We start from the raw sequence: 72,089 nt of genomic DNA, 5'->3' as shown, positions 1-72,089 counted from the left end.
CCCAATCCCACCCTCCCTCTTCCCCACCCGTGTCCCTCTCCCAGTTCACTGATAAGGGAGGTCCTCCTCCCCTTCCCTCAGGTCTCATCAGGAGTGGCTGCATTGTCTTCTTCTATGGCCTGGTAAGGTTGCTCCCCACTCAGGGGGAGGCAATCAAAGAGCAGGCCAATCAGTTCCTGTCAGAGACAGTCCCTGTCCCCATTACTATGGAGGCCACTTGGACACTGAACTGCCATAGGCTACCTCTGTGCAGGGGTTCCAGGCCATCTCCATGAGTGGTCCTTGGCTGGAGTATCAGTTTCAGAAAAGACCCCTGTTCCCAGACTTTTAGGATCTGTTGCTGTCCTTGTGGAGCTCCTGTCCTCTCCAGGACTTCTTTCATAAGATTCCCTGCACTCTGCCCAAAGTTTGGCTATGAGTCTCAGCATCTGCCCTGTTACCCTGCAGGATAGAGCCTTTCAGAGGCCCTCTGTGGTAGTAGGCTCCTGTCCTTTCCCTGTTTTCTCCCTCCTCTGTTGTCCATCCTCCTTGCCTTTCTGAATGGGGACTGAACATCTTAGCCAGAGTCATCCTTCATGATTAGCTTCCTTAGGTGTACAGATTTTAGTATGTTTATCCTATATTATATGTCTAATATCCACCTATGAGTGAGTATATACCCTGTGTGTCTTTCTGCTTCTGGAATACCTCACTCAGGCTGATCTTTTCCAGTTCCCGCCATTTACCTGCAAATTTCATGATTTCCTTGTTTTTTATCGCTGAGTAATATTCCATTGTGTAGATGTACCACAATTTCTGTATGCATTCCTCAACTGAGGGTTATCTGGGCTGTTTCCAGCTTCTGGCTATTACAAATAAACCTGCTACAAACATGGTTGAGCAGATGTCCTTGTTGTGTACTTGAGCATCTTTTGGATATATGCCGAGGAGTGGATCTTATAGCTGGATATAATATCTTATAGCTGGATCTTATAGCTATATATAGTGGATATATAGCTGGATCTTGAGGAAGCGCTATTCCTAATTGTCTGAGATAGTGCCAGATTGATTTCCAAAGTGGTTGTATTAGTTTACAATTAGCCAGGAAGGGCCCAGCCCACTGTAGGGGGTGTCATCCCTGGGCTGATGGTCCTGGGTTCTATAAGAAAGCAGGCTGAACAAACCAGAGGGAGCCAGTAAGCAGCACCCCTCGTTCGCCTCTGCATCAGACTTTCTGCCTTGACTTCCTTTGATGAAGGACTGTGATATAGAGGCGTAAGCAAAATAAACCCTTTCCTCCCGAAGCTGCTTTTAGACATGAGATTTTATCGCAGCAATCGAAACCCTAAGGTGAGATTCGTGGCTAAAACTCAGGCAGTCAGTTTCATGCAGTAAGCGCTACCCACTGAGCTACCGTCCGAGCCCTGAGTCAGATATGATTTTTAAATTCTAAGGATCATTTCATGCATTTGAGTAACTGTAATCCAAGGCAACTGAGGAATGACAAAAGAAAGCCCACCGTGAACTTTGGGGAAATGAGGAAGAGAGCTATCAGGGCAGGGCTTAGAACTAAGAGGGCACAAACATACACGTGGGTAACTTTGTGGCACAGAAATAGAGAGGTGATTGTCCCTTCGAGGGAAAGGGTGCCCCAAGTCTATTCAGAGAGGTGCTCACAGAGCACTGTGGAGGCCGCTGATTCACAAGGGAGCCCATGGGGCTGTCCGGAAAGTACACACTGCTGCATATGGAGGCCTTGAAGGAAGAAAGCCCGCTTGTGTATGAACAAACAGCAGCGCATTTGGACCTCCGTGCAGGTTGAAAGGCTGACTGTTTCCTCGGCTTAGAAGAAAGAGAAAGCAGGGGATGCTGGATTACACTTGTAATCCCCGAGAAGGCAGGGGCAGGATTCAGCATTCCAGGCCAGGATCAGCAAAAGGATTCAGTGGGTAAAGCCTCTTGCTGCCAGACCTGATGACCTGAGTGACTTTGCCCCTGGTACTCATATGGTAGAGGGGAAAAAAAAGACTCCACAAATTTACCTCAACCTCCACATTTGTATTCTGACACATGAATGCATCATACACACAGAAAGAGATAATAAAATTTATTTAAATTTTATATAACATATTATATAAATATATCATATAGTTCTATTATATAATATGTTAAATATTATACTGTTACATATAATATATTAATTACAATAATTGTATATTATAATATAAAATATATTCTGTAAGTATAGATCTATTACATTATCTTATATATTAATTCTATATTATATTGTATATTTTATATTTGGTATTTATTATTTATTATACATATTCATTTTGTTAGTTTTGTTATTCTAGAGACCCCTGACTAATACACATGCTTATGGATATAAAAGTAAAAAATAGAAATTAATCAAGCATGGTAACATAGTTATAATCCCAGCACTTGGGACTTAGGGGCAGGAAGGTCAGGCTGGGCTATATCTGATGTTGCCCCAAAACAAACAAGCAAACAAACAACAGAGAGGCAAGGAAGGTCCTTTAGCTTTAGCTTTTCTATATTTTCTTCTTTGTTGCTCTGTTTTAAAATGCTTATTACTTTATTTCATGCGTATGAGTATTTTGTCTGCATATGTCTGTGTGCCGTATGAATGCCTGGTACCCAAAGAGGCCAGAAGGGGACATCGGGTACCCTAGAATTGTAGTGGCAGATGGTTGTGCTAACAACACGTGGACCCAGGGAATGGAACCTGGGTCCTCTCAAGGGTAGCAAGTGCTCTTCACTGCTGAGCCACCTCTCCGGCCCCTGTTGCGATCTTTCGATAAAGTATTTCACGTAGCCCAGGCTACCTTCAAAATGAGAATGCAGCTGAGAATGACCTTGAGCTACTGATTCTCTTCCTGCCCCCCTAAACGCCGGGGTCAGCAGCACGAAGGGCCACGCCCAGCTTTCTCACTGTCTTTTCTGAAGAGGGCAATTCTGTCTCCCGTCTTTTTGCTTTCCTGATTACAATAAAACACTCCGTCTTTTCCCACCCAGCAACACCCCAGGAGTTTTCTTTACTAACAGAAAGGAAAATTGTACATCTTTGCAGTAAAACAGTAATTGTTACCATTTTATAGGAGTCTGGGCTGAGTACAGAGTGCCACACCCAGTACCGTTCAGAAATCTACACCACTCTCCCCAACGTAAAGGGTTTATACCTAGAATCTGATTATGCTACAAAGAAGAAAATAGCTTCAAATGTCTGGTGCATTTTAGGAGACAGATAATAAAAATGAGATGCTCCTTAAGATATATTTTAAATTAGGTTTTGTCAGAAAAAGAAATAGAGATTTTTTTTTTTTTTTTTTTTTTTTTTTTTTTTTTTTTTTAGGAGGGCAAAAGAATAAAGATATGGGCATTGGAAAGGGGACCTTAGAAATAGTGAGAGGAAAAGGCCAGTGAGAACATTCTAGTTTGTGGGATGACTGAAGACATTTTATCAGCAGTTGTCAGTGGTACAGTTTTCAGCGGGTTGCCTGCTGGGCCATGCCCTCAGGAAAAGCCCATTGTGTTTATACAATCATAGTAAGACAGCGGTTCTTTGAAAAAAATCAAGAAGGAACCTGATTCCAAGCACAAGGTTTCTTGTGGGACAAGGCAGGATGGGAAGAGACATGAGAAGAGGTGGTCTGGGAGTGGGGGAGCCCAGCAATCAGTGAAGGGATAGAGGAGGACTTTGCCTGGCATGTGGAATGGGAGTTTCCCTCTCTCTCTCTCTCTCTCTCTCTCTCTCTCTCTCTTTCCTTTTAAATATGTTACAGGACAGGTGCCCTCGGATACCTGGGAGTCTCAGGGGATATCAGACAATGTGTATTTGTACCCTGTTTTTATAAACTATAACTGTAAGTGTTAATTTAACTCTGCCTCTTGAATTTTGGTAAGCATTTTTCTACCCTTTCTATTTTCTTTTTGGGTTTTCGAGGCAAGGTTTCTCTGTGTAGCTTTGGCTGTCCTAGACTCACTTTGCACACCAGGCCTCGAGCTCACAGAGAGATCTGCCTGCCTCTGCTTCCCCCGAGTGCTGGGATTCCAGGCGTGTGCCATCATGCCTGGTTTTGGTAAGCATTTTATAAACCTAAATTCATTGACTCAAAAGAGGTGCACATTTTTGTTTTGATTTTCATGGCAGTTTGAAGATGTCACCATAATGCAGGGAATTGTCCCCAGCTGGTGGCACCGTTTGTCAGTGTCTTAGTGCTCTATGGCTGTGAAGAGATGCCGTGACCAAGACAACTCATAAAGGGAAGCACTTGATTGGGGGCTTGCTTGCAGTTTCAGAGCATTAGGGCATTGTTGTCATGGTGGGGGAGTGTGGTGGCAGGCAGGATGGGTGCTGGAGCAGTAGCTGAGATCAGGAGCGTGGCTGGAGGGGAGGGGAAGAGGGAGAAAGAGACAGACAGAAGAAGGGAAGGAGGGAGAGGGAGACAGGAAGAGAGGGAGAGAGAAAGAGACCGGGCCTTGAGTGGGCTTTTGAAATCTCAAAGCCCACCCATAGTGCCAAGCCTTCTCCAATGAGGCCACACCTCCCAGCCCCTTTCTGTCAGCTCTTCAGCAGGGGACTAAGCATGCACATAGACCAGCCTATGGGGGCCAATCTCATTCAAACCACCACAGGTGGTTTAAGAGATAGGGCCTTGCTGGGAGGAGGACAGCACTGCCGGTAGGATTTGAGGTTTCAAAAGCCACCCACCTCCAGCTGGTTTGCTCTGCTTCCTGGTTGTGGTTGGAGACCCAAGCTCTCAGCTCTTGGTGTCAGACTCTAGTCGCTATGCCTGCCTGCTGCCCAGCTTCCCTGGATGGAACTGCAAACCCCAAATCAGCCCTTCCTTCCCAAAGTTGTCCTGGTCACTGTGTTTTATCACAGCAATAGTAAGGTAATCTTTCGTACCAGACTCAGGTAGACGAGAAGGAAAGCAACTTGTCCAAGGGCAGTCAGGAAGCCCTGAGGCCGCCAGCCACTCCAGTCTACCACAAGCTTTTACCACCTGCAGTCCAGAAACCACTGGCTCTCCGGGTCCTTTCGTCATGTTCTCCATGCTCTCTCATGTCCTCCTTGCCCAGCTTCCCGCATCTCTTTTCATCCCCACCCTCATCTCCAATTTAATGTCTGCTTTGTAGGGCCTCAGCTATCTCTGGGGCTTCTTGTCAGTACATTTCCACACTGTAGTACTGAGTCATCCTCAAACAGTCAGCTGCCCAAGGCTAGAGGACTCTTACCAAGCCACACGGGAAGAGGAAAGGATGGGTGCTCTTGAGCAATCCTTTCTCCCTAGCGACTCGGAGGGTTCTGTCTGCAGTTGGGAAGTGGCCAGCATGGCTGCCACGGTCCCCTCACCAATTGTGCTATAATTTCTAGGTTACCGTCTCAGCACTAACTAGTTCTTGCTTCAGGCTGAGGCCCTTCTGTCTGTTCTGCGTGCACACTGCTTTTCTGGTTGCCCTCCTGAGAGTACCACATATTTTTCACTGTCACCTTTGAGAAACCTCCTGTGACCCCCATCACCTAGTTAGAATAATGCCCTCTTACAATCATCTCTATCCCCCTTTTCTGTTCTGTTTTTCATCTAGTACCCGTCTTCAGCTCACTCGATTAAAAAGCATGTATCTTTGTCTTTGTCTCCCGCTAGAGCATGCATCCGGTCCTCCCAGAACAGGGACATTCTCATCTTCCTTCACCCTGTATTCTCAGAGCCTCATGGTGCTGTCTTGGGACAGGTGTTTCAAATACTCAGTAAGCACCCCAGAGAGTTACAGAATGGATACGTTCATCTCACAGCATCATTTTACAGCGAGAGGCTTCAAGTCTGCTTGCTCAGCATAGCACATAAACACCTGAGTGGGAACACATGAGTGAGGCCCTGCAAGAAAGAAATGACACAAGTGGGTGGTCTGAGGAGATTCTAATAATGGGGTAATAGTGGTGCAGAGGGCCTAGGAGCAGTGTCAACCCAAGAATAGTAACAGCCCTGAAGGGAGGGAGTTGCTGCTGAGACAGAGACACACAGAGACCTGCGCCAAGGAGATGCTGGCAGGGGTTGAGGGATACAGACAGCCTGTAATGTCCTGCGGGGGGGAGGGGTCTAGAAGAAGGAAGGTCCCAGCCTCCCTCCCTCCCTTCTCTTTGATCTCCTTCCAGGACCCTTATGGCTGGTGCCAACTGAAAGCCCAGCGGACTGTCTAGACAGAACTGGTGGGTGTATCCACACAGACACGGGAGGGTGGTGGAGAACGAGGCCAGAGCTGCAGAAGAACTCACAGGAGAAGGACCGGCCTCTGGGCCTCTCTCAGGGACTGCTGAGAACTACATCATCACATAGGCCAGCATGGAGTCTGTGAACCCACAGAGATTGTCAGACACTGCCAGAGTTCCATCTGATCTCTTAGGGCATTGTCCAGTGGCTGGTCAGCTTTTCTAATTGTTCTCTTCATGAGTTCAGTCTCTCAGAGTCCCAATAGATTCAACTTTCAGTCCACCAAAGCAGCCAAAGTTCTCTTAATATAAAATATTCCCGCAAACTCCAGACTCGGGTGAGCCACCCTAGGCTGACCACTGGCCACAGGCAGCACCTTGCCTGACACACTGCACTTATTCAGAAGCATCCGACTGGCCCTCCTGAGCTGTGCATACTCAGTCTCCGTTCTGACAATCAGTCCTGTAATTTTGTCTTCCTTGGCACTTTACCACTGAGAAAACAGGTTGTGTTTCTAGCAAAACTGCATGGTCACTCTTGTCTAACCTCAAATGCAAAAGCCAACACAAAGTAGATCAAAGATCTATGTGTAAGCACTAAACCTGTAAAATGGGATGGGGGGTTTAATCTAATCTTTGTGACTTTGAATTTAGCATTAGTTCCTTATGAACCTAAAGCATAACCAACCCATAAATAAGAAATAGGCCTTCATCAGAGTTAAAAGCATCCATGCTTCTAAGAAAATGAAAAGATGGCCCACAAAACACACAACTCGAGGAGACACTTTTCCAAAGAAGATATGCGAATAGCCAACAGACATCTGCAAAGCTGAATAATATTAGTGTGCACCAGAGAAACTGAAATCAAAGCCGCAGCGAGATACCACCTTGTACCTATTGGGAAGGATAAAATTAAAAAAGATACAGCAAGTGCTGGTGTCAATATGCAGAAGCCGGGCCTTTCCATGTTGTTGTGGTTGTAAAATGTTGAATACGAATGTTAAACATAATTGCCATTTGACTCAGTGATGTGGGATGAATGCATTTGTCACCCCCAGATTTACTGTAGTTTACTTTCAACATTATAGTATTGAAAGTGGGACCTTTGGGAGGCAAGCAGATTTGGATTAATTGGGTCATGAATGTTGTGCTCTAGTGGTGGGATTAGAGCCTTTATAGCATCAGGAAAAAAATGAGGTCTCCCCCGCCACACCCCACTCATTTCCTTCCATCCCTGGAAGGGCCATGTGAATACACAGGAAAAAGTTAGGTTCTGAGGGTTCTCTCTCTTCCCCAAGAACAATCCCCCAAATGCTCATGCTGATGCTTCATTCTTGGATTCCAGGATCCAGAAGTATGAGAATTAAATATGTTCTTCTAAATCATCCAGTCCATGGTCAGCCTGAGCTGACTATTTAACTCCTCTCCTAGTACATACTCAAGAGGATTGAAAACATGTACATAAAAACCTAAAAGTCAGTGCTTGTGACAGAACTATCCATGAGTTAAAAAGCGGAAACAGCCCAAATGCTCATTGACTGGTGGATAAATAAAAAACGGTTCTCTTCCCAATGAAGGAATGAAGTACTGACACAAGTCGAAATGAGAAAGAACCTTGGAGACTGTGTTAAGTGAAAGAAGCCACACACAGAAGTTTACATGGTAATTCTATTTATATCATATGCCCAGAATAGGCAAACAAAGAGTCAGAAAAAGGGTTAGAACTTGTTAGGGAGGGAGGGAGGAAGGGAATGAGGAGTAACTACCTTTTTTCTTTGAAAGAGCAATGTAAAGGTCTTGAAATCCAAGGGTACCGACAGTTACACAGTCTTGCGAACATACTAAAACATACTTGGACATTTTAAATATTGAACTTATAGATCATGAATATCTCAAATTTTAAAATGGTGATAATCAATAATGAGGTGAGAGTCTTCTAGACTCTTATTACATCACTGCAAGGAAATTAGCATAAGTAGAAAACCCTGGTGTTGCAGGTGTCTGAGAACAGTCCTAAAGTTCCATAGGAGCTCTTCCCAGCATTACAACTGTAGAAAGGAAAACAGCACAAGGATAGGAGTGAGGTGTAGGGAACATCTCTCAAGAACTTCACTGAAGCCTGAGGTCTAGCCAGCGCTGCAGGAAGAGCCTTCAGTCCGATCTTGATGGGCTTCAGGGCCCTCAGATATCAGCTTTCCTCCCTCCCCTTCTCTTCTTTGCAAGATAAGGCCTGACTCTTTTTAAATATATATTTATTATGTTCACAATGTTCTGTCTGCATGTACACCTGTGAGCCAGAAGAGGGCACCAGATCTAGATGGTTGTGAGCCACTATGTGGTTGCTGGGAATTGAACTCAGGACCCCTAGGGAGAGCAGGCAGTGCTCTTAACCTCTGAGCCATCTCTCCAGCCCCAAGGCCTGACTCTTTAGGTCAAGCTGGCCTATAACTTGCTCTATCACTCAAGCTGGCCTTGCATTTTCAATACTCCCACCTCAGCCACCTGCATGCTGGGATTACAGATGTGTGGCACCACAGCTGGCGGGGTGTTTTCTTTTTCCCATTCAGAGCTGGGAATGGAACCTAGAGTCTTGTCCAACATAGGTCAACCTTGTGCTTCTAAATGACAATAAAGTCTCAGTTACATTGAGACGACAGGAATTTTTGTTTCTTATAAAATTAAATCTCATGTAATGTTTCACAAATTAATTTTATTATACATGCTTAACTTATAGATGGTATCATTCTGTTGTGTTTATGTGTTGAGAACATTCGCTGGTGGTCTGAGGATATAGCTCCGAGGAGTACCTTGCTATCATGTTTAAGGCCTGAGAGTCCATCCTCAACCCCCCAAAACAAAGTGAAAGCAAAACAAAACCGTGAGTTTGTTAATTTATTAAAAGTAAAGGTGTGATAGAGCATGGCTTTGCCTTTAATCCCAGCACTCTAAAAGAGAGGCAGAGGCAGGCAGATTCTGTGAGTTTGAGACCAGTCTGGTCTACTTATCAAATTCCGGACTAGCCATGGCTACACAAGGAGACTCTATGTCAAAGATGAATAAATATTTTCTAATGTACCATCGTTTGATAACCTTACTTGGACATTTTTCTTTACATTGCTATTGTTCCTCTACCCTTCTTAGGACTAGCAGGAACGCTGTGGTGTCTAGCTACAGAGCTGTGAGAAGGCTCTAAGAAGCTATTGTGTGTAGCCTTTCGAATGGCCTGGCAGCTCCAGGGGCTGTTGGATGCGAGGAGTAATGTTCTGCACAATCCCTCCCCATCAGGGCAATAATGAGCAGGTGCTGCGGATGGATGTTTTGTTCCTTTAGAGTCATGTGTTCAAAGCTTACCCCGAATTGTGACACTAATAGGATGTGGTTACTGTAGGGTGTCATTAGGTCACGAGGGCAGAGGCCCCATCGATGGGATTAGTGGCCTCGTAGATGTCACAGGAGGGCTTGCTCCCTTCTCTGTCCTCTGCTGAAGATACAAGGTGCCGGCTGTCTACAGCCCAGGAAAACACCATCGTTAGAACCTAACCCTGCTGGCCCCTGAGCACACTCAGAGCTGTGAGGAATACATTTCTGCTTTTTATGATCCTCAGGCCTTTGGCGCTTTGTTACAGCAGGGCTATGAAAATAGCTCTCTGTGCCTAGTAACAGAATTTGCAAATGGAACTCCCTGCTGTTCTGCTGAGCTTCCAAAGAAAAGCAGAAACTGGGCTGGGGACTCATCCTGAGGTGACCTGGATTCAGGAAGTGCACAGATGATAAAGGGAGCACTTCTGGATCATAAGGGAAGACTGCGGGGGCCTCTGGGACACTGAGGGTGTGCACCTGTTAGAACTGCTGCCCCGTTGGCCTCTCTGCCTTGAGAAGAGAAAGACCACGCAGTGCTAAGACCACGTCCCAAACACCTGGAGATGCTCGTTTAGTTGGGAGGATGGTTTCTTAGCAAAGGGATGATCTCCATGTGAAGAAGGCCCGTCAGAACTGTGTTCCTTCACTTCAACATCACTGAGCATCAACAAGGCTTCTCTTGTCATGTGCTTTAATGCTAGAAGCACGCACGGATTAGAATAAGCCTCCCTATGGAATCCTCAGAAAGTTCCCTGACCACAGAGGCGCCGAGAGGAAAGCCACCTGATTTAGTCCTCTCAGACCACTGTAACAGAAGGACACAGGCTGAGCTGCTAGCTGAGAACTAGCCAATGTCCTCCTCATGGTCTGTGGAGTGCAGCCTCAAGGCTCTGTCAGGGCTGGTGTCTGGTGAAGGCCTTTTCTCTGAGCATCTTCACACAAGCAAACGCTCCACCTCCATTCATAATCTCTCTCCCAACCTCTCTCATCTCATTCCAGGCGGGCCTCTGACTTACTATGTAGCCCAGACTGTCCTTAAAAAACTTGTGTCCTGCTTCAGTCTTCAAAGAGCTGGGATGTTTGAAGCCCACAGGAGTGGGCTACTATGTCTGCCTACGGCATTTAAAAAGTATATAATAATCTCATTCACAAAGGTTTTGTGTTTAGAAGCCAAAAACTCCCCAAAGCCTTCACTTCCTCATACCATCACATCATAGGGTAGATTCTCAATGTACTAAATGGGGAGGGGACACAAGTGGTCATATCACAATTCACATATATCATATATATCACATAAAAGCAAATATGTCTCATGTCACAAATCAGCATTCAGAGCACGTGGTATATGGAGTCTGTGTTTTATTTTTAAAAAGTCATGTCAGCGACGGCCTATAGCTCTTACTTCCACACAATTTCCATTGAGTTACTCTCTGCCAAATGCCAAACTGTCCTTAGCAGATATGTGAGGGGCACAACCCAAACCTTGAGGCACTGTTTTACCCAGCAATTACTCTGAGCACAGGTTTTATAACTCAGCGTACACATCAGTTTCCACATTGTAGCCATCACCGGTCTCCATGTAAACCACAGTTTAACTGGCTTTATCTGATTGTAAACATAATTGGAATTAAGGCTTAGAAAGGGTGATAAGGCAGGTCTAATCTCAACACAAAAGAAAAAACAGGCACCCACTTATTATTTGCATTTTCGGTTTGGGGGGCCCTCAGTACTTTACGGTTTTACATGATGCACACATCTGGCTTAACAGGACAACCTGTGAAGGATGATTCCGCAGTTTTCTAAACCTGCAGGGGTGACCGTGAGAGCCACACCTCTCCCCAGCTGGCCTCTCCCCTGAACCCCATCCCAGCTCAGGCGTAGCCTGGTGTTGATTTGGGGCTCCCCTCCAGGGAGACCAACCCCTGTGCCCGCCCCCTTCGCACGGGGTGGGGGCTCCTGCACAGCCTGCCCCGCCCTGCCGCAGAGGAAGTGGCAACTTGGCCCACGATTTCCAAACAGCGCTTCTTGGCACACTCCTTCCGAACGGTCGCAGCTCTCTGCTCAGAACCAACCTATGGAGAATGAAAAGCTCCCTTCATGACTGGAGAGCCTTCAGACACGAAGGAACTTTTCACACCCACCTCGGATGAGCCCCACAAAAAAAGGCTCCTTCTCCGCTCCAGGGACTTGGGCGGGGAAAAATTGCTCCCAGCAGCAGAGATCTGAAGGAAGGGGTGTGGCCACAAAGGGACTTTGTTGACGTTCCCTCCTCCCGGATTCTCCCACTTTACTTTCATGTTTTGGATATTTGGTGCCAACTCAGCCCACCAGGGATGAGTGAGGGGGACATTTCACCAGGGGTTTCCTGAAGCTTAGGTGAATGAAGCCTAACTTAAGACAACCTTAGGTGATTCATTCAGCTGCACGCCAAACCGCAACCCGGCATAAAGTGCAGTAGCTTGAATGCAGCCAGTCGGGAAGCCTGACTTCCGGCCTTAGCTGAGCTTGACATTTCAGTCCCTCCAACTGCGGCAGAAACTTCCCTCAGTAAATACCCCTGCGTTGACAAGTACGGGGGGGGGCAGAGCCAACACCACGGCCGCTCCCTTCACCCACTCTGGCCTCTCCGCCTCTCTTCCATTGTCGAGTGACATAAGCACGTTGACTTGCTGAAAGCAGGATGGTAAACTGAAGCTCAGAGAGGTTTGGTAACTAGCTCAAGCTCACACAGCTATCGAGGGGCAGAGCTTGGATCTGAACTTTAGCCGATGCGACTCCGGAAGCCACGCTTTTAGCCGATTGCTTGTATGTAGTACTCCAGAAGGAATCTGACCTCACCTCATGGCCCTCATGAGCAAGCCCCCCCCCCGGCCCCCCAAATTCACACACACAAAAAGGCTCTGGCACTTCCAAACCCCAACTGCAAAAGGAATATCATCTATTAAATTATGTCTAAAAGCTAACCTGTTTCAAGCGTGAGTCACTGTGGAGAGGGAGAAGTAATTTCACACACTGAATGGCCCAGTAACCTGATACACAATCAGCAATGAAGAAAAAAAAATTTTTTTCCACCCCAGGTTCCCATGAATTAGTCACAGATAAATCAGTCAGTGTTTGGTGTCACGGCTGCCAGGAACTTCAGCTAGAGCGTGAGTCAAAGCATGTGTGGAAATCCAGGCTGTGATATGCTCTTTTGGTGTGACTGGCAGAAAGGGGTCTCTCCACACACGGACTCTCTCTCTCTCTCTAAGTGACGCCGGTCAAGAGGAGAGGACAGGATGGCCCAGGTTCTAAGAGCCACTCAGTACAAGGAGCGTGGCGCAGACAAACCCTCAGGCTTCCCACAGATGTCCCCTTGTCCACTTTGTCACACTGCTCACCTCTCCCAAATGAGAGAAAAAACAAAAAAACAAAAACAACCTTTTCAGCACCTGGGTAAAGATACGTCTGTATTCTCTGTGCAGAAAAGGTTAACTTAAACAAATCCCACTGTTGTAAATACAAGTAATGCACCTAAGCCGTGGGCTTGGTGCTGCCTTTAAAGTCTCTGTGTGTGTGTGGGGGGGGGGGGGGGCTTGAGGTGTCCCACTGTGCACAGAGGCACAAGTGTGCCACAGTATGAATGTGGACATCAGAGAATAACGTGGAGGCTCGTCCTTGCCTTCGACCCTTTTTTGAAACAGTGTTTCCTTGTTGCCCTATTAGTGCCTAGGAATTCTCCTGCCTCTATCTGCCTGCAGGAACCCTGGGATTAGAGACACGTGCAACATTGTATCCAGTTGTTAGGTAGGCTCTGGGGATTTGAATTTGGGTCCTTTGCTTAAAGGGCAAGCATAACCACCTCTGCAGTCCAAGTGGGGACCTTACTTGTTCTTCATTGTAAAGAAGCAAACAGTAACAAACACTAGGGGGTCACAAAATGGTCTGGTAGATGGGAAACAAATGTCACTTTTTTAAACTATATTTTTATTTTTTATATATTAATTACAATTTATTCACTTTGTATCCCAGCTGTAGCTCCCTCCCTCATTCCCTCCTCATCCTACCCTCCCTCCCTCCTCTCCTTCCATGCCCCTTTCCAAGTCCACTGTTAGGGGAGGTCTTCCTCACCTTCCCTCTGACCCTAGCTCATCAGGTCTGATCAGGACTGGTTGCAATGTCCTCCTCTGGGGCCAGGCAAGGCTGCTCCACCTCAGGGGGAGGTAATCAAAGAACCAGCCAATGAGTTCATGTCAGAGACAGTCCCTGTTGTCCTTACTAGGGAGCCCACTTGGACATGAGCTGCCATGGGCTACATCTGTGCAGGGGTTCTAGGTTATCTCCATGAATGGTCCTTGGTTGGAGTGTCAGTCTCAGAAAAGAGCCCTGTGCCAGATATTTTGGTTCTGTTGCTCTCCTTGTGGAGCTCCTGTCCTCTCCAGGTCTTACTATCTCTCCCTTCTTACATAAGATTCCCTGCACTCTGCCCAAAGTTTGGTTATGAGTTTTAACATCTGCTTTGATACACTGCTGGGTAGAGTCTTTCAGAGGCCCTCTGTGGTAGGCTCCTGTCCTGTTCCCTGTTTTCTCCTTCTTCCAGTGTCCAGCCCATTTGTCCTTCTGAGTGAGGACTGATCATCTTACCCAAGTCCCACCTTCTTGTTTAGCTTCTTTAGGTGTACTTTTTAAACTTACAAGGGAACCCATTTTCTGTCATTAAACTCCATTACTAGTCATTTATTCCCAGTGCAAATCTTTGGTGCTATCTTTGAAAAACTTTAGAATTTTGTTACTTTCTTTTCTTTTCTTAATTTGTTTTTGTTTTTGTCAACAAGGTTTCTCTGTGTAGCCCATGCTGTCCTTGTACTCTTTATAGACCAGGCTGGTCTTAAACTCACAGAAATTCACCTGTCTCTGCCTCCTGAGTGCTGGGATTAAAGGTTTGTGCCACTACATTCAGTTAGACAATGATTCAATTTCTATGAGAAAGGAGTGTGTCTATTCCTAAATGTCGATCTCTTCGTTGGTCCCTGACCTCTGGATTTCTGTCATTTCTCTGCCAATCCCTGTAAGCAAAGCTGTTTGCTCTTTTTAAATCACAGCTTCTTCCCATTGTCTGCATCACAAAAGCCTCCAGCCACTATCCATTCTCTTCGAGATAAAGCTGCACAAAATGGCACATCTGTTTTTGAAGCAATCCTATCTTTGCGATTCTGCAAACTGTCCATCTACTCTAAGCAAGTTCATGTGATCATTTCCCGAGCTTGCCTGCCTCCCCCTCTTTATGCCTGTGGACTTTTCCCTCCTAAAATGTAACCTCATTTGCCTCTGCCAACCCAACTCTGATTCACCAGGCTGAGCCCAGCCCGGAGGCATCCTGAAAACCCAAGCCAACTGAAATCTGCCTCTTAGGATGGGAGCCTATTATAGATGTTCTCTGGAAGACTCCACCCAGCATGGGATTGAAGCAGATGCAGACACTCACAGCCAAACTTTGGGCAAAGAGAGTGAGTCTTATGGAAGAAGGTGGGGATAGAAGGATACAGAGAGGACAGGAGCTCCACAAGGAGACCAACAAAGCCAAAAAATCTGGGCCCAGAGGTCCTGCAGAGACTGATGCACCAACCAAGGACCATGCATGGAGGGGACCTAGATCCCCTGCTCAGATGTAGCCCATATACAGCTCAGTCTCCATGTGGGTTCCCTAGTAAGGGGATCAGGGGCTGTCTCTGACATGAACTTTTTGCCTGTTCTTTGATCACTTCCCCTGGTGGGCAACCATGCCAGCCCACTGAGGAAGAGGATCCAGGCAGTCCTGGCGAGACTTTATAGGCTAGGGTCAGATACTAGGGGAAGAGGACTCACTTTTCAGTGGATTAGGGGAGAGGGAGGTGGGAGAAGAAAGGGAAGGTGGGACAGTGAGGAGATGAGGGAAGAGGATACAAAAAAAAAAGTATTCGTTGCTGGGAATGCGCCTTTCTCAGTCACCGTTTTTGGTTCCTTTTCCCACGTGCATTTTTTCTACCTTCCCCCTCAGTTTATAAATTTTGCTAGAGCAGGAAACATTTTACAGCAAAACTATTTCCCACAATACTTTGTGCCTCGAACACTTAAAGATGGAAGGCTCAGACCTCTGACTAGCTCACACAGCTCCACCCCAGCTCTCCCTGAAGAGCTGTCTAGTTAACATTATTCTAGAGTACCACAAGTTAATGAGATGTGTGTTGAAGAATATCCTGGTACCTATATTCATGGTGAAAGTCAAATGTGAACTGCTGGGATCTTTAGTGATAGGAACAGAAGAGTGTTATGCTTCTTTATTCTGATTTTTAAGAACTTGCTCAGCCTCTGTCACGTGAGGTGGCTTGGGGGGTGAGAGCACTTACCAGGCAAGCCTGATGGCCTGGGTTCGATCCCTGAGGAGGGATGGCGAAACTTGTTCTCTGCTTCCATGTGTGGCTGTGGCAGGCGTATAACCCTGCCCCTCCCTCCACACCAATTTAAAACTTATCCGGATGTGACTAACTGTTGAGAGGAAAGTGATAAATGGGAATGAGGGAGGCAAGAGAGGGTACTGCGTGGAGAATATGATCAAAATAAATTATAATATATAAAAATGTTTATAATCAAACAAACCACATGTAATTAATATGTACTAAGAAACTGGCCAAATTCACCCAAACATTAATTCAAAAAATGGGAACAAGATTCTAAATGGAAAGTTCCACACAATATACTTAAGAATTTTAAAGTTACGGGTCAAGCTTAAAAAAAAAAAAGTCAAGTAGGGCTGAAGAGATGGCTCAGTGGTTAAGAGCACATGCTGCTCTTCCAAAGGCTCCAGGTTCAATCCCCAACACCCACACGGCAGCTCATGGCTGTCTTTAAGTCCAGTTCCAGGGGATCTGTCACCCTTACACACACATACAGGAAGGCAGGGTACCAATATATTCACAGCATATTTAGTAGACCGTCCTTCCCCAGCCTGAGATCTCCAAACTTGTCTCTCCTAGCCCTTCCCCCAGTCTCATCTGTTTTCATGTCCCAAGTGTTGTGTCCTTCTGCCTTTGAAAAATATACCTTAACATTTGTCTGAGGCCCAGTGTTTCTTCTCTTCCACAGCCCTCCTCCATGTTATACACAGGCCTGCCACACAGGCCCAGGGACAGCTCAGCTCACTCATTCAGGCTCTGAATGGAGTCTGTGAATACAGCCTCCACTGCACTACCCCTGGGTCCTGGGAAGACCTCCCCGCTTTAGGGTCTGGTCTCTGAGGACTGACGAAGTTCAGGCAGGCTTTAGAAATAGAGTCACTTTTGCTCTCATCTTAGGGAGACACTAAATCTATTTAATTTCTTTTTAAAAATATGTATGTATGTATGTATGTATATGTATCAGATGTGCATGAGTGTTTTGTCTGCATGTATGTATGTGTACCATGTTCATGCCTCAAGCCTACAGGTGCCAGAAGAGAACACTGGATCCCCTGGATCTACAGTTATATATGGTTGTAAGCCCCTGGTTGTAGGTGCTAGGAATGAAACCCAGGTCTTCTGCAAGAGCAGCAAGTGTTCTTAGCCGCTGAGCCACCTCTCCAGCCCTCCGAATCTGTTCTTACTATCTCATGTTTGTTGTTTTTCTGAGTCAGGCTCTTAATGTATAGCTCAGGCTGACCTCAGACTCAATATCCTATGGACCATCAAACCTGAGTTTATTTAGTAGTTTGAATGCAGCTAAAACTTCTGAATGAATTCATATTAAGTGAAGAAGTCAGAAATAGAGGTGGTCGCCTATAATTCCAGCACTCAGGAGGCAGAGTCAAGAGGATTGCCCTAAGCTGGAGGCCAGCCTAGGCCACTTAGTGAGACCTTGTTTTTTAAAGCAGCAACAATAAAATATTAAAAAAAAAAAAAAAAGTAAAAGCGTTTGGACTTTAAAAAGCCAGTTAAAGTTTTGAGTAAGTTTTTAATCTTTCTAAATATAAAAGCACATAAAAAGGGAAAGACTGTATAATTATGAGGGTTGGTGAGTTGTTACACACCGCAGTGAATCCGGGTAGGTTGCTGACACAGTCACATCCTGATGGCTACTGGGAAACACACCAGCACTGGGCTGAGGGTGTGGCCAGTGGCAGAGCCCTGCCAGCAGGCGTGTGCCCTCAGCTCCACCCCCAGCACCCGGAAAAGAACTAAGACCAAGTTGGCAAAAGATCTAAGAGTGCAATCGACGAGCCGAACAGAGTTTTCAACAACAGATTTTCAGAAGACCAAGGCACATTTCATGACACAGTCACATTTGGTTGTGTGTGTGTGTGTGTGTGTGTGTGTGTGTGTGTGTGTGTGTGTGTTTCAACCCTACTGCAATACTGCAAGCCGGCATCTGAGACATAGTGTAGTTTGGCAGATATCATCATCATTTTCATCCCTTCTAAGCAAGCAGCACTCCTCTGATAAAGACAAAACCATGCGTCATGCTCCTCAGTGGAGAAGGAAACCCATGTTTACCTTAGTGACAACAGACCAAATCGGTTTGATTGATTTATTTATTTATTTATTTATTTATTTATTTATTTATTTATATTTTATATTTTATATGTTTTTGGTTTTTCGAGACAGGGTTTCTCCGTGTAGCCTTGGCTGCCTGGACTCACTTTGTAGACCAGGCTGGCCTGAAACTCACAGAGATCCGCCTGCCTCTGCCTCCCCCAGTGCTGGAATCACAGCTCTCCCCGCTCCCTCCTCTCTTGCCCACGCATGGTGTCAGCCAGGGGTGCAGTCGGATGCTCATCCTCGCAGGAAATGTCACCCTCCGCTGGCCGCTCGTCTCTCCCTCCCCAAACTGGCTTCTTTATACCAATGCAAGTGTTTTCTCTGTGTCTTTAACACTTAACTATCTTGTGTGGTGTCTGTGTCGGGGTGCAAGTGAAGGGCTATCTTGTAGGTACGTTACATTGTTACATTAATGTGCTCATGAGGGTGTGAGTGCACATGCCTGAGCATGCGTGTAGCGCCCCGAGGTTAACGTCAGTCGTTTCCCTTAATCATCTTCAACCTACTTTTTGAAACAGGACCTCTTACTGAATGTGTAGATCATCTGTCAGCGAGGCTGGCTTGACCAGTGAGCTCCAGGAATAATCCATCGGTCTGTCCCAGCATCCTCTTCACACAGCTGAGATTTCAGGTGCCCACCGGACACATCAGGGCTGCGCATCAACCTCAGGTTCTCATGCTGTCACAGCATGCAGTCCACCTACCAAGCCATCTTCCCAAACGGCCATTTTTGAAGGTAAAGAGTACCAGTGGCTCAGAAGCCTGAGAAGCCCACAGCTTCCAGCTGTTATTTTTCTGAGACTGTCTGTTCATGTCTGTGATCCTTACAGAGTCACAAGAACAGCACAGACAACAAGAATACTACAGCCCAGTCCGGATGTTTCTAATGCAACAAGTCATTATTCCAGAAACTGGAAAATAAGAAACCGAATCAAGCATTTGTTCTGTCTTTCTCATGAGACTTTTGAGGTAGCAAAATGCTGGATACGGGAAAGTTCTTCCAATAGAAAAGTCCCCGACAATAAATGTGTTTGCATGAAGTGATGTCATCAGTGGCCGTGACACTGTCTGGTGAGGGCTTTGAAAGGGAGCTGTCCAGAGGACCTTGTCAATCTTCGCATCACAAAAATGGGAAGCTGGTAGATGTATTATTAAACAAAGCGCCATCTCGAAATATCCTTCCCGAAAATAACTGAATCAAAGCCCCATGGTGACCAATATCCTCTTACAAGTGAGTATATACCATGTGTGTCTTTCTGCTTCTGAGACACCTCACTCAGGATGATCTTTTCTAGTTCCCACCATTTGCCTGCAAATTTCATGATTTCCTTGTTTTTAATTGCTGAGTAGTATTCCATTGTGTAAATATACCACAATTTCTGCATCTATTCCTCAACTGAGAGACATCTGGGTTGTTTTCAGCTTCTGGCTATTACAAATAAAGCTGCTATGAACATGGTTGAGCAAATGTCCTTGTTGAATACTTGAGCATCTTTTGGATATATACCTAGGAGTGGTGTAGTTGGATCTTGAGGAAGCACTATTCCTAATTTTTTAAGAAAGTGCCAGATTGATTTCCAAAGTGGTTGTACAAGTTTACATCCCCACCAGCAATGGAGGAGGGTTCCCTTTTCTCCACATCCTCTCCAGCATGTGTTGTCATATAATATAGGATAATCATATTAAAATCTGTACACCTAAAGAAGCTAATCAAGGAGGACCTTGGGGAAGATGCTCAATCCTCATTCAGAAAGGCAAAGGGGATGGACATCGGAAGAGGGAGAAAACAGGGAACAGGACAGGAGCCTACTACAGAGGGCCTCTGAAAGACTCTACCCTGCAAAGTATCAAAGTGGATGCTGAGACTCACAGCCAAACTTTGGGCAGAGTTTGGGGAATTTTATGAAAGAAGGAGGAGATAGAAAGACCTGGAGAGGACAAGAGCTCCACAAGGAGAGCAAAAGAACTAAAAAATCTGGTCACAGGGGTCTTTTGTGAGGCTTATTCTCCAACCCAGGACCATGCATGAAGATAACCTAGAGCTCCTGCACAGATGTAACCCATGGCATCTGTGTCCAACTGGGTTCCCTAGTAAGGGGAACAGGGGCTGTTTCTGACATGAACTCAGTGACTGGCTCTTTGATCACCTCCCCTTGAGGGGGCAACAGCCTTACCAGGCCACAGAGGAAGACAATGCAGTCAGTCTTGATGAGACCTGATAGGCTAGGGTCAGATGGATGGGGAAGAAGATCTCCCCTATCAGTGGACTGGGGGTGGGGCATGGGGAAAGAGAGAGGGAGTATGGGATTGGGAGGGTATGAGGAAGGGGGCTACAGCTGAGATACAAAGTGAATAAACTGTAATTTATATAAAAATAATTAATTTAAAAAAGATCCCATGGTGAGTTTCCTATTTGCCAGGAAATGCTGGGGATGGAGGTAAAGGACAAAACCAGAGGAGCCCAGGATGTGGGACATTTCACAAGGTTAAAAAAAAAAAGTGGCAGATCTTGAGTGGTGGATGGCACACATCTCTAATCCCAGCACTGAGGAGGCAAAGCAGGTGGATCTCTGTGTGTCTGAGGACAGCCTGGTCTACAGAGCGAGTTCCAGGACGACCAGGGCTACACACTGAGACCCTTATCTGTAAATAATTATTTTTGCATTAATTAATTAATGTAAAAATTTGGCAAGAAGAAAAGAAGGATGAGCTGTCACAGGCTGAAAGAGGCCCAGGCGACGCACTGACCAAGCTGCAGCATAGAAACTCCAGTCACACGCAGAATACATTAGATGGCTGGGGTAATGTGAAAGGTGGCAGGATACCTGCTAATACCGAGTAATTAACAATATCGTCACCAGTGAGATAACAGGGTTGTGCTTACAGTTTTTTGACAGCATCTTTTCTAGAGATATACGCTGACATATTTGTGGGAGAAGAGAACTCCATACCTAGGACTGGACTTCTTTTAGTTTAAGGGACTTTATTCCTTAAGCCAGTTCTCGGTTGATGGGAAACCTGGCAAGCCAGTTCAGAGATTTCCTATGCACATGGTAGTCAGGGTCCTCTGGAGGAAGAGAACTGATAAAATACACACACACACACACACACACACACGCACGCACGCACGCACGCACGCACGCACACGCACACGCACGGCCACGGCACACACATGCATGCTCACACATGGTATTGGTGTGGCCCCTTCTATTACAGTTAATGACCCACGCTGGTGCTCAAACATTAGCTGAGACTCGTAAATGTTCAGTGGCCCTAATGTAGATAGTTGTCCTTTCTTCTTCATCCATTCATTTACAAAGTTCAAACTAAAACAACCCACCCCTAGACATACCATTCTCCTATAAATGGATCACTAATATCGCTAGTAAAAACATCTCAACAAGCCACAGCCACAATTTTATCGTACTGGAAGTCCTTACTGTTAATCATTTCGTATGGTTAGATACCAGCCAGTGTTCTAATTTCTCCTATCATCTCAAATGTATTTTTACAACTGATCCGGGTCTGGGTCAGAGCCATTTCTCTATCTTGTACTTCTGATTATCAGTATGGACTCAGATACTTATTTTATACTGTGAGTTATAGGAGTGCCTCTTCATTTATTCTGTCTCTCGGAGTGTTCCACATTTGGCCGTTATGGGTTTTGTTTTGGTGTAGCCAGCTGCCGTTTCTTTCCTACATACCCGCACTGCTGTGTTTTCAGACGTGTTTCACCGTTTTTGACTTTCTGCCGTTATAAGCTGCTCCAGGTTCATCTTAGATAGTGTGTGTAGCAGTCCTAAGGTCAGGTATTTTCCGTGGAAGGCTGGTTCATTTTACAGGACCCTGGTATTAGCAGCAAAGATGTCTGGCTGTGCTCATTACCTCTGAGGTACCATTGCTTCCAGATCCCCTCGGCTGGCAGAGCAAGGAAATGCATGGGGAGCTAGAGAGATGGCTCAGCAGGTCAGAGTAGCTGCTGCTCTCCCAGGGGGGACCTGAGTTTAATTTGCCACGTTCACATGGTGGCTCACAACCATCTGTCACTCCAGCTCCAAAGGACTTAGCATCACAGGGCTCCGCAGGCACCAGCGCTCACATGCATTCACACACAAAAGTAGATAAATAAACCTTAAAAAAAAAAAAAACCAGAAAAATGAAATCTACAGGCGTATCCTCTAATAACTTAACTACAAATAAATATCAGGAGTTCGCATTGACAGGCTTGGTCTTTTTGATTTTTAAAAAGCTATTAATATGTGTGTGTGTGTGTGTGTGTGTGTGTGTGTGTGTTGTATGCTCCCACATACACACATGATATGCATATGTGTGTCTGTATTTATGTGTCACAGCACATGTGTTGGTCTTCTCTGTCTTTGTGTGGGGTATAAGAATTAAACTTAGGCCTCCCAGCCTCTGTGGCAAGCATCTTTCCTCGCTAAGCCATCTGGCTAGCCAGTTTGGCTTTTAATTCTGTGTGTGTGTATGATGGGCTCGAGATGTGGCCTTGGTAATTGTTAAAACTGGAGTGTGTGTAAATGGAAGTGTGTGTGTGGGGGGGGGGAGTGATGTTTTATTATTTTATTATCTCTATTTGTGTGGGTGTTAACAACTATTCTGTACAAAAAAAGTGAATGTTAATAAGACTAGAGCGGGGGAACTGGTGAGGTTCCTCACTCAGCAAAGAGCTTGCCATGCGAGCGGGAGGCCCTGGGTTTAGATACCAGTACCAACGTCAGAGCCAGGGATGGAAAGAGGTGCCTGTAATCCCATTGTAACTGGGGAGGTGGGCACAGAGTGGCCCTTGGGGCTTTCGGATCACCGTTCAGTCAGAGAGCCTGTCTCAGAAAGGAAGGTGACGCCTGATTGAGAAAGACACTCAGTCCCAACTTCCGGCTCCTATAAGCAGACACACACAGGTGCTCACACGCCTGCACGTGAGTGTACACACAGAGAGATGTGTACACACTAAAGGAACACTAGAGTTGGGGGCAGCTTCGACCCCTCTGACCCCCCTACGAGCATTGTGAGCTCATTTCCAAGCAAGTGACTCCTTAACCGCCAAAATCTGAAAGATTTTGACAAAAAAAACGACAGGCAACACAAGGGAAACGTTTAAAAAAAAAAAAAAAACAACTAATAAAAGTAACAGGCGAGTGGTAATTTACTATAAGAGCAGAGAGAATACACACTTCAGGGCTAAATGTGCATGCAGCTCACTGGTAGGGAAAATGTGCGCTCGGCATGTGCAGAGCTGTGAGTTCACTCCCTAGTGAGCAAGCAGGCTTGCACTAACCTGTGCTAACATGCACACAAATGCCCCCTCCCAAATCTCTACTTCAAAACACTGTGGGAACATTTCTGTATTGCTATGCAATTGCTCTTATCCAAACCATCGCACACTACCATGTAAAATCTAAATACTCTTTTTTGTTTTGTTTTGTCTTGTTTTGAGACAGGATTTCTCTGTGTAGCTTTGGCTGTCCTGGACTGGCTTTGTAGACCAGGCTGGCCTCAGACTCACAGAGATCCACCTGCCTCTGCCTCCCTGAGTGCTGGGATTACAGGCACGGGCCACCATGCTCGACAATACTCTTTTTAATATCTTTATTTTTATTTTATGAGCATTGGTGTTTTGCCTGCATGTATGTCTGTGTGAGAGTGTCAGGGCTTGGAGTTGCAGACAGCTGTAACTCCAGCTGAGCTGCCATGTGGGTGCAGAGAATTGAACCCAGGTCCTCTGGAATAGTTGTCAGTGCTCTTAACCTCAGAGTCACCTCTCCAGCCCCTAGTACACTCTTTTTAAAGGAAAAAGAAGTATTGAAAGGTAAAAGTGGTTTGTATTTAAAACAGCGACAAAAAAAAAATGACATTTTTTATTGACCTACAAAAAGACCCCAAATAAGCCATCTAGGAAACTCTGCTGGGAACAGCTCACTTCCTGAGTCCTAGACAGCTCACGTTGCAGCTTTCTCCTTGGCTACACAAGTCTCCGAAACACCTATGTAACTTACCTTTCCACACATTTAGGACCCAGGAGAATCTCAGATTTAACTCAAGAAGAAGAAAACAACAACAACAACAAACAAAACCATTTCCTGTTGTATAGCACTGTGGCGGGAACTCTCTACAGAAAGAATAGTTCACCCCAAGCCAGGCATGGAGGGTCATACCTATAATCCCAGGACTGCAGAGGGCCCAAGGAAGGAAGACTGAAGCTATCTAGAGAGTCTGGGCTATACAGTGAGACCTTGTCTCAAGAAGAACAATTTAAGAAAAAAAAAAAAAAAACCTACTGTTTTCAAATCCTGCATCTGATTAAAAATGTAATGTGGATTATGTCTGCAAAATATTAGGATATTTTTCTCCCTTTGCAAAACAACGACAACAAAATCAAAGGCCCTATTGATAAACTGGATGTCAGTGGGGAAAGTATGGATTGCTTAAGAATACATTAGAACCAGTGAGTATTTTAGTGGGTCGGCTCAGTTTGTTCAAAGAAATGCTTTCGCATGAACTTCTCCCCAGTTCAGACCAAAGATGCCGGGCAGTGATGCAAGAGAGGCTGTCACTTCCTTTCTGTCTCTGACATACAAATAAACAAAACTTGTCTTTTACTAAATGCCTGGCACAAAGGGTGCCCAACCGGGCTGCGACACCCTTTGTCTAGGGTCAGGAGCTCGCAGAACTGAGAGCTCGGGGCTGCCTTCCCAGCTGACTCACAGCCCACCTGTTACCTGGCTGTTAGTGCTCACCCCGTTTGGGAAGTAACTGGCAGTTGGGACTGCACTCTCCTAACAGGACTCCTGTGGCGTGCCAAGTTCCGGAAACCAACCCCTAGGCAGTGTGTTACCTATTGGGTGCAGAATAGCTTCTGGACTGATTTAAATAGTTTATACGGAGGATTAAAATAGATGGGATCCTGTGGAAATGTGACTGGAGGAAACACTAGGCAGCCACCATGAGAGGCAGGCAGAGACGCACACTGCACGTGAAGACTCTTCCCAGGTTTGTTCTGCCACCCGTGAGCTGAAGGGCTTCTAGAATCAGACTTGTCTGTTCTGGGCTTGTAGAATTTATCAGAAATCCTCTGGAAAGGAAGGCCAGACTGCATGTTCAACCCTCACTGCAAAGAATAACCCAGTTTTACAGACTTAAGTGACCTTCTCATAAAGCTCGGTCACACAAAGTGCAGGTAACATCTGCCTAAAGATCAAAAGTCACACAGCAGGCCCCTGCTCTTCCCGGAGGCCAGGCAGCCTCCCTTCCCCTGCCACAGTCCCTCTCTTTCAGCCCCCACCAAACCAAGCAGAAAGCAGTCTCCTTTCGTGCTGAAAACCAGAAGGCTGGAGACTAAACAGGTTGCAAGAACAACCTGTTTGGCAGTTTATTCCCACTAGTCTTCCACGGTAATACGGACAGACTTCCTAGTACAGGAAACCCATCTATAACGAGGAATTCCAAGATTCTTTATTACGCCCAGCCACATAGCACTCAGAGTCTGGGCCCTAGCATCCTTGTTTTTCCTTGTTTGCAAAGCAGGAATAATGATACCCAGCTCGGGGCCTCGAGTATGGGCTAATTAATGATTGTGCGGTGCTAATCAGAAGCAGGCTTCACGGCACCAGCCTCGAGGAATGGTATGTATTAATTATAGCGTGGTAGAGCCCAGCGCAGCTGCATCGGTCACTGGAAGGAGGGTGGGCTGCCACCTCTACAGTTACTTCATGAAAGGATTACACACCGGCCTCTGGGTTCCTGCTCTGCACTCAGCTCCATGAAGCAGAGACATTTTAGTTCTGTTTCTCCAGTGGGTTCCGAGAGGGAAGGGCATGCTGGGATTTCACTTCTGGGTATGTCATAGGGTCGTGTTTTCCTGGCTGCTACTGAGATCACGAGAGGGAGAGAGAGGGAGAGAGAGAGAGAGAGAGAGAGAGAGAGACAGAAATGTCCCTGAGCAAAAGAAGGGACTAAGCCTGGCAGCCCACGTACTCAGGCTTGTCCTAGCATAGGTGACCGAGTCAGTCTGTCCCAGTCTGGGCCTGGGAGCGGAGCTGTCAAAGCTGTCGGTCACAAAACTGCTTCCTAACCGAGAATGGCTCTCTGCTATGGAAGATATCTATGCCGGGAGATTTTAAACAATGTGTCATTAATTGGGGCAGTGGATGAGAAGGAACTAAAACAGATTGTGGACTTAACTGCCTAAGGTGAGTCCCGGGCACTATACTGCCGAGCGTCAGCTGAGTCCCCTACTACTGTGTCACACTGACATGAGCAAATGAGACCCTACTTAAAAACTAACAAACTCCTAATGCCTGCTCACTGTTCAGAGGTCCTTGGGCAATAAGATGGTTGAGCAAATTAAATTGAAATAAAGGAAACATACAGAATATGTCCTCCCTCGGTCGGAAAACTTTACTGAGCATTCGGTATGTGCCAGGCACGCTGCTAGGAATGAGGACACAGCTGTGAGCAAGAGGCAAAAAAAAAAAAAAAACCAAAACAAAAAAAACAAAAAACACCTCTGCTTCCTGGTTTATGTTACAAGAGACGGAAGATAGACAAAAACAAACAGGAAAACATCACATAGTGATTTGTACTTATGGACAATTCCTATAGGCTGAGCTGTCCGAGTGGCCTCTCTGCAGAGGTATCATTTAAAGGGAATATGAAGAACGAGTGGCGATCAGTTCCTGAAGGCTTCCAAGAGTGTGTTCCAGGCCAAGCATACAAGGGATGCTCTATTATTCTCCCAGCACGAAAGAGTTCAGGTGGGATAAGGGGAGAGAGGGGAGGGAGACTGGCAGGGAGGGAGGCGAGAGCACACACCAGGTCACAAGGGACCAAGAACCTGTGGGAAGACTGAAGGTTCTCTTCTCAGCACAACAGGACACCCCAGGACATGAGCAGGAGAACGATGGGAACTGATTGCCACATGACGACATGGTTCTGCCTTCTCTGTGCAGAAAGAACAGTGGGAAGAAGAGGACAAAAGAAGGGGACCAGATTGTAGCCATGGTTACAGCATTAGTCCTGGGACAGCTACTCGCTTGTGTCGGGGAAGCCAACAATAGTGGATCACACGGGGTTCCTTGCTTCACAGGTCACACCAACGTGTTTGCTGGGAGAATAAAAGACCCCACATTTCTGTGGGTTGGAACTTTTACATCCCATGGAATAACATGGGCAAACACCCACTTCCAGGGCCAGACTTTGGATCTCTGACTTTGACTACCCTGGCCTTTCTGTCAGCCATCAGTTTCCTGATTCCTCCAACCACACCTGCCAGGGGCCACCAGGTGGTTATTGCCAAATCACTTTCTTTTCAGACACCGACTTACCCCCTCTCTATAAAGAAAATTAACTCTGTCATGAATTTCTTTATGTGTCAATGCCGTGTTCTTAACTGACAGGGTTTCCGTTTACTCTATAAAATTTTGGGCCATCATGCTCAACACCCCAATCTCTGGTAACCTGTACCTCCCTCATTCGGAAGTCTTTTCAGTCCTGTCCCATCTCCTTTGTACTTCACTTGGCTTCTAAAACTGCCTGGTTTGTCCCATCTTAACCAAAGAGCCTCCCCCATCTGTGTGTGGGAAACCCTTCCGTCAGCCACTCCACCCAAGACACCCAGACTGGACCTCTCCATCAGCCTGAAGAGAAGCTCCAGGCCCCGCTTCCAGCAATGTGTCTTTAATTATCTCATGTAGAGCAAATAACATATATTTTGCCATCGAAACTAGTAATGTATTATGCTATACGCAGAAACTGTCTTCTCCAAAATTTAAGATTCTTTTGTAATATTTCTGTTTCCAAAGAGCTTTCCATTTGGGTTGGATGACTTGGAGCAAGTTCAGAGCAGCATGGACACCTGTTCCACCCTGGCGATCTTTAAGACCTGGACAAGTTCAACACGATTCCTTTTGCCAAACCCCAATACCCTTATTTTACCCATTCTTTTGAATTTCCTTGTTTTGCATTTTCTACTTGTTTCCGTTTGGGATGTAATCGTTCATTCTAAGCCCGTGATCATTTCTTGAATTCTCACAGACCATCTCTAGTTCCCTTCACCGCTACATTCTCTGAAGTTTCCGTAAGTTGTCCACCCCATAGGCAAAGCTGCTGAAACGGAAACATTGCAAAGAGCCTTCAGATTTGGGGACTCATAACCAAATCTCTGCATATAGAATGATACACTCATAGCTTTGATAGCAAAGTATACGCTGTTTGCTCCAAGCGGGATAATAACAGCGCTTTGCTTTATATGTTCCTGTTTAGATTTTGCTGACAAATGAATTTTAACGTTAATTTACAAAATTAACTAATTAATAACAGAAAAGCCTCCAGCTTCTCATTTGTTCTAAAAACATTCCAAATCTCTCTGGCTAGTCTTTAACTGACTGCTTCAGAGTCAGAATCCTCTAAAACGAGCCTACACATCTCTGTCCTTCCCAACCCCAGCCAGTTCCCTTCCGAAGACTTGGGTTTGTCGCTAGGGGATGTCTCCATTCTCTGAGTCTAAATGCTTCAAATCAAGTCTTTCCACGTTTGCTCACACGACACAAGGGATTTATCACCCTGTCTCTTGACTTTATCTCATTCAACAGCCTCTGCCTCCATGCCAACTCACAGTTTGGGCTGCCACATGAGCAGTTTCTGAGTGTCTGTCCCCACCTGCTCTCAAAGCTTTTTATTTTCCTGTACACAACTCTGTTCCATCAAGATTGGTGCCACTGCCTCTCACATATTCCATCCATTAGAAAATATCGATCTTGGGGGGGGCCAAAAAAAAAAGAAAATATCGATCTTTGCTTCAGAACTCACAACAATTTATCTGTCTGCATTTAACAAATGGACTCCCACCCAACATTTCTGAGGAGGGAGCTACTACTCAGGTCTTTCTGCGCCTCTTTTCTGCCCAGAGAGAGTCCCCCTGGCCAGTTTGTTCTCTCCTATATTCAACCATTCAACCAGGCAAAACATTCTTCTTCATTCTGATGCCTTTCTTATATGCAAGACAGTAAGGTAATATTAACTGTAACCAACACAGTGTATCTTAGTTTTAAATCTTAAATACTAGTCTCTCGTTTCTTTTAGTCTTGGTTTAGGCTAAGCATTAGTATTGTAGAGAATTTTTTTCTCATTCCCTTTCTGTTGCAAGAAGCAGCTCTCAAGGGAACCCATCAGCATGTGTTGACTGAATAAATAAATAGCGTACATGCCAAGTAAAAGACAAAAGATAAGACACTGGCAGAATGATAGCAGTAAAACTACAGAAACAAAAGGACTGGAGAGATGGCTCCGCGATTGAAAGTACACATTGCTTTTGCAGAAGACCAAGTTCCGTTCCCAGCATCCATGTTGGGCAGGTGGATATGCCAACTCTAGCATATCCGGCCTATCTTCTGGCCTCTGAGGGTGGGGCACCTATACTCATGTGCACTTATCCCCGCACAGACATACACATATAATTAAAATTTAAAAATGGCCAGATACAGTGGCGCACACCGTCAGTCCCAGTGCTTGGAAGGCAGAAGCAAGCAGAGTTCTCTATGAGTTCAAAGCAAGTGTAGGCAGTAGGTACAGCAAGTTCCAGGCCAGCCAGGGATTCACAGCAAGACTCTACCTCAAAAGAGCCAAAACCAAAATCCAAAACAAACAAACAACAACAACAAAACCCTGAAGGAGGCCTACGGCCTGTTAGTGGACTTTGAGTGAATGCTGAGCACATGATAAGTTCGACCCCATCTTTCATTTCACGAACTCTGACCTTCTGGTGATTCTTTTTCTGTCTTCCTGAATCCACCCAACCCCCTCCTCGCTGTTCACATTCTGACATTATGTTTGGCTCCATTTTCTACCTGGGATGGTGGCCTGTGCCTGTATACTCACAACCCTGATAGAACTGCTATTTCAAGAATCATTCTTTAAAGACATGAAGGCATATAAGATGGCTCACTGCAAGATCATCTAGCAAATGAAGTCAAAGTACCAAGTCGTCAATTGTCCCTCTCCTCTAGCAACTCCAACTTGGTTATCATTCCGCTGGTGGCTTTAAAAATGACTAGGAAGAAGTGACATATCTAAACAGTTAAGATCCCTGATGCACAGATGAAAATAAAATGTGAAAACAATTAGAATGATATGATTAGCCAACCCTAACGGCAGAAAGCATTTAGGGACAGGAAACTTACTTGAAGGTAAACAATATTTATAGGCAAAAATAGACAAGCTGGGTATGAAAGAGTAGAGCAAAAAGATCTGAATGAATATGGGGGCAATAAGTAAGATAATGGGATCCGTGTGACAAAATGTCTTTCTTTTATTTTTTTAAATGTATTTGCTTTATTAATTTATTTAGATTCAGATCCTAGATGCAGAAGAATATTATGCATAATCTATTCTAGTTGTTTCCAAGAGTTTTTCCAGGATCTCAGTATTTTATTAAAAAGACATCTGCACACATTCAGCCAAATGCCAAAAATAGACAAAGGCGGGAGGGCGGGATGGTGGGACACTGAAAGGCTGGGAAGTGGAAAGATGGGAGAGTGGGAAGTTGTCCTCTGAGCTTTGAAGACACAGCCTGAAGCCATCAAGCCCAAGCCCCCCTCCCCGACTACCTCCTCCCCAGCTTCCTATTTCCTCCTGGAGCCTTGGAGGCATGCCCATGTGATGCTGAGGCACCACAGAGCACCATCTAGTCCAATTCCTATGACACATTTCAGAAGCCCACCAAAGCTGACGGCTCTGGTCTTAGCTACATTTGTAGCTTTATTCCCCAGGGCTGTGGAGACTCTTACTGTTAAAGCCTGGTGACCCAGTTTGATCCCCCCAAGACTGAAGGAGAGGATCGATTCAACAGAGTTATCCTCTGGACCACCATGACATGTGGTGGCACATGAGTGTGCACCCAAACATAAAAACTAATAATGCATTTTAGTTTTTAAAAGATGTAAGTTCGGTGCACTAAAGAAGCCACTTCTTGGTGGAAAGAGACACCATTTCTAAATATGGAGGACTGTCTGGGATGTCACAAAATTCCCCGAGAACACTAGCAATGGCAGATAAGACTCTAGGAACTCAGAGAACCTTTACAAATAAGATAGTATTTAATCAGAAATTATAAAATAAATACATATTTAGACTATTACACTGTTAAAATAAAACAAAAGTTACTTTTAGTTTACTATGTATATTGTTACTTGGTAAAGTATTTAAAACCAATTTTTTTTTTAAATTAGCATGCACATTAAGGTGAAACATTATCTAATTCCAAAACTCTTAGAACTTTTCCCCCCAGGACTGTGGACTGAACTGGGGATTGAAGGCCTTGTGCATGTTAGGCTGGTGCAGACCTACAGTCCCAGCCTATTTACTTATTTATTTATTTAGAGACAGGGTCTCAATAAGCCTGCCTCAGCTTATCAGGTGTCTGGGATCACAGGCCTGTGCCCCCAATTCCAGCTATAAGTTAACTTTTTGGGAGGAGGGATAGGGGATTGTTCTAGAGCTCCCTATAGCAACCAAGCTGGCCTCAAACTCACAGAGATCCTCTTGCCTCTGCCTCCCAAGTACTGGTATCAAAGGCGTGTGCCACCACTCCAAGCCTAGAAGGTAATTCTTGAAGAAAGCATACTTTTCTTAGGTTTTAAGTTATTTTAGGCAAAGGTTGTCAGAAAATCTGAGGGCTCTGATTTGACTGGCATCACCATTAACAGGGAGATATTTTAAAGTGGATGTTTTAATACCAGTGACCTAAATAGCCCCCACCTCTCTCACACTGAGGTTAAGCACATTTAGCTCCTCATGGCTCAGGGCTCTCAGTGGGATCACCTTGGTGATCCACACAGCCACTCCCAGGCCCCTAAGCCCTTCACTTAGTGAGCTAGGAATAGGTCCCTGGGTCTCAGGGACCAAGATGACCCAGTTTGCCAGCAGTTACCCATTTTGCTTTATCTCTCACCATCACAGAGCTCTCTCCTAATCACAAATTGTCACCAAGGCTCTGTGCATTTAAATTAATGTCCCTGGTCCTGTCTTCCAGGCACAAATTTGAGTTTTCTCTCAGGTTCTTCTGGGCATTTTCTGCCAGAGTGCTGGTTGGAAATCATTAAAAATATCTCTAGAGAGTTGCTAATTGGCCAATAATTATCGAAGACCACAGACCTGTGTATAATGACTTTAGGCCTCTCCCTAGGTGGTGTTTAAAAACTAAGCATCTCAAATCTGAGGCTTATCAGGCGCAGGGGTGGAAAGAGGCCCTCAGCAGCACGGCAGGAAAACTGAGAGTCACAGAAATAAACACTGATTAAGATCCTCCATCCCCAGCCGAGGACGCACCCGGGAGGATGCTCTCACGGAAAGCATCCCTGCATCAGAGAAGAGCCACCATCAAACGCTCCGTTCTATCTCAAACTGCCATCGGCACTTAGATGTTTCTCGAAAGTGTGTTTTTTTGTAGGTACATACAAACATGTTAAAGCCAACTACCCATTCTATTAAATTATGGGTTAGATTGGGGAATTCTGAGAGGGGGACAAAAAAAATAAAAAGAACACATCAAAAGTTTATGGGACACGCTTTTTTCCTAGAGCGTATTACAAAACAGGGCTGACACACATTTTATGCATTCCATCCAAACAGCTTCAAAGTTCCCGTGCGCAGAACAAAGCAAATGTATATATGCCATTACAGGTGGAGAACGGGGTGAATAAGCATCAAAGGTGAGTGAAGGCTGGTGGGGACAGCTTCCGCATTTTACAGAGCAGTACAGGTCCAACAAGCAGGGAGTGGGGATGATGGGGAAACCGTCAGGGCTGAGAGAGCTAGCGCCGTCTCTCTGTCTTGTAATTGGTGAAATCTGGTACACAAAAGGCAACTCTGAGCTGTGGATTCAAACCTGGAAACAGAGGCTATAGATACAGCTCAGAGGTAGCGTGCTTGCCTCACACGGACAGGCCCTGGGTTTGATCCCTGGCACTGAAAACAACAGAAGCAGAATCTGAAAATGACCATCTACTTTTTTCAAATGCCATTTCTCAAAGCATCTTTATTTATCTTTTTTTTTTTAGACGGGGTCTCCTGAATCCCAGGCTGGCCTCAAACTCACTATGCTCCCAGAGAGGCCCTTGAATTCCTGCCTCCATCTGAGTGCTGGGATTACAGGCGTGCGCCGCCATGCCTAGTCTGTGTGGAGCTGGGGATCGAACCCAGAGCCTTGAGCATTTTAGGCAAGTGTTCTACCAACTGCGCCCTAGGCAGACCCTAACAAACAATCTTACGGTTTATTATTATCTGGTACCATGCAAATGAGCTCAGCCAATAGGAAAATGGCTTTAGAGAAAAATGTAAAGTTGTTTTTTTTAAAAAAACAAAAACAAAAACAAAAACACAAGGGTCCAAAAACTTTCTCATAGAGGAGGCAAAGTCTCAGAGAACAATACCCAGCAGTATTAGCTTCAGTTACTTCAACAACTAAACTATAGCCAATTATAAGAAAAATAATTAATGCAAGGCTAGGGGAAGAGAGGAGACGAGAGAGAAATGAATGTGTATTTTAATTATAGTGACGGGGATACCAACAGATTCAAGCTAAAACTGTTAGCCATTGACACCAGTGATAAATGCTGGCTCCCACTCATACCCTCACATCTGAACACCTGGAAAGAGATACGCTGTAGAGCAAAACAAACCCCAGTTCCACAGAAGATCTTCAGCTAGGACTCACCTCCAGATCCCGGTCATAGTACCTGTTTCTGGAATTTTCACATCTATTCCGGGAGTCGAGGCCCCTGTTTCGAGAGTCCACACTCCTGCTACGATTGTTGGCACAACCGTTACACCTGCCACAGCCGCAGCCGCAGCCGCAGCAAGTTCGGCCCCCCATCAAGGTGCTGGACTGGATCCTCCTTCAGATTAGATTCTCTCCGAGGGGGAACAGCAGTGTCCCAGCCACATATGCGGTCAGCTGGTGTCCTGACAGCCCCAGGCTGAGCAACAGCCTGGGCCTTTGTTTTTGATCCCAAAGGGGAACTTCTGACCAAAACAAACACTCTGCTGAGCCCAGGAGAGAGACCCTGTGTCCACTCAGAAGAAGGCCAGGCTCAATGGTGTCATCTCTCCAAATGAGAGATCCTGTCTCAGTGGCCTCAGGAAAACGAGTGAGCATTGCCGGCCCTGACTCCTCTTTATTGTAGGCATGATGTCACCATAGCTTTAATTTTCTCCTGTGTTGCATTTGCTGGTAGGAATTCAGCTTGACATCTCAGGATGTCAGAACCATAACAATAATTACCACTGCGCCGAGCTTTGTTATTCTCCTGTGGTTTAGGATCACTGGTGATGCCTTCCAGCAGCTATGCTGGTCAGGACAGCCACGCCTTGATCCTCTCAATAGGAGTTCCATCTTCCCTGTAGCTGCTTGCAGCATCCTGGAGGACCCCTCTTAATTGTTCCCACACCCTGCGTTTTAAGTCTTGGAAAGCTTTTGTGCAAAGAGAGGGCCAATGTGCAGAATGAAGAGTAATTCAGGCAGTTCTTCAACGTCCATGCCAATAATTGCCAGTCCCATGCCTATTTCCCATTTGCTCGACGAACCCTCTAAGGATGGAGAAGGGAAGAGAGGAGAGAGAGAGAGAGAGAGAGAGAGAGAGAGAGAGAGAGGAGAAAAGAGGAGAAAGGGGAGAAATGATGCCACAGAAGATAAAAATATTTCCTATAAAAACTTTTATAAAGGCTGAACATGGCGGCACATGCCTTTAATCCCAGTATTCCAGGGGCAGAGGCAAGCAGATCTATATAGCAAGTTCCTGGACTGCCAGGAACTGGTCTCAAGAAAAGAAAATAACAACAACAACAAAAAAATCTTTTGTCAGGACTAAATATCACGAACTATCACAGTGTCTCTTAATATATACCACGTATAAAAACCCAAAGAAAGAGTAGGAAAAGAGAATTCTTTGCAAAAATATAAAATGACCAAAAAATTTTAAAGAAAAAGTTATCCTCACTGAGACTGCGATGACACGTCTTAAACCCCAGCACTCAAGAGGCAGAGGCAGGCTATCTCTGTGAGTTTGTGGCTAGCCTGGTCTACAGAATGAGTTCCAGGACAGCCTGAGCTGCATAGTGACTCTGTCTCAAAAAATAAAAATAAAATAAAATAAAAACAAATCTTAGCCTCATTCTTATTTTTTTAATTGATTTATTTTCTTTTTTGAGATGGGACCTTATTCTGCAGTCTAGGTTGGCCTGGAATTGAAGACAATTCCCCTAATTCAGCCTCCTTAGCACTAGGATTACAAGGTGAGCACCATTTCTGACTTTCAACACCATTTGATTGAGAAATTGCAAATGTAAATACTACAGTAGCAATAGACTGGCAAGATTTAAAAAGATTGGTTACATCCATTATACAAAGAGGAGAAAAACAAACAAACAAACAAACAAAAAAACAAAACAAGACACATTCAATGAGGGAGTATAAGTTGTTAAACCCTTTTTATGGCCAGTCTGAGAATATAACAATCCAAGACCTGAATGTTTTCAATTTAGCAATTCTGCTTTTAAGAGAATTTAGGTCATATAGAGAACTAGCAACAACAACAATAAAAAAAGGTAAAAAGCAGGGAACAGTCCCGTGTCCATAAAACAGGAAAACTATGATCATCTATCCATCCTATTACATAGGAAGAATACTACTTATCACGAAGCAGTCATTGGGTGACTTGGAAAAAGGATGACCATGACGTCTTAGTGAAGAAGAAGCCGAGTTGTCAAGGTCATCCTCAAGCTATGTAACAAGTTTCAGGCCAGACTAGACTACAGGTGGCGCTGCTAGGAGTTGGGGAGGGAAAAGAAAAGGACAAGTAAGTTGGGGAACTGTATGTGGCACCTGAACTTTCTGTTAAAAATAGGCCATACTGGACCAGCTCATATAAATAAGTAGTAAGGGATACAAAGCAGTTACCTGTCAAGGTAGAGAGAGCCTGAAGCCTTTGTTTTGTGTATTTCATTACAGCTGGACATTTCTTTTGCCACAAGAAAGTAAGAATGCTTAGGAGAAAAATTATATACTACCAGGTTGTTGAAAACACACACACACACACCCTCCCACACATGAGGCCCTCTAGCTTGTCAGAATACAGGAAATGAACTGGCTTACATGTGTTTATATGTTTATTTATACATATGTAAATAAACAACACCCACAGGAAGGAAGAGTCAACATGTACTTGGGAAGGAAAGAAAACAAATTCCTCCCTGGGCTTTCCTATTCCGTCCTGGTGACCTTAACACCTTCAGATGGGAAAGCCGGCAAGACAACCACTGTTTGAACCCCACTGTTTGAAAGCCTCTGGCACACAGCTGGTGAGCGTGCATGGAAAGGCCATGCTATGAGGCTGCCCCAGAGAGAGGGAGATAGACGTCCAGGCCACTGGGCTCTATTTCTTTCTCAGGGGAGTCCAGCCACTGTACAGCATGAGAGTGGGGGGAAAGGGTGGAGCTGTGGGCCTTCGAGTGTCGAGTTGATTCCAAGGTCCACACATGGTTTGTTTGTGTACACATGCTTTTGGTGAGATTTCCTGATCTACTGTAAAAGCCTAAACAAAAATACGGTTCAAACTGTTCAAACACTGGGATACTGTCCGAGTGACAGCATCTTTTTTTTTTTTTTAAACTGTGAACAGGCTGCTTTCCAGCCGTGCAAGATTCATGTGGCCCTGGGACAAGATACCTGACAGGAGGAACTGAAGGAAGAGGGGGTTTGTTCCGCTCACAGTCTGTCATGTCAAGGGGAGTCAGGGTGGCAGGAGACTGAGGGCGCTGGTCACATTGAGTCTAACCTTAAAGAGAGAGCCCCTCACAAGCATGCCTGGAGATGTGTCCCCAAGGCCATTCTAGATCCTGCCGAGTTGACAACCACTATAGGCCATCCCAGGCCCTCAGAGTCTCCTGATCTAGTAAGAAGACTTACTAACCAGTCTAGTACAGACTGAGGTCAGAGGACACTTACGGTGACTGGCAGCACAGAGAGAAAAGTGAACAATCTTCCTGGGCAGAGGCCACCAAGAAAGAGCTTGTCTACAAGTCCAGAGAAGTGGGGTGCTCTGGGCCTGGGAAGAAGGTATACAAAGGCAAGAGAGTTGCCTGAAAGGGAAACCGAGGACTGAGCGGAGTACCCCGGATGATGCAGGCCAGACTGTTAGAGTTTATAAGAAATCGGAGGGTCCTGGAGATCGTGAATATGTTTCAAAGTCTTAACTTTAATCATAATAATGCTTAAACTATTTCTTTTACACAACCCCCGGAAAGAAACGCAAACACACATAGTATCAAAAGCTTGTATCTCCTACCTGTTCATGCCCCACCCCACTCCATCCCAGCTAATTATTACTAGTGTTGATGAATTAACTAGAGACTTTGCATCTCCCTATGTAGAACAGGCTAGTCTGGAATTTGCAGTCCTCCTGCCCCAGTCTCCCAATTTCTGGAGCATGTCTTCTTCTAGCATTATTAGCTTTTAACGTATACTTCTATAGTCAATGCATTTACAAAAAGGATATGCGAATGCTCTACTCTGCTGCCTCTTCTATAAGCTACAATATGCTATTCATTCCGCTTCCTATCTTGGACTTTTTGGGTTGTGTTGTATTATTTTCATTCCTTAGATTGTAGTTCTCAACTTGTGGCTGGCTGCCCCTTTGGGGTTGAGCGACCCTTTCTCAGGAGTCACCTAGGAGACTCCGGCCATGCAGATGCCTTGAACTGAAAAACTGATTGGGACGAAGGACTTACACACTGAGATAGTTTTCTTGGTTTTGCTATTATTATTATTTTTAGTAGACCTATTTTTAACAAGATTAGCAACTAGGTTGACTTAACAGAGCATGGGAACCTAATGATGAATATTTCTGTCCTTGTCTTGGGACAGCTTTCAGAGGGAGGCATGACACTACGCCCACAGGGTAATGTAAGGCTAGGGTAGCGTTAAAGTTGGAGACCTCTTACGCACTTTATATTGATCTGCTGTATGCAATGAGGTTAAGGATGGGACTCAATGAAAAATCGGGGGATGGGTGGCATTACCTTTGTAATCAGAAAATCTTCATTTCCGTGTACACGGCAAGTATAGCAAATGTCATCTTATTTTAATGGAAGGATTCAATATAGTATTACCAGATTTACAGAATGCTATTACAGTACTTTAAAATTAGTAGCAGTAAATGTAGTATAGAATGTGTGGATCCAATAAAATCTGTGGGTGCATTCTGTTGTTTGGGGAAATGCAAATTGTTTGGCTTTACATATAAAAAGGTAAGCTTTAGTTTGAAGAAAATAAATTATAAAAAATCAAATGATAACAACATTAAACATCTAACCATGGGAAGATGGCTATATTTTTTTTTATGGGAAGGATCTACTAACTCCAAATATTGATGTCACAGCAGTTCAAATGCCCTCAGTAAAAAGAAAAAGTTAGACAAAGATCCATGACAGAGAGAAAGAATGAGGACAGTGAGTACAGGGACTCAACATATCCAATGAGACTAATTTATTGTCATACACTTTGAAATGTTATAATATACATTGTATGTTGTATATAATATATATGGTATCATGCTGAATTATATAATAAGTCATAATGTTAGATATAATAAGCATAGCTATATAATAACATACACAGTACACAATGTTCCTCATAAGTATGCATTATTTCATCACGCCAAACTTATCTTACATGTTACATCACTAAAAATATTTACTTCTGAGAACCATATGTTGAAAATGAAATGTTAAAGCTGGACATGGTGGCATATGCCTTTTATCTCAGCACTCAGGAAGCAGATGGAGGCAGATCTCTGGGTTCAAGGCCAGCCCGGTCTACAAAGTGAGTTCCAGGACATGAAGGGCTACACAAAGAAACCCTGTGTCAAACAACCAAAAAAAAAAAAAAAAAGAAAGAAAGAAAAGAAAAAGAAACATTACCTTTTTAAACAGTGCAGACTCAGTAGATGAAGGTCCAGGCACCTCACTGAGGGTGTGAGATAACTGTTCTCCACCATGCAGTGTTAGCTCCTGGGACTCCTCTTGGCTTCCATCGGGTACAACAAAGGCTCTGGAAAGGATGGAAATGGTCACATCAGTGAGTCACAAAGAGCACTGAAAACGGAGGAGACTTCGCTGTAGATGACCCAGCACACTCCTACAGCGTGTGTAAGTCTTGATGATGTCACCACGTAGCTAACTGAATTCCTTGAAATCTTATGTGAAAACAAATCAGAATGGACAGGCACACAGAAATTGGGATGGGCAAGAGGAGTATTTGACATGAGGCACACCATTTCAGTTTGCAGTTTCTTGGCTGCTTTCCTGTCACTATTGTTGAGAAAAGACAAAAGCAACCAGAGGTGACTGTCACCCCTGCCATCCCAACACTCAGGGGGCCTGCTGGGCATGGAGTACAGAGCAAGAGCTTGTCTGAACAAAACAAAACAAACAAAACTAAAAAACAAACTAAAATGAACTGACAAAAAAAAAAAATGTCCTAAGTTTCCCTAACATTGGAAGAAAGATGGACGCTGAATCTCAGCTAGTGGAGGGATCTACCATGAGGGTCCAACCTTTGGCCTGTGGGCACACAGTCCCTGGCTATGAGCAGCTTGACACAAAGCTATAACTTACTTCAAACATGATGAGGTTTTACGGGATGTACTTTTTGTAGCTCGGTTGTACCATTCTTGAGCCCAAATTCTATAGATGGCAATTCATGTCTCAATGTCCGAAGGTTAGCCATACCTGACAGGCCCTGCTAGAAATAGTTACTATTCCCACGATTATGAAATGTATGGGACTTAAATGGATGAGAAGAAATGAAGGCACGACAGGTGTTCTAACTATGAAGGCGCCTACCCCTAAACTATTTCCTTTACCCACCCGCCTGCCATCCTCTCCCACACTCATTTTTTTTTCACTTCTAACACTAATTTGCTCAAACAGCTATCCCTCATGCACTTCAGAGGCCATATCCAACCGAAGTAGTCAGTCATGGCTGGTCCAATCGTAGCATTTTGGTCCTTTTTCTGTCGTTAATTTAGGCATATTTCTTTGCTGATGCAACCACATTAATTTGTGACTCTGAGCTGTGTTCAAAATCACTATGTTGCGAATTTGGTTGAGATATGGAAGACGTATGCTAAAGGAGACTAGGAAAGAGCTCTGTTAAAATAAATGTACAGGAAGAAACAACCCCTCCTCCTGTGTGTGGTGGACATGATAGCTGACTTGGATAGCCTGAAAAGAGACTGAAAGAAAGCAGGACAAACACACAGGAGCAACTGGAATCTGAGAACACATGGTTGAGTGCTGAATTAGCGGGTCCAACAGCAGCTTTTGTGTCGGATTGATAAACACCCTAGTCTGCAATCCATTTTGAGTTATCAGAGCATTGGAATTAATATAACAGTTTATAGATTCCCCCACACACACACCAGTTATATGGTTGAGGAATAAGGCAGAGAAAGATTTCAAATTTTAATGAAAACTGCCAGTGAGGGAGGAAGAGAAGTAGTGATTCACAGAAGACAGAAACTTCTGAGAATTTCTACAATGCACCAAGGGTCAAGAGCCAAATGAGCCAGTGTTTTAGAATTCAGAGAAGTACAAACCAGTGAGATAATATCAGCAATGACTGTTTTTACAGGAAAAAGTTTTTACTTTTCTTGTTGTTTTTGTTTTGTTTTTTGAGCTTGGGTTCTCAGGCAGCCCAGGCTAGCCTTGACCTTTCTGTCACCAATTATGATTCTGATCTCCTGACCCTCCTGCCTTGGCATCCCAAATACTGGGTTTACAGGCAGGGATGACCATAGGCATAATTTGAAGAAGTCTCTCCAGTATATCTTTGTTTAAAAAACAAAACATTATTCTTTGCATAACATAAAATGAGAAGGTACAATAGAAGCAATAATTTTTTTTGTCTACCTTCTATACATGGCAAAAAATAATTATGTCAATATAGAAAGGAATTGAACTAAAGGGCCTCATAGGCCTGCCAGAATGACTTATTCTGTAATGCTATTACCCAAGAAGTGGAGGCAGGAGGATTCTGAGTTTAGGGTTTCATAGTAGGACTCTGAAGAAAAAAGGTAAAATTGTATGATTTCTTCAGTTAGAACATAACTTCACTCTCAAACAAGTTTATTTCATGCAACATTTGATACTGTATATAAGTTAACTTGGGTGTTTCAGAGAAACCCCATCACAAAAACCAACCAATTGAAAGAGTCCTTCAGGTAACTCTTTAAGAATTTAAAGACGCCACCTTCCCTCCCCCTTCTTCACGCATGCCCCTCCCCAAGTCCACTGATAGGGGAGGTCTCTCTCTTCTTCCTTCTGATCTTAGTCTATAAGATCACATCAGGAGTGGCTACATTGTCATCTTCTGTGGCCTGGTAAGGCTGCTCCTCCCTCAGGAGGAGGTGATCAAAGATCAGGCCAATCAGTTTATGTCAGAGGCAGTCCCTCTTCCCATTACTATGGAACCCACTTGGACACTGAACTGCCATGGGCTACATCTGTGTGGGGTTTCTGGGTTATCTCCATGCATGGTACTTGGTTGGAGTATGAGTCTCTGGGAAGACCCCTGTGTTCAAATTTTCTGGTTCTGTTGTTCTTCTTGTGGAGTTCCTGTGCTCTCCAGATCTTATATTTCCCATTTCTTACATAAGATTCCCTGCATGTTGCCCAACAGTTGGCCATAAGTCTCAGCGTCTGCTTTGATAGTCTGCAGGGCAGAGCCTTTCAGAGGCCCTCTGTGGCAGGTTCCTAACTTGTTTCCTGTTTTCTTCTTCTTCTGATGTCCTTCCTCTTTGCCTTTCAGGATGGGGATTGAACATTGAAGTCAGGGTCCTCCCTCTTGATTAGTTTCTTTAGCTGTATAGATTTTAGTAGGTTTATCCTATATTATATGTCTATATGAGTGAGTATATACCGTGTGTGTCTTTCTCCTTCTGGGAAAGCTCACTCAGGTTGATCCTTTCCAGTTCCCACCATTTACCTGCAAATTTCATGATTTCCTTATTTTTCATTGCTGAGTAATATTCCATTATGTAGATGTACCACAATTTCTGGGATTAGGAGGGGAGGAGGGAGGGGCTTATGGGGGATACAAAGTGAATAAAGTGTAATTTTAATAAAAGTTAAAAAAATAACTTAAAGATGATATATATCAAGGGGTATAGAACCCTGGAGCCATGAGAGAATTTGAATAACAACGGAGAAACACCCGACAGTGGAGAAGATATGAAGTCTTATGTTGTATGTGCCTTTCACGGAGCTTTTCTTCATGAGTCGCTCTTCTGTCTCTAACAACGTCCACCTGCCCTTCTGCTCACCAATATGTCAAGAAGAATGACAAGTAAGAAAAGAGGCACAGACCTTGAAACAGAAAATGTATTTTATTTGTTTGTTTTGTTTTGTTTTTTTGAAACAGGGTTTCTCTGTGTAGCGTTGGCTGTCCTGGACTCACTTTGTAGACCGGGCTGGCCTCGCACTCACAGAGAGCCACTTTCCTCTGCCTCCCCAAGTGCTAGGATTACAGGCATGCGCCGCAACGCCCAGCTGAAAACTTATTTCTTATATATCGGAACAGTAAAGCACAATTGTATAGATCAGCCGCTGTCCTTAATATCGGTCCTCTTTGGAGGAAAATAAATGTGTTTGTCAAATTACCCAGGAGATTGAAGGGATGAAGGAATATTGAAGGCAGGTGTCTAAGAACGGAGCTATCTCTTCCTACTGCGCTGTCCATGTGAAATGGTCCAAAGATGGCAAGGCTGCTCTTTCTACATATTTTGTTTGTGCATCAATCCTTGCCTGTTTATAGTATAGGATTATTTTCCCTGTGTGTAACACAAAGAAACCTTTAAACCTCAGAGAAACCTTAAAAAATTATAAACATATAAGACAAGAGGGAGTCCTGAGTTTAGTCAATGAATTTGGTTGCTGCTAAATTCTGTGGAGGCTCCAGTTCTGGATATCGCAGGAATGGCAGGCTGTCTTCTTGTGCATCTTCCCCAGAAGAGAGGAAATACCCAGAAGCCATTTCTTGCCATGCGTCATTACATGCCAAACCAGTTCCTGGACCTGCTCCTTTGAGGCTGGTACCTGAAGGACACCACTGTCCAGAGAATGGACATCTGATAAACGCCATATTAGGAAAGAATGATGGGGGAGAGGTGGGAATGGATGCTCTTTATCAGGTGCCTGGTTTCCTCATGAAACATACTCTCCACACTTACTGGGACACATTTATGACTGAGTGCGAGGCATCAGAGGAGAAACTTGTTTGATTTAGGCCTCACAGCAGGCTGAATCCAGGCCTGCCTGCCTTCTTGACTTGTTGGGTAAACGAGTAAGGCTTACCATAGACCCAAGGGTTGATCCCATTTGATATACCTGAACTTCTCATCTCCCAATCTTAACATTGAGTCCTGAGGCAGGTTTCTTATCAGCAGCCAGAGGAGGGGAGAATGACCAGAGACAGCCCCCGGCCTTTCTTTAGTGCTCTCTGAAACAGGAAATGCTGTTGGTGGTACACCCTTACCTTCAGACCTGCCTCTGAGGGAGGAGGATGTTGAGGTGTTGGTGACTTCCCTTTCCTTGTGACCCAGATCCAAGCAGTGCAGCTATGCAGCTGGTCACCGGAATTAGCATCTCACCTTCTGCCCCAGGACTTAGGTGAGGGGTGAGGAAAGGCCACGTGATGTGTGGGCCCAGAGACAAGACAGGCTAGCCTCAGGGCAGCCTTTCACACAACCAGCTGCTTCTGTCATCTGTAAGTCCTTCCCACTTCCTCTCTATGCTTCAGCTAAATTTATTGTACAAATGTTTGTTCTTGAACACCAAACCTCTAATCCCAGCATTTAGGAGGTTGAGGTAAAGGCAGGAGGATCTCTGAGTTCCAGGACAGCCTGGTCTACCTAGTGAATGCCAGGACAGTCTGAGCTGTCTAAGGGAGTAAATTTTATTCCTAACAAGTAGGCTATAGGAGCCATGAGAAGGGCTGAATGCAGTTTCTTGATGAGAAACTCAGGATTTGAAAATTGTCATTGCTGAAAAAAATATACATACAATAATTTTATAGTGGCTTGAGCAAGTTGTATTTAGGAGTATACACACACACACACACACACACACACATAATTTTAAAATGCTACAATAGAGCAAGGGAGGCCATGTGAAAGGGTTTGAGGGAAGAAAGGAAAGGAGAAAATAATGTGATTATTTTATAATCTCAAAAAAATTATTAAAAAACTAAAACAGTCATTATTGGTCAACAGTCTTTTTGGTTAATAAAATGAAATTAAATTCTCAGAAACTGCCATCTTGCAATGGAGTCTTAGCAGAACACGTTTATTCCTTTGTTAATTATAATATTTCCTATTTTCCATTTTTTCTTTTCATGGGGCAGAGTCTCACTATGAAGCTTTGTCTGGTCTGAAACTCGAGGTGTAGACCAGACCGGCCTTGAACTCACTCCCTCTGGTGCTGTGTGCTTCATCATACTGCCCTTAATTAAAATCTTTCCTAGTCCCCCTTTAACAAGCAGACATTTCTCTGCATAGTGAATATTTGTAAAGTGCTTGAATTTACTCAGCGCCACTTTAAAGAAATGGAACATTTGCCGCTTTATTTATCCTTCCTATTTCCTCTTATTTGACTTGCTTTCTAAAACCGCTCTGATCTTCTCCCTGAAATTGATTTTGTTACCATTATTTTGAAATTAAAGAGCCACGTGCCTTTTCTCAGACAAATCCCAGTTCTGCGAAGCCCGAAGCATACATAAAACAGTGTGTTGGGCTCTTTAAGAAAAAGCAAGCAGCCCAGGGTAGATAGTTGAGGGGTCCCAAACCCTCAGCCCACGGCCCACACTTCTGTTCTAGAGCAGACAGATTGGTGCTGCTTTGTTCCGTGGTGGGCAGCTTTGGTAAAGGCAGAGACCGTTCAAAGTGCTGAGACTGCTTGGCCATAGAATGACATCTCCAGTGACGTGGCCTTAGGTTATAAAACGGTGCTCTACTGCCCTCTGTCATCCAAACAGATATTGTTGGGAGCCTTACAGTTACTGATAGAAAACAAAGTTACCGAAAGGTACCTACCTCCCTGTGCCCTGAGCCATTTTTCCAGTTAGAGCTTGAAACACCAAATGCTACAGCCACTGTTTTGATCAAGGCATGGATGAGAAGGCTTCATAAATTTACTGGCAACACACCCACACTCACACAGAGAGGATTTAATTCACCAACTAAAGACGATAAAAGCCTATGTAATATTTCTTTAGTTCAGCTGCTAAATGGTAGAGAAAATCATTCTGGGTAGGCCCATCCCTCTAATATTGGACTCTATATTAGATTATGGACACACGCTAAAAGAATAATACCAGACCAGAACCGAAAAGGCCCCTGGGGATAACTTGGCAATCTACTCAGTGCAGTCTTGAAAAGACATTGAGCTTGAGAAACCACGGAACTGCAAGAACACAGAGCCTGCTGGTTATTCACATGAACTGGAAGCTAGGCTTCTGGAATAGCCTCATGAAGACCCACCTAATGACCAAATCTGGATAGAACCACATAGGTCTGATTTTTAACAAAACAGAATAGAACTCTATTTCTCTTTAATGATCAAGGGTTTTAGATTTACAAAGTGGGGTTTCCTTTCAAAAGCAACATTGTCTTCAAATGTATATTTTTCCCCTCAACCAATGAAAGGGTGGACTATAACAGCACATGCTCATGAATTCTAGAACATCCCAGGCTAGCCTCTGGGTAGCTTAGCTAGTTATGTAAGTTCTCTAAGCCCCAATTTCCTCACCCAAGGTAATAATCAGATTGTAAAAAAAGGGAGTTATATTAAGAAACATTCATAAAGTGTATGCCTTCATGCTGGCACCTTGTAGGTCCTTAATAAATATCAGTTATTATAGGATGCCTGGATGCCGGGTGGCATTTCCTGAGTAATAGTTTGGAAGGCATCTTGTGGATAGCACTTTGAGGAGTCATATTTATCAGAAAGAATATCTAACTAGCCGCCAAATCACCTCACTTTGCAGGTGAATCTGCAGAGGCCCAGGGGTGCTCACCTTTCACAGTCATGTGGCTAGCTAAGACTACCGCTCTAATTTCAAATTCTCAGCTAAGGAGGTCTGTGAGTGCGAAACCCCCAGCTGGGTGGGAGAACGGAGATCGCTTTCTATGCTTAATCAAGTTTCAAAAATTCAAAACATTGTCAGTGCTTTAGCGACGTAAAGAAATGCTACACCATCAATACAGGTGTTTAGTGTCAACAATGGTAACAGAATGCCCAAACTGCCATCTAGTGGTTGCACAAGACTGTCAATCTACTCCTTAGAATTTTTGCAGTTCTTTCCTAAAAAGTGAGGTTCCCTCTCTGCCAGTCTAATCTCCCAGATGGCTCTGCTTCCCTGGGCACACTGATGCCCATAGTGACTTAAAGGCCAAGATCATCTCTCTCTGCCCTGCCTTGGGACAGAAATGCCCAAGTACCCCTCATACCTAGCCAGTACAATGCAGATCATCTCTCTAACCAAGGCTCAGGACTGTTGTCCCAGTATAGTGTTAAAATCTTGGTTTCTAGGTTTTGGGGGCTTCAGAGCCTGTGAAACTTAACAAGCTATCCGAGGATCGATGCTATGAAAACTTTGGTTGTTTTGGGTCACTCTGCAAGACTGACCAACTGTGAAACCCACCCAGGCCCAGGCTGGTCTCCCAGGAAGGAATGATCCCATTCTGGGCAGGAACAAAGTAAGTCGAGGCTGAGGACCACGCCTGCCCAGAACCACACTGCATTAAGCTCCAGAGAGCTGAAGAACCCCAGAGGGCTCTGGACTTCAAGAGTCTTGGGTTTCATTCATGGTTACACATACTTTATCCCCAGCAGCTGAAGATAAGCCCCACCCCACCCCTAGCTTCCCTTTCTAACACACGCATTGAACAAATTTAGTTTAAACTGGTCAAAATATTAAAGAGGGATTTTCATTTTTCAAAGTTGCCTCTTAAGGCAGCTCAAATTCTTATAATCTAACGGCAACAAAGAGAAAATGGAGCTTTTCTTTGGATGGCATATGTACCCTCCAAAAAAGACTGCCGATTGTACTAAGTTGATAAATAATGAATCAACAATGCAAGAGAGGGTATTTTAAATTGCTACCCAAATTTTCTAATTGTATTGTATGTTTGTGTACATGCCATGAAGCATGTATTCGGGAAAGGGAGAGGACAAATTTTAGGAGTCTGTCCTCTCCTTCCACAGTGGGAGCCGGGGACTGAACTCGGGTCAACCTCGGTGACAGCACCTCTACCGGCTAACAGTTAGAGCGTCGTGGACTAGGAAAGGAAAAAGGAGTTAAGCAAAACATGGTTATAGGATCAAGGGTAGAGAGGTCACCCTCAAACAGCTAGAGGCAGACCGAAGGTGCCCTGCTCCAGTCAGTTCAACTGTAACCGTTTGTGGCGAACTCTCCATCATCACACCCGAGCTTGCTTTGGGGGATGCATCAGGAGCTGCCTTCTCAGTACTCGACACCCCATCTATAGGAACCAAAGGGAGAAGTGCAGCTGCATTAGGTTCCATGAAGAGCTTCCCCCCATCCACAGACTCCCCGGCAATGTGGACCATGCACCCCAATAATGAACTGATCTTGGTAATTGCAGAGCTTGATGAATGCATTTTTTTTTCCCCAGGCTAGTACCTACTGTTAGGCAGCAGCCAACACATCCTAGCTTCACCAACGACTGGCCATTCTGCTGTTCTCTCTTATTTGAAAGCCATCTGGTGGTTTAGCACCGTGAGAAACGGTGTACTTCTCTCTTCTCCATCCAATCTGTTCTTCCCGAGCTTCCCTGCCCATCCTGTGTCCCAAGCTATTTTGTAAGCAGTGTTTGAGCGCTGTTGCAATCACCAGTGGCTCTTGCTCTCAAGAAAACGAGCAGACTCGTAAGGAGGCTCCTGTCGTGGCACAGGACAACACATGTCACTTCAGTGAGAGATTCCTGTGTCGGCGAACACAGTCCCCTCTGCAAACGTGTTTACAATCAGGCATTTTCTTGCAGGTCCTGTTATGAGTTCCTAACACTGTCAATATAAAGCTTTGGTTCCAAAGCACCTCCTGCCCACCACAGGGATTGCGTGTTGTGCTACTCTGTCTGATACTATTTTCCAGAAGTCCATGGCGATGTCGCAAGCTTTGAAGCTGACTTTACAGCTTGCTTAGTGTGCACCATCTGTCTGTTTTGTTTACCTTCGCTCCACCTTAGCTCACTAGCCCAAGACGACTCATACCAATGACAGCTAATAAGAGTTGAGGAAACTCTGGAGTTCCAAAACACGTGGCTCTGCTCTCACACACACACTCAGCCTTCCAAACGCGCACAAATCATCTTCACCATTTCTACGCCCTGATTATACCTGTGTGCTTATAAATGTCACAGTTTTGGGGGCATTTCTAGAAACACATTTTCAAGAGAAATTGTGTAACCGTTCTATCAAAATCTTTCAGCATTTGCTGGATTTCCAAACTCTGTATGCCATACAAATCAGAGAATCAACTTTCTCCCAGCATGCATCAATGCTTTAGAGGCTACCTCCAACCTGACGGCTCTGTACAGCCTTAAAAAACGCATGAAAAGGGGGTCCTTAATGTTACAAGACATCTAGCCTCCAGACATAATAGGCTCATTCTTATAACCCCAGGGAGGTTGAGGCAAGGGGATTACCTTATCTAAGACCAGCCTAGGCAGAGTAGTAAAACCCTATCTTGGAAAAGAAAACACCAAAAAGAAAAAAAAAAAAAAGAAAGAAAGAAAAGAAAAAAGAAAAAGAAAAAAAGGCGTCTGAAATAGTCTCACACATAGTAAGGAACTTAAAGTAAAATGTTCATAATCATGTAAAAATGAACTACTTTAAAATATTAGTAATTTTCTCTATCTTTAATTTTTGACAGTAACGATTATAGAGGTTAGAGGTAGGTATTTATTGTTTGTTTTTTAGACAAGATCTTGGTATGTAGGTGTAGCTGTCTGGAACTTGCTATACAGAACAAGCTGGCCTTGAATTTGTGGCAATTCTCCTGACTCTGCCTCCTGAGTTTCCTCAGTCTAAAGGCAAATGCCATCACACTTCAATGCTAGAAGTTGGTTTTTATATTCATTTCTTGTTGTTTCAACATGCCCAATTTCTAAATGCCGGATGGTTGTTCAACAGTATAAAATGGCCAGTAATTAATTCATAATTCCCAATTGCTTGAATCACGTCTTTGTCTTCTCCCATGTATCTGTCCCAGATGGGTCAGTTCCGAGAGAGATCGGAGTTCCTTAAGGCCTCCTAGATGCATCTTTTCACAGTGACTAGACTTGCCATCCTATTCATAATGAAGGAGTTCAGCCAGTGTATTTAATTGATGCTAATGTTCCAAAAGAAAACGAATTAAAAGCGGTTTCTAACTAAAAGCCAACCAGGCTCCACCAGGGACCCAGATGTGCCGTCTGAAGCAGACAGATAGCTGGGATGCTCACGTGAGGCAGACTGATAAGGATCATCTCACATCCGAGGAACAGAAACCTTTCAAGGCGCCCCTACTTTCCTTGTAGCTCGGTACAGTTGTCCTTCTAGAGATGCTGTTTTTATGATCCGGACCTAAGGGAATCTTCAGTAGTTCTGTAAGCTCATCCTTCTCTTTCCCCAAAGTTAAGACCTCCTTAAAAAAAAAAAAAAAGTGCATCTACGTACGAATGTTTGTGTGTGTGTGTATGTGTGTGTATGTGTGTGTATGTGTTATCCACAAGCATGGCGGTGCAGGTGCTTGTGTATGTACATGTAGTGACAGAGAACATTCTGTGCCCTGGCATACCCACCTTATTCCCTTGGGACAGGAATCTCACTGAAAAAAACGGAGTTAGCTTGGCAGCTAATAAGTGCGGCACACCTCCTGCCTTTATCCCTCACTGTGATAGGTACAGGGGCATGATGCCACACCCAGACTTTTTTGGGGTGTTGGGATTCAAACTTAGGTCCTCACGTTTGCGCAGCGAGCTCCCTTCAGCAGTATGCCATGTCCTTGGCCCTCAGTCCCAGACTCCACTTGTCATAAATGTGTTTGCCCTTTCCTTCTATACTGTGTGTGCCTGTCTGTGCTTGGGTTCCTGTTAATGCCACCCCCCTCCTCCGCCCCCTTTGTAATTGCTGGCTATCAACTGCCAGAAAATCTAACTTGTAAAGTCACTCCTCCAAATTCCTGATTGCAAAGGAATCTTGCGTTTCCTTACCTTGACCATCTGCTTCGAAAGGCAACGCCAGTATTCACTGGAGTTGTGTTCCGACATTTTTGAAGGTAATTGATTTACTCCATGTTAGATACAGTGTCAGAACAGGGGTTTGATCTCCAGAAAATGCCCTGAGTGGTAAACCATACGGGCAAAAAGAAAAAGAATCACATCATGAATCACAGACTTGCTCCAATATTACTTTAATATTGGTTTTAAAAAGAACAAGAAAGCAATATAATAGTCTGAGAAACTGTTTTTCTAGAGTGTAGATTATTATTTTGTGTGGAAAATAGAATGTTGAAAAAACATCAGGGTCAGTCAGGAAGGGATGCTGGTCAGAGAATTTCCCAGACCACGCAGGACAGTAACTGCGGATCTTTCCTCTATACCAGAAACCCCTGTGTCTGACTTCTCACGTCTTCCCTCCTCTTCACACGGAGACATCACTGGCTCTAACTTTGGGCTTTACAGAAACCCATAGGGTGATGGAGGTTTACAGTGGGATGGAAGGAGAAAATAAGAAGGGAAAGAAAAAGAAGTGGACAAGACAGGAGGGAAAGAGGACTCCATTAAGAGTACCTTTTGCTCTTGCAAAGGACGTTGGTTCAATTCCTAGCACCCACACAGTGGCTCACAACCAAAAACCAAGCACTCACGTGTCGTAAATCCACACACATAAAATAAATCTTAAAAATAAAAATGAAAAAAAAAAGAAGAAGAAGAAGTGGAAGAGCATGTGGGGAAATGGGAGATTTTCCTTGACTACGACTTGAAAGGAGGGGAGAAAAGAATCTCAAGTATGAGGAGGGCATTTTCAGGAGGGGAGGGAAGTGGACTGTAGGGAAGGGACTGTAGGAGCCTGGCTCAGCAAATGCACAGCACAGAAAGGTGAAGAGACCCTCACTTACCCGAGCCTGACCTCAAGGGCACATGGCTCTTTTCAGAGCAAGAGCTGAAGGGCATGCACAGGCAGGTGACGGGCCTGCCTTTCAACCATGAGGGGACCATTATGAAATACAGTTTTGTAGATAAATTGGCAGCTTCCTGTGGTTTGGTGTCGTTTATTAAGCATTCATGTTTCTCAAGTCCAATTAGAGGCTTTTCGGGAGAAAAGATTCAAACATCTTCTAAATAAATAAATGCCTCTATTTATTTGTAACTTTAACGGGTCTGATATAAAACAAGCAGTTTCTTGTGCCACTGGTTAGTTGAGAATCCAGGCTTCCAGCTCAGGGAGAGAGTTGACTCACCAAACCACAAACATTCTGTCCCGAGAAAATATTTATTTTGTTTAACAGGGTTGTAAATGAAGGGGTGTTATCTCCTCAATAGAATGGGGACTGAGTCAGCCATCTGCGTACACAGCAGAGTCTTATTTCTAAACTGGAGAGAAAGGCAAGAACTTTTATAGTGTTTGAATGTGAAAACCCAGCAGCACAAACTTGCAGAATGGCTCTGTTTGCTTTCATTTTCCCCACTAAAATTATTTCCACACTGCTTTTGAAGCAACCATGTTTAAATACAGTTAACAATTTAAAAAGAAAAAAAAATTGTTTGGCTTTTTGGTCTCATGTAGCCAAGGCTAGCCTGGAGCTCACTTTGTAGCTGAGGCTATACTTGAAAGCCTGATCTTGCCTCTATCTCCTAGGTGCTAGAATTGCAGAACATGCCACCACCGTTAGCCAAAACTTGGTTTTTTTTTAGGAATAAGGTAACACGAGGCATATTAAAACGCTTCTAAAACAAGAAATTTATAACATTAAAAAGAAAATAAGTTGCATTACATGTTTTCATTTGACATATTGCTTAGCATTAAAAACCACATTGGTATTTCCCAGCTAGAGTGATTGATTTTTAATGAAAAGAGTAAAAGTGATTTTAATTGAAATGTTAATTTTCTAATCTATCATTGTTTTTTCCCTGTAAAATAAGAAAACATTTATGTTGGGTGTTGGCCTGGTGTTATGTATTCTAATGTTAATTACTGGACCCCCTAGATTTTGTCCCTGCTCGGAAGAGCACATTCTCATGTAAACCTATCCTTGTGTGTAAACCTGCCTAAGTCATCTAAATCATTCTATCTGACTGGCTGATTGAACAGCCTATACCTGGGCAGGGCAGAATGGAGTAAGCATGGCTAAGGGTCTCAGGATTCTGGATTCAAGAGAGAATCATGGGAAATAGATGGACAGGAAAGGAGGAGGAAGGAGGATGTCACCATGGGTTATCATGGAGAAGAAGCCATGTGAGCTGGGGGAAAGGCCTCCAATAAAAGTGTGGGAAGGCCCAGGTGAAGAATATAAGCAAGGACCATGGGATTAGGTATGAAAGGTAGACCAGATAAGGATGATTAAGGCAGATGGCATTGGATGGGGGCTGGGAGATGGATGGTGAGATTACTGAGACAATGTAAGTGAAATATCTGCCCAGCCCAAGGTAAACAAGGCAATTATAAATCTGACAGGTGTCTAGATCTTACCATTTGTGATAGCGGGTTAAATAATACTGCCGTGATAATCTTAGGGCCAATAATAAACGTTATGTAGCCCAACACTTGTTTTGTTTTCTAATTACTAAAACACATTTAGGCTCCCCTTTTCAGAAACACTGGAAGCCTTTTTTCCTGTCATCAAATCAAAGAGAAGAAAGACAGAGAAGAGCTGGAGAGCTGGCAGAGGCCTGAGCTTGGCTCCCAGCACTGATGCTGGCCACTCACAACTGCCTGTCACTCCAGTTCCAGGACGTCTGATTCCCCTTTTGGTCTTCATGGGCACAGGCACTCACACATGCACATACCCACACATAGACACACAGATACATGTAATTAAATTTAAAAAGCATTAGAGAGAGGAAGGGAATATTTACTCTAGGAACAACAGGAATTAATGTTACAAAATGTTCCTGTATAATATCTTTAATCTTGCTGAAGAACACTGCAGTGAGAATTTTGGTTTCTTTACAGACCCAGTCATGTTGTGTGAATATGTTTTAGGTTCAATCCCAGGTGTGGGATATTGGGGCTGCTTCAAATTGTTCACAGCCACTAACTATGACTTGTCTCATGCTCCGGCAGGGTCATGATTTTGCCAGCTGAGGAGAGTTTTTTATGTTTGGAATTCTGGGGACTCATAAACGCCAGAGCTCCCAGAAGGGCCAGAGGCACTTCGAAGAAGGTGGCTTGCTGCTCCCTCTGCTGCTGTGGTTGGTTTTGGCTTGTCAAGTGGTTGTGTGCAAAGAGACGAGTAGAAGAAATTGGATATCTTGTCAACTTTGCCCCGACGAACTCAATGCCCTTAATTAGTAGGAAGTAGTCTAAAAAGAGCCATGCCCCTTTCCCCTCTAACCTTCTTTCTCGCCTGCCTCGTATTGGGGGATTGGCGAGGATTAGAGTGGAGATGGGTGGTTGATAGAAGAACCCAATGAAGTAGCCAAAAAGCCTGGTTACAGGATGTAATGGTTACAGCCTTTTAGCAAGCAGTTTGTGCTTCCTTACTAAGTGTCAGTATGCTAGCAAAACGTCCTACATCTCGAAAATGATTCTGAGGAAGTCATTAAAGAACACTTCACTTGCTTGCAATGGTGGCTATGGCAATGTCGTTTCTTACAGCAAAATTTGCAGACAACTAGATCCATTTAGGCAGTCATGAAACTGATGCACAGCCATGTTACGGCATGCCATTTTGTCTTCAAGGCACAGCAGTAAAAGTTCTGATGCCATGGCAGACAAGCAATGACTGGCCAACTAGGTAATGTAGCCAGAAGCACAGAGCAGGCAACACACAGCATGAAGCAGTGGTCATCTCTGAGTAACCGGATCATGAGGGTTTAGAGTCACTTCTGTGTTTTCCCAACTCACCATACTTTCTGTTACAACCAGAAAAAAAAAAAAAAAAGCCAATAAAAATGCCTAAAAACTCCCAGTGGGATCCTCTGGGAAGTTTAAACAAGGATTCTTGAGCTGTGACAATAGACGGTGGAATTCTGGGAAGGGATGGAACTTGTCATGTAAGCTAATAAACTATTGGCGCAGGCTTTTGCCTGCCAATCTCAGCTTCTCTTTCTCGATTCCTTAGGCCGATAACTCCCAACCTAAATTATGATTGCTTCAGGTTACTGTCAGGCATCTCACAAGAGTCATGTGGCTGTTCTCAGATGGTTTCCAAGAAAGCATCTGTTTTTAAAACAAGACTTGCAGGGACTATCACCTGTGTAAGGTAACCACCATTCGACCAGATGTTTGCCAAAGAATTAAAAAGCAATCATTTCAAGTAATTGTGTGCGTCTGGCAGTGAAATTGAGGTGGAGAACACAGAAAATTGACAGAATTACTGCTTGCTTATCTATCTATCTATCTATCTGTCTGTCTGTCTGTCTGTCTGTCTATCTATCTATCTATCTATCTATTCATTGTGTGTGTGAGTGTGCGCGCACATGCGCTGGGGGGCATGGCACATGCGTGCACACACGTGTGCAAGTGCCCTTAAAAGCCAGAAGAGGGCATCAGATTCCCTGGAGCTGGAGTTTCAGGTGGTGTGAATTGTTCAACATCAGCGCTGGGAATCAGACTAGGGTCTTCTGCAAGAGCAAGTCCTCTTTAGCACTGAGCCACTCTCTGACCCCTCATTTGAGTAAGGAGAGTTTCCTGGGACCACTACTGCCACAAGGGCAGTTACAACACAAAATGCCTATGGCTGCTTCGATGCTCTAAAGGCAGAGTCGAGCAGTTTCCACTGAAGACACTGAAAATATTTACTACTGGTTCTTCATGGAAAGTTTGCTGGCCTCTAGTTTAAATTGTAAATCCCTTCAAACTTGCTTGGTTCACTCATTTCTGCGCTTCCATTGCTTTTATTGAAGAGGAATAAGCACTTCTAAAATTCTAGTAAATTTGCCAGGCACACATCATAAATCATAAGATCACATTTACCCACATCTGGGTACATAAAAACAGAAGAAAAAAAATGACCTGCAGTCACAGGTAAGAGTAAATAAAACCTTAGTAATAAAAAAAAAATTGATCAAGTTTTCTTGAATGTTAGACCCACCCTTTATGTCCTTCCTACGTAACTGAACCACCAAAAAGCAAGGGACCCATTCTGCCCTAATTAGGGGTTCTATTGCTGTGATATAACACCATGACCAAAAGGAACCTGGGAAGGAAAGGATTTATTTCAGCTTATAGCTAGCTACCAGGTCACGCTCCATCTCTGGGGGAAGTCAGGGCAGGAACTCAAACAGGGTAGGAACCTGAAGGCAGGAGTTGATAGAGGCCATGGAGGGGTGCTGCTTACTGGCTTGCTCCTCCAGACTTGCCTAGTCTGCCTTCTTACAGATCCCACGACCACCGATCAGGACCACCTGGGAATCTCCCATCCTCTCCCGTCAATCAGTAATCAAGGTAGTACCACACAGGCTTGCCTACAGGCCAATCTGACGGAGACATTTTAGCAACTAAAGAGTCACTCCATCTTGGGTCGAGTTGACAGAAAACCAACCAGGACACACACTCTAACTAATGAGAGCCCTTTAAACTTCTTAGACACTCCCTTCCCTTCCACTTAAGCCAGAAGATGTAAACAGTGTCAAACATTGGCGTAGATTGTGAGAAGGTGTGTTTTTGTATATCCAGTTGTTAAGTGCTAAGCTGACAGAGAGCTAAGTACTAGCCAGATCTTGGTCTTGTTATGTCTATGGCTCATCACTGGTCTTATATTTTGTAAATATTCATCTTTCCACATTTGCCTATTGTTTGTAATAAAGATCTACTGGCCAATAGCTGGGCAGAAAGTGGAGGACAGAATTTTAGAGACTGGGGGTGGGGGGACAGAGAAGAAGAGAGAGGGAGGGGGAATGGGGGAGGGAGGGAGAGAGTTGGCAAAGAAAAGAGGCTTGGGAGATTCACCAGTGGACACACAGGTGAGCAAACAGAATTTCAGAGAGGTGCAGCTAGCCACGAGTTCCAGACACGGGATCCAGACCAGAGTACCCAGGCATGGGAGAGGCAGTGTGCAGACAATTTCATAGCAATTGCTCACAGCCTTGAGGGGGTCGTGTGCTACCACCTGAGCCATGTCAGCAGCTGCAGCAGCAGCGGTGCTCAGGAAGCAGAGGGCCAGAGCTTATAACAAGCGACCCCTGGCAACCATGGCAAAGCTGAGAGACGGCTGTTGCATAGCTGGAAGGCTACAGCAGGGCCGCTGCCAGCCAGTGCCCACAGGTGAATGAAACTTGTGAGGCTCGGCGTGTGGAGGTGTGGCCTTATGGCTGTCTGGGCCCCTCAGGCCACTCGGAATAAGCGCTTGCCCAGAGCCACCATATGTCTGAGAAGACCTGGAGTCAGTAATGCATGCTTACGGGCAACACCCAGACGGAGTTAAGAGAAACTTAGGTACAGAAATAAATATTAAAATTTTGAAAACAGTAAAAGAGAAATAGGTAGAAGTGTTTTGTATATGTGCACAGACCCCAAAGAAAGGAAAGAAACTGAATATAGACAGTCATAGGAGAAAATACTAAATTTAAATAATAAAGTCTCTGAAGGAAGCAGAAAAGAAAATAAAAATGTTCTATAAATATACTTAGACACTGAAGAAAGAAAAGAAACCAAGTATAGACAGTCATAGAAGAAAATATTAAGTTTAAATAATAAAGTCTCTGAAGGAAGGAGAGAGTTATCAAAATTAAAAAGGAATGTATTGTCTATGTTAAAAAAAGAAAAACACTATGGAAGAGGGCACTTTGACCCCATCTAGTTTCATTTTAGTTGTTGTAGTCATGGAATTAATTATAAAGGATTATAATGTTCTATATACTCTCTAGGATAGATCCAAATAAAGCAGACTTAGAAAAGGAGAGGACTAAGAGATGAAATGATAGATTAAAGGCAATAGAAATTAGAGGATCTTTTAAATCAGAATAAAGAATCTCCAGGAAGGCTGGAGAGATGGCTCAGAGGTTAAAAGCACTGGCTGCTCTACCAGAGGTCCTGAGTTCAAATCCCAGCAACCACGTGGTGGCTCACAACCATCTAGAGTGAGATCTGTATACATAGCAAATAAACAAATCTTAAAAAAAAAAAAAAAAGGACCCATCTCAAAGCAAAACCAGGACCTAGGGCTTAGCATCCCAGTGTTTAAGACAAATTCAAAAACAGAAATTTCAGGAATTCAAGGTTAGCTACAGAAGACCCTGCCACAAACCCAAACCCAAATAAAAGCTGAATGTGGTGGCTTGTAATTAGGAGTTCAAGGTCAGCCTGAGTCTACACTGTAAATCCCAGGCCAGCAAGGGCTACTGAGTGAACACCTGTGTGCAAAAAATAAAAAAATAAAAATAAAAATAAAAGGATCTCCAGGAGAATCCAATCTAAAGCCTATGGTACCACCTTCTGATAAGACTGCAGAATGGTAACCCATAAAGATGCTAGATCTAAAGAGACATAAAGAGGCTTCAGCTATGGAACAGTGTAGTAGTAAGACTAGATATATTTATATTGCCAAGGATTCGTTGCTAGATAAAGGACAATATGCTGAGTTACGAACACCATCTTAGAGCAATGTTGTACAATAGCTTATGTGTTTCATTTTTTGGAGTTGAGAAAATTAATTAATCAACTAAGGCATGTACATGTATTAACATATCATACAGCTGATACCTATTCAGGATTTCAATGGGCTTTTGCCTGGAGTTCTGAAAGGGCCCATCTGTCATTACACATTTATTAGAGGTAATGGCTATCTTGGGGATGCCTTTGCACATGGAAGCTGATGATGTTCTTGCATCAGCTTGCAGAAGCTGATGATGTTCTAATTCAGTAGAATGCAATTTTTTCCCCAACATTATAACATAAAACATGTTACAGGTATACCTTATAATCCCACAGGTCAAGCAATTGTGGAACGAGCTAACCATATTTTAAAGGAAATGCTCATAAACAAAAAGAGGGGTATAAGGTCTCCCAGAGATAGATTAAATACTGCTTTATCAACTTTAATTTTTTTAAAGGTCAATGAGACAGTTAGCACTGACGCTGAAATCACCGGATTTTAGAAAGGACTGCTGAGTTAAATCAGCCTATATACTTTAAGGATATTTTAACCTCAGAATGGAAATCAGGAAATGTGTTGTGTTGGGGAAGAGAATATATTCTTGTTTCAGCAGAGAATGAAAATCTGTGGATTCCTTCAAAGTTAATAAAGGTTAGATTTGACCAGGGAAAACCTCCTGAAGTTCTTGGCTGCAGACAATAAATGAAGAGACCCAGAAGAACAACAAAACAGGTGACATGATTGCTGATCCCTTTATGTGGGATCCCTTTATGTCTGCATAGCCAATGGATCTTTTTGGCTACCTAGTCCTCATAACTTATCATTGCATGCCATCCTTTCCATACGACATTGTTGGAGATTTCTATTACAATTTGGTTATATAGTCTAGAGGGACTTACAAATATTGGCAGATGCCTTTCATCTGCTCAAGAAAAGAGCAGAGAATCATCTTAGCTGATTTGTGCACACCATACATTCCATACTTGTGTTAATACAGATATGTATGTTACCTTTAAAAGTCTGTGTATTTACAAAGCAAAAGGACCAGACACCAATGAAGACAAAACAAGTAGCCCAAATAATCAAGCCTCACAGACTGCCTCAGTTGCTGTTTCTTCAAAAATTGCATCCAGGACAACTTTAAAGTGGCTAGCCTCTGGTGGCTCAACCTCACAGATTGTTCTAGCCAGGACTTCACTTAACAGGATCTGCACTTTCCTAGTCCAGATGATCCCACAGAGCCTGGACAGCAAATGAAACAGCCAGTTCTCCCCACAGTTGGCCATTTTCCAAATTTTCTAAGGGTCCCCAAAAAATGCCTTTGCCCCCCAGACAACAGGAAGCAGTTTAAAGAACACAGAATTCTCATTCCTGAGAGGAGGTGTGGGTGGTTTTTAGTCATTCTGTGGGATTTTATTTTATTTTTGTTTTATCAGTTAGTGGAGTTGGTGGCTAGTTGTTTAATGGTCATGGTCAGGAAGAAACGGAATAAAAAAGGTGAGATTCAGGGATCTCTTTCTCCTTTTCTCTTTCTCTCTTCTCAGTCCTTCTTTCTCTACCATCTAGTGTTAGGGAATGAAAGAGGGGACAAAGGGAAATATAAGGATGAAAGAACAAAAAGGATAGATTATTGTATATCCTTGATGGGAAAAATAAAGGTGGATTATTATATATCTTTTCAGACTTAAAAAGCAACAAGTCTCAGATATTTTAGATTGGTATGGATTTTTGTATATTGATAGAAATTTAGGGTAATATTTGCTACGGCACACTGTATATATTGATTCAGCTCTTGTTTAAGGTATTGTGCCTATGCAACTCATTTAAAAAATTAATGTACAGTACTACTCTAATGAAAGCTGCTATTGTAAACTGTTAAGATAATTAAGAAATGCAAGGTAGTAGTCAATCACCTATAAATTCTCATACTTATATGCTGGGGGCCAGCCCTGGCAATGGCTAGGTCCCGCAGAAGGGATAAGTCATTGGCGTGGGAGGAATGAGTCAGGCCCACGGTTGGGGGAATCTTGCTTCCTGACTGACTGGTAGTGAGAGAGCTTCTTTATTTACACAGAAGTCAGTAATCAAGGATAGATTCATGTTGTTCCAAAACACAGATCATATCATTTTTGTCCCAGGACATGTGTTTCAACTTCCTCTTGGTCATAAGTTTGGTCATCATTGACAAACCATGGCAGAGCAGAGTAATCTTTTACAATCATTTTCTCTCATCAACCCCACAACCCAACTTTTAAGAAGCTTACAGTTCCAAGGGCATTGGAGAGAAAGAAAATCTCCAAGCAAGCCTAGGCAAATTGTCATGTTGCAAGCAGTGTATTATCTTTAATGGTCTTTAATGGTCAAAGTGCTAATTGTCATTAGGCCCAAGAAAAAATATTCAGGCCAAAGCTGATGCAGTTATCATTTAATTTATGCCATAATACAATGTTCACATTTTACATATTTGTAGAACTTATTTATATGACTAATCTTGGTATTCTTTTGTTTCTTGGTCGTATGACATCCTAGTGGCCCTGTGCAAGCTAACCTTTCTAAGAAAGGGAGGTTTTAGTACTTCATTCTTTTATCATTTATCCACACCATTCTTTGTCCGTCAACATAAGCCCCTGTGTAGGGCAGAGATAACTCCAGCCAATCTAACTTTGTTGCTGTATTTTTTTTTTCCGGAGGGTCATACCACATGCAGCCCCCAATGTTATAAATCACACAATTGCTTGAGTGTATAGTAGAAAGAAGCTTTTAACCTGATCTGCTGCCAAGTCTTCTAGCCCAGCAAATCTTGTTTACCTTTCTAAGTTTTCTTTGTTCTGATTATCTTGCTCCTGAGTAAATATGTGGGGAGATGTTCCAAGAGCATCTTGGAGTCAGAGCATCGTAAAGAGATCTCCAGCATCTTTATTTGAGTCACAGCCTCCAGGGCAGGTAGGCCAGATAAGATTATTTACCTAAAATTGGGAGGGTTGGTATGCTCAGGACTTTCCTGGAGAAGCTTAGAAACAGTACTCCTGGGAGAAGGCATAAATGATTCACAAGAAAGTTTCCATCAATCCTACGTCCCCAAGCTGTTCAAATGTTCAAAGCCCTTCCCCACCCCAAGCATGCCATATATGTGGAGATCAAAATCAAAATTGAAGGATGGCAAAACGGTGACTGCATTGCATGGCTCAGCTTTGCTGGATCTTTGCTGGCTTTATGACTTCTGCTGTTCCCATTAGATATGGCCATGCTACTTGCAGTCTTGTTAGGTACTAGTTAGTTGCAGAAATAAGCTTTATTTAGCATCCTGTATATGTTTTCAAAGTTAAGCAGAAAGTAAGCAGCTAGAAACAAGCATCATTCGTCTAATTATACATACTTTAGATAGATAGGCGGTCCTCAAACACGTCAGAAACCTGCAGGATATAGCATTTAAGATGTCTTAATTATAAAAGGCTTTTCTGACAGAGAGACATGTCTGCCCCTGGAAGCAGCTCTATTTTCCTCCTCCGAAGTTGATGGGCACCAAAGAACCTCCACCTGCAGTTTGCTTCAAATGTGGCAAAACTGGCCATGGGCTATAAACGGCTCTTGACTGATGACAGCATGCTGTCCAAACTGTGGACAAGCAGGACACTGGGAAGTCAATTGCCCAAATTTGCTGAGACAAGGTGGAACAGTCCTTCAAAATTCCTACTTCACAGAAAAGTCTGTCAGATCACCTGGACCTGGCAGCTAAAGATAGATGCCCAATCAACACAGAGGAACCTTGGGTGACTGTCCAGGTAGCTAGAATTCTCTGTGATTTTTATAGATTTGGAAGCTGCTTGCTCTATAATGCATGCTCTACATGTTTACTCATGTAGAATTTATGCTTCTCAGGTCTCTGATGGGGTTGAAGACTAGATAGTTATAGCCTTATAATTGTTATTTTTTTTTGTAATTATCAGATTCAGAAAATAGAAACTCAAAAAGGAGGTGTTCAGTTTATAAAGATTAAAATATGTAAAAGCTTAAGTTGTTTAGGATCTAAGAAAATGTTTTAGGGTCTAAGAAGATGTTTTATGGGAAAGCTTGAATAGTGATAGAAAGTGATTTAGATGCAAAAGAGAATAGTTAGTGGAGTACTTTTTACAAGGTTGTCAAATACAAATGAACTAGACATTGTGAATACAAATCTTACCTAATTGTTCTCATAATTGTTCTTATTGCCTACAGTTTATTGATGTCAGAGAAAAAGCCACTTATTGGACTAAAAGAGGGAGATGTTGGGGTACATTGTGTGAAGTTGTGTCTCTGTATATTCAATTACTAATTGCTAAACCAGCAGCTGGGATCTTGATATTCTTATTTCTATGGCCTGTCACCGGTCGTATAATTTGTAAATACCCATCCTTCTTCACTTGCCCATTGGTTGTAATAAAGATCTGATGGTCAATATCTGGGCAGGAAGTGGAAGGCAGATCTTCTGAAAGAGAGAGAGAGAAAGACACTGGGAGAAGGAAAGGGGTGCAGGAGATTAACCACCAGACACAGAGGTAATAGGATAAAACAGAGCAAAGCAGGGAGGTAGAGCTAGCCATATCATGGGACATAGTGCCACGATAGGTTAAGCTAGATAGTCAGCTGGGAGACTGCCCAATATAAAAGACCTAAGCTTTAAAATATTGAAAAGCCTCTGTGTCATTATTTATACGGTTGGCAGAGCCAAGAAAGTCACACTATAATCAATGATGTCTTACATCTGTGTTACATTTTATAATCTGAAAGTGGTACTTTTTTCACACAACATTTCTCTATCTTCTTGGGATCCCTGACCTACAGGCTTGAAGTAAGAGTCATCTTATTATTTGGAAAAATAATGTATGAGAGGAGAATGCTGGTATAAGAATAGAAAATAGTATCTAGTCATTTCTGTGAAGTATCAGGGTGTTTTTCATTGTGTAAAGAACAGGAGTTACATGGTGGGGCCTTGGGGGTAATAAAGCAAGCATCAAGGTTGGGGATAGCCCTGAGTGCACCTGTGGGTTCATGACTAGGATTCTACTGGAAAACACTATCTCTCCACCAGTTCGGCATAGCCTGGGGTACACTCCCCAGATTGATGTCTGTTTTGGAATACAGTATTGCTACTTACTGCTGAGTTGTTCAGACCCTCCACTGGCCTATGGATTTCCCTTACTACACACCAACTTCTCAGATGTCAGAGAAGGGGGGAAAAAGGGGGAAGAAGATAAGAGCAGAGATTCTTTAAATTTTCAAACCACAAAACCTAATACTTTACAAAGTAGTTTATTATACATTTGTTTGTTTGTTTGTTTGTTTGTTAGACAAGATCTTCTTATATAGCCCAGGCTGGCCCAGAACTTATGCTGAGTACTAGGACTGCAAGCATGTGTCACCAAACTAGTTAACAGTGTTTTCAATGAAGGTGTGTCATTTCATTTCACGGCCCTTTTCTCACACCTAAGATTTCTAAAGCAGAAAAACTAATAAGCAGGCAAAACCAGGCCAGGTTGTGTAAGAAAACTGTTTGAGTCTACAGTGATTCACCTCCCAAGGAATGTAAGTTATGAGGCACAATTAAGAGACTATGTTGTTTTCATCTTTCCCTTTCAAAGAGCTCAAGAGAAGTGAGGCATCAGGAGACAGCAGCGCTTCCTGCCTTGCTAGAGTAAACACAGGGATCCATTCCTGCAAGCCAGGCAGGGCCCACAAGCACTCAGCCGCCTAAACAACAGAGAGAGACTGCTCCATGCTGGCACGCCTGGCCTCTCGGGTGGTAAGTTCTTCGTGCCATTTGCATCTGCTGACATCTAGTCCTGGAAGAAGACCCTACAGACCCAGAACAGCTTTGTCCAAGAATCGGGTCCTTCAGGGTACAGACGAGTTCCTTCCTCACTTTCTTGGGAAAATCCCATATAAACCTTTAAAAAGTATTCTTTTAAAAAAAAAAAACTAAAAGTTTGTTTGGTTTGTTTGTTTGTTTGTTTGTTTTAAATCAGGCGGCTGAAGAGAGGACTCTGCAGTTAGGAGTGATTGCTGCTCTTCCAGAAGATGTAGGTTTGGTTCCCAGCACTTCAGTTAGGTTGTTCATAACCACCTGGAACTCCAGCTACAGAGGATCTGATGCCTTCTTATGGCCTGTGCAGGCACCAAGATGCATGTGGCACACTTACTTTACACACATATAAATGAAAAAAAATACATATTACATATTTAAAGATTACCTACGAATACATTTATATAATAAGTAGGCAACTTATCCATTTTTTAAAGATTTTTTTAAAATTATTAAACTTTAATTACATGTGTGTGGGAGTGTAGGTTTCTGCATGAAAGTGCAGTGCCCTAAGAGGCCAGAAGAGGGCAACAGATCCCCTGGAACTGAAGTTCCAGGAAGTTTCTAGTCACCTGACTAGGGAGCTGGGAATGCAAACTCCCATTGTCTGCAAGATCAACTGGCACTATTACCCACTGAGCCCTCAACTCACAGAGAGTTTAATCCCAAGAAGGGATGGATGACCGTGGTGGTGTGTGTCTATAGACTCACATACTTGAAAGTGTTAGACAGAGGGATTGCTCGAGACCATGAGTTGGAGGGCAGCTTGGCACAGAATGAGACCTTGCATCTCAATGGGATGCGATGGGAACGGAAGCTGTTGGGTAACACAGCCTACTAGACTAATTTTTGTTTCTTTGAGCTAGTGAAGTGGAATCAGAATAGGACCAAGTGGGGTCTATTCCAGAGAGTGGGAGCGCTTTGGAAACCCAGAAAGAAACTGAATGTCCTGGAGAGACTAGAGGAGATGATGGTGCCACAGAGCCTGACACCTCCACAGCCGAGTGGCTCCATGATGAGGATGGGGGACATGGAGGAGAGAAATCCCATTTCGTTACACCATAAGAGGGCACTGGGGGAGGGCTGCTGTGGAAGTTTTGGTTTATGGTATGTGAACATGTTTTTGTTTTAATCCCAAGTGTGGAATGTGGGACTGATTGAGATTGTCCACTGCAGCAAACTATTTGCCTCATGTAGACCCTGAGAGGGGCCTTTGCCAGCTGCAGGTAGTTTAATTCTGAGGACTCTGAGAGAGAATAAAGGCCAGAGCCCAGAGAGAGAAAGGTGGCACATGAGAAAGGGGCTCCCGCTGCTGCTTTGTTTGCTGTTGATGCAACATGACTAGAAGAAGTTGGAGAGATCCTGAAATGAGGGTTGGACTTGCCCCGAGGAACCCGACAACCCTAACCAGCAGAAAGTAGCTAGAAAGAACTCCTCCCCATCTCCCCACCAACCTTCTTTCTATCCGACCTGGTGATGGGGTGTTGGAAGGGATCGGGGTAGAGAAGAGAGGTAGAGCTGCAAGAAACCAAAATAAGGGCTGGAGTGATGGCTCAGTGGTTAAGTGCACTGACTGCTTTTCCTCAAAGGATCTGAGTTCAAATCTCAGCACCTACATGGCAGCTCACAATTGCCTATAACTCCAAGATTGGACATCTGCATACAGATATACATACAGACAAAACATCAATGTATGTAAAATAAAGGTAAATAATTTTTTAAAAGGACCAAAATAAAATAGTTTAAAAAAGTAATGTTAACAAAGGGCAATGGACATCCATCTTCAGAGATCTATTGTCAAAAACTGAGCTGAGGCAGACATGGGGCACACGCCTTTAATCTCAGCCCCCCAGAGAGAGGCAGGCAGATCTCTGTGAGTTCAAGGCCAGCCTTGCCTACATAGTGAATTCCAGAGCTAACAAAACAGAACAACAACAACAAAACTATTATAATTGAGCTGCCCAGTGGGCCTTAGCTCAGGGAGCAACTATGGGCCAGGGAGCCTCAGTTTGGCCTGCAAGCACCCTCGGGTAAGGGAAGTCCCAGAGAGGCAGCTGTGGAGAGCAGCAGGAGGGCCAGATCAGATGCTGACACATCAAGTGCAGGCATGAAGAGCCTGGGCCCCCAATAGAAAGGTGCCTAAGGAAAGACGGCCCGGTCTTTGGTGGCCAGAGTACATCTCACTGACTGAGGATAACCCTGGAGTTTCATAGCTCTGCTGCAGATACAGTAGGTGGATCAAATTCTGGGGCCATCTCTCTGTTCTTTACTGCTATGAAACCCGAGAATTCTTTAGCTCTAACAGTGTTATTTAATATGCACAGCTGAACTCCTCCTTTAGGGAGGAGATGCTCAGGAGGTCCCAGAGTACAAAGACAGGTCCTCTGCCTGCACTGACCTCAGGATTTTGGTCATGTCCCACACTCTCAACATGGTGGGGAGATAGAAACCCCTTCAGCTACAGTATCAGTCAAAACAGGGGTACAGTTTGGGGATTCTAGCATTGGTGAGAGAACGCGCCCATCCCACAGACTGCAGAGCTAAGAGTGGCCAGTAGGAGCAGCTGGGTATGCAAAGAAGAAAATCCACCATGGTGCAGACAGCTCTGTTCCACATCAGACATGCATCCAGCACAGACTTAGTGACTGTGTAAACTACTGCGAGGATGAGAGCCAATTAGTTCAACTGATCCTCCTGCACGCTCAGGCCAAGAGTATCTGGTTTTCAGAAAGAAACTACTCCAACATCTCATCTTATTTCTGGTTGGTTGGTTTGGTTTAGTTTAGTTTTTGTTTTTTCAAGACAGGTTTTTCTGTGTAGCCTTGGCTGTCCTGGACTCACTTTGTAGACCAGGCTAGCCTCGTAGCCTCGAACTCACGAGATCATCCTGCCTCTGCCTCCCCTAATGCTGGGATTAAAGGCATGTGCCACCATGCCAGGCTTCTCATCTTTTTTAAATGATTAATATTGTTATTGTGTGTGTGTGTGTGTGTTTGTCTGTCTGTCTGTCTGTGTCTCTGTGTGAGCAAATGCCCAAGGTGTGAAGGTACCCAAGGATACCAGAAGAGGGCATCAGATCCTTTGGAGCTGGAGTTACAGGTGGTTGTGATCCGCCTGACATGACTCCTTCTCACTTCAGATGGGTCCTCTATAAGGGCAGCAAGATCTCTTAATGTCTCTAGCCCAGCTCAGCCTACTCTTGTCTCACTGTGTAGACCAGGCTGGCTTCCAACACACAAGGATTTTCTTGCCTGTATCTCCCAAGTGCTGGGATTAAAGGTGTGTGCCACTACACTCAGCTCCCGTTGGAGCAACTCTAACTCGATCGCATTTCAATTTTTACCTGTTTTGTGTGCTGTTCTCTTTCAGGCATTCTTCTCATTTTGTTTGTGCATATCTTTACTACTGAGCAAAGTTTCTTTTTTGCCTCCATTTGTTTCTTTCTTTCCTCCCTTTCCTGCTGTTCAATAGTACTTATTTTGTTGTTTTTGTTAGTGTGTGTGTGTGTGTGTGTGTGTGTGTGTACACATACATGCTCACACACATGCACATGTAAATACAGATGCCCGAGGAAGCCAAAAGAAAGAGATGTTGGATGCCTTGGAGCTGGAGTAACAGTTAGTTGTGAGCCACCCAAGGTGAGTGCTGGGAATTCAGCTCAGGTCCTCTGGAAGAGCAGTGCACATTATTAACTAAGAGGCCAGTTCCCTGCCCGCCCCATATGGTTATTTCTAAATTAAAAAAAAAAAAATCACAGAAAACACAATTGTACTAAGAATTTGCTAGGTGGAATCTGAAATCTAGATATGCTTTAAGAGAGGACAGATAGGTTCAGGGAGGATTTAAAAATATATTGCCTAATTGATCCCACAATTTTAAATGAGTAACGAAGGAAAGCATCAGGAGAGGGTGGGTGGGGAATCGGTCCTTGTGTTCAGCACCTTGATAATTCTAGTTCTGTAACTACTTTTTCCTGGTTCCTGCTCAGCACTAAGTACTTTATCGCCCTGTGTAATCCTCACAAGAACCCACAGACCTGTTGTGTATCTCACTGGCAATGTGTGCAGGTGAAGAAAAGCTCACAGAGATTGAGGAGTCTGCTTGGAGTCACGCTGGGAGCTGTCAACCTGAGATCTCCAACATAAAAACAGTTTACTTTCCCTTTCAGAGAGGAATGCGCCTTGTAATAACAACTGAAAGGAAAGGCCACTAACTATTTTGGTCCCAGGAGGTGACACTGAGAATTCTGTATGCAATTCAGCTTCCTTTTGTGTTTCAATGATGGCATCTGGCCACACTTACATAGCCTCAGGAGGACAAGGGAAAAATCCCCACATACCGCTTAGACTTCTATCTTTTTGCTAGTTTATCCTGTCCCCACCCCCAAAGAGGTTTTATTCTATAAAAGGGACCGAAGACTGCAACGCGCAGTTACAATGATTTCTCTGGATCGGCCCTCACTGAACTCTGGCATTTCCTTTACCTTCTATGGCCTGTCCCACTATTTCCCCTTCTTCCTAAAGCATCCCTCCACCCGATCACGCGTCCTCTTTTCATTTTTCAAAGAGAACATATGCCTGATTGTCAAGCTGCAAGTGGTGATACGGCCCACATAGAAACAGGAAACAGAAGAAAACAAAAGCGACACTCGTTGGTCAAAGAGTGGAGATTTCCAGCCCGCCCACCTCTGGCAGGCTCACAGATGAGTTTTCCTATTCCCCCAAGTTGTAAAAAACTCCAAGAAGAGAAGCTGTTCTACAGCTAGGTTCACGGGCAGCTCAGCTTGTTTTCAGAACCTCATCAAGCAGCCTGCATTCACAAAAAGGGAAAGAGTTCTCATTCATTTGATAAAAAGCCAGAGAAGCTGTTAGCCCTCAGAACACCTGATTCGACGCTGTTCCGAAAATCCTTTATGGACTCTTGGGCTTGCCAGACTGTTCTGGTATTCAAAATGATGCTTCACATCACTGGAGTTCAATGGACCAGAGGACTGATACATTGCTTTCTAACGAACATTTCCAACTGTCCTTACAATGGGAATCTAACTTGGTGTCAGAATGCCTTGCATAGAGCCCACCTCTGCTGCATGCAGCGGAATCTGGGCAAGAGAATCCCTCTGATGTTAAGATTCTTCACCTGTGAAGTGGGATGATGGCATAACAGCATCCTTCTAAGATTTAAATGAAGCTCAGCATGGTGGCTCATGCCTGTAGTCCCAGCGTTAGGAGAGTGAGGCAGAAGGATTGCCATGAGTTCAAGGCCAGCCTGGCCACACAGTGACTTCTAGGCTAGCCTTAGCTATCAAGTGAGGCTGTCCCTCAAACACATACCTACAAACTCCCAACCTCCAAACCAGAAGAATGTTAGGTATACCTTGGTATGTATTCAGAGGCCAAGCCATGGGGAAGCAAGTGTGAAAAGAGGACAAAAACAACAGGACACGGGAAGAGTCTGACCTAGAGATGTCAGGTGGACTAGGGTAACGGGGGGAACATGCTAGAACACAGTCAAATTCTAGGCATGTGAACTGTAGAGCGGAAGTAGTGCTGGGAACCGAGCCATGCCTCATGCATGCAAACACTCACTCTCCCACAGAGCCATGCCTGCAAGTTCTAGACATGCTTCCAAGGGGAATGGGATCCATGGTGTTTATAAAACTCTTTTCACTTCCAAATGGTATGGTGTCCACGGTGATTACAAAACTCTCTTTTCCTGAGTTGTCATGATATTCAGATTCACCAACATGGAGAACATTGGGAAGGGGAAACACTGAGGGGGAGGTCAGGAGTGGGGCTTTGGACAGTATGTTAGAAAGACAAGAAACCCTCCATGGCGACTGACACACTCCCGTGTAGTTTCAGCACTTGGGAGGTAAAGGAGGATTAGAGTCTAATCCTTGGATACACAGTGAGTTTGAACCATCGGGGAATACATGTGACCCAAGAAAGGGGAGTAGAGTGCCAGATTTAGTGGCATGTAATTTTAATCCCAGCACTCCAGAGGCAGAGACAGGCAGGCCTCTGGGAGTTCTAAGTCAGCCTGTTCTTCAGAGTTAGTTCTAGGCCAGCCAGGGCTGCATAGAGAAACCCTGTCTGGGAGCTTGAATGAGAGCGCCCCCAAAGGCTCACATACCTTAATGCTTAGCCCCACATTGATGACCTGTTTGAAAGGATTAGGAGGTGTGGCCTCATTAGGGAGGTGTGTCACTTGGAGTAAGCCTTGAGGTTTCAAAAGCACAGGGTAGGTGCAATGTCTCTGTCTGTCTCTGTGTGTGTCCTGGTGTCCCTTTTCCCTGCAACTTTCCAGTGAAATGATCAGATGTGAGCTCTCAGCTACTGTTCCGGTGCCATGCCTGCCTGCCTGCCTGCCTGCCACCGTGCTTCCTGACATCATGGCTATGGACTCACCTCTGAACTTTAAGCCAGCTCCCTAATAAATGCTTTCTTTCATATGTTGCCTTGCTCATGGTATCCTGCCACGGCAATAGAACAGTGTCTAAGAAACCCTGTCTCAAAAAGAAAAGAAAGAAGGAGGGGGGTGAAGGAGAGAGGGAAGGAGGAAAGAAGGTAGGGAGGAAAGATGGAAGGAAGGAAGGAAGGAAGGAAGGAAGGAAGGAAGGAAGGAAGGAGGGAACAAGGGAGGGAAAGAAAAGAGAAACCTATAGGTTGCAGAAGGAAAGCTGGTATTGGAAAAGCAAATGCAGAAGTCACGAGAGGCTGCAAAGCTAATGAGCTCACCTAGAAAGAAAATGCAAAGAGAAGAGGCTCCAGGGACTGAGCCCTGAGGCCCCAACATTTGGGAGTTTGGAAGAATAGCCCGCTAGAAGAGAAAGGAGATTTCATGGAGATAGGAGAAAAATGAGGGCAGCTGTGTTACAGGACACCGCGGAAGGAGCCGGGAACCGTGTTAAAGGATATCAAAATGCAAACTTGACAGCTTGGAATAAATGTTAGCCCTCATCTCCTTTGCTTCCTAGCCCATAGAAGGGACTCACAGAGGGGACTCTGGATCCCTTTGCTCACTCTGCCTCCATGGAGAGTTTGCAAATGTGAGCAGAACTAATCTGGCACACTTGCTTGGCTCTTCCCCTTAGGAGCCAGCAACATTCTCTGCTTCCCCAGGGGCAGGCTCTGCTGGAACAGAGACACCTGAGCTTTCCTGGTTTGTATAGGGCCTGAGGAAGAAGACAGTGCCACGCTTGGTGATATCAGGAGTCTTGAAGAAAGTGTTTCAGCGGACTGGGATGGGGGTGGGATTTAAGGGGTGAAGGAGACAGCCGTGTAAACAAGATGTTCAGGTTTTCTGCAAGAGGGGCAGAGAAACGAGATGTTGGCCCTGGAAAGAGTGAGTGTCTGCAAAAGATAGTTGAATTGACAGCAGGATTGGGGTTGGAATGGTGCCAAGGGGTTAGACAGATAATGACATGGGTATGAGAGGAATAAATCTGCCCCCCTTTGCCCCCACCCCATCCCACGCATGCCACCCAGCATTCTATCAACTGAGCCACATTGCTAATTCTGAGTAAAGAGCTGCCTAAGGAATAATGTGTTTCTTTACCCTAAGAGTATGCTAAACAGCATTCATCGCCATCAATACCTGACATTACACTGAAATCTAGGAAAGTTCTATACTCTGGAGCCGGCTGGGAAGACTTCCGTAAGGGGCATCCCTCCTTCACGGCTCCCACCTTCTCAGTTTAGGAGACTCAACAGCTTAAGACAAAGGCAGGTGTATAGAGATCTTACGGATGCTTCAGCCTCCTCTCCAGACAGAATCAAAAGCTTCAAAACGGTTATATTTGCTGCCATGACGACTTCTTCCTGCCCTGGGGGTCTAGATAAGTCAGAACTGAACTCGTTAGAGGCTGTCTTCTGAGTTACTAGTTTAAAGCCAGGCACAGAGGTATATGCCTGTAATGTCAGCACCGGAGAGTGGAGGCAGGAGGATCAGGAGTTCAAGGTCACCCTTAGCTACATAGTGAGTTCTAGGCCATTGTAGGCTATGTGAGACCCTGTTTCAAAACAACAGCAAAATAGTTACTGGTGTAGCAAGACATCTAGCCAGTCTTACTTACTTACTTACTTATTTATTTTCAGTGCCAAGGATTAAACCCAGGGCTTTCTGCAAGCTGGGCAAGCACTGTACCCCTGAGCTGCAGCCCCAGCCCAGTACTTTTCCACTGTCACCCTCTCATCACTTTAACACTTAGAAGGTAAAGCCGATTCTTATATTTCTTTGTTTTCCCCGTGGTACAATGCCCAT

The sequence above is a fragment of the Psammomys obesus genome, unplaced genomic scaffold, assembly GCF_907164565.1.
Source record: "Psammomys obesus unplaced genomic scaffold, mPsaObe1.curated_primary_1811, whole genome shotgun sequence".
In the NCBI taxonomy this organism is placed as follows: domain Eukaryota; kingdom Metazoa; phylum Chordata; class Mammalia; order Rodentia; family Muridae; genus Psammomys; species Psammomys obesus.
This window is presented reverse-complemented; position numbering follows the sequence as displayed.